The sequence below is a fragment of the Oreochromis aureus genome, linkage group 6 (assembly GCF_013358895.1).
Source record: "Oreochromis aureus strain Israel breed Guangdong linkage group 6, ZZ_aureus, whole genome shotgun sequence".
Classification (NCBI taxonomy): domain Eukaryota; kingdom Metazoa; phylum Chordata; class Actinopteri; order Cichliformes; family Cichlidae; genus Oreochromis; species Oreochromis aureus.
In genome coordinates, this window is record NC_052947.1 from 11,852,657 (window position 1) to 11,924,047 (window position 71,391).

The window sequence follows — 71,391 nt, forward strand, 5'->3', positions numbered from 1 at the left end:
CATTTCAGTTACTCTGAAAGATGTGATGAACAAAAACATCCAGTGAGCAGAGAGACACCGTCTTGTTGAGGCCAGAGGAGAAAGGGCAGACTATGATCATTTAGATTTCTCCTGCAACTGTGCTGGACAGAAAAGCATCTGTCCTCGAGGCTACGGCTGCACAAATGCATGTTGGGTTTCAACAAGCCAAAAACAGAAATCAGAGGCTGCAGAGAGACAGGCAAACCAAACCTGGACAGCTGAAGGTTTCCAACATCTTTTGGACTCAAGAGCAAGAAGAGCCGAGGCTGTTTTAGAGCTAATTGAGGCCCTGCTAAGCATTTAAGTGATAACTGAGTTTGCGTGAGCAGTTAATAATGATAATTAATCATTGATTGTCTTAAAGTAACTTTTAGATTTGACTTGAATCTTCCAGCTTTGTGTGTCATAAAGACATAGTCACCCTGTTCTACACAGTAACAGACAGATACAGAGAGAGATGAGAAATTCTGATGTCAGACAGTGTGGAGAGATTATGAGGACCAGCATTGGTCAAGTTACTTGAAAAAAGTAATTAGTAACTAATTACAGATTACTTCTCCGAAAAAGTAATCCCGTTACTTTACCGATTACTTCTCATTGATTCAAAGCTTGCACAACCACTGAGTATTCCTTTACGTGAACTCGATCCGCCCATGACACAAGATGGCGTCTGTGTGTTTGGCACACCGCGCCATGCCTCGGACGTTCTGGACCTAGTTCCTCTCAGGCTGGGTCTAATAAATACCAGGCCGGTGGCAAACAAGGCTTTCATATTCAAGGAATTTTTCTTTCCTATCCTCTGGATTTGGTTTTCCTGACTGAAACCTGGATTCCTCCCGGTGAGTTAAGTGCCTTCATTGAACCAGTACCAGCTGACTGTACCTTTTTTAATGTTCCAAGAGCTTCTGGTCACGGAGGTGGGCTTGCTGCTGCTTTTAAGGCTCATTTGGACCTGAAGCAGCTATTCCCACCATCTTGCTACACCAGTTTTGAACTCTGTGTGAACTCGGCCACTCGCCTTCACTGTTGTGTGCAGAGATGGGCAAAAAGTTTATTACCTTTTTGTGGAGAAGATTGCTAGCATGAGGCCCCCGATCCTATCTATTGTTGATCCGGCCATGCATGTTCCTTGCTCAAGTCTGTTCTCTGCCTTTGCACCAATTTCCCTGCTTGATTTAGGGAAATTGGTGCTACATGCTAAGCCCTGTGGTTCCCCGAACGATGTTGTTATTCCCCGCTTTCTCCAAAAGGTATTTCCCTACCATTGGACCTTACATCCTGAAAATTATCAATACTAGTCTGTTATCCAGTCAAGTTCCTAGTGGGTTTAAACAGACAGTGATACATCCTTTACTTAAGAAACCTGGTCTTGATAGTTCTGTTATGTCAAATTTTAGACCTATCTCCAAGCTTCCCTTTTTAAGCAAGCTCTTGGAGAGGATTGTACATACCCAGCTGTTAGACTACTTGAACGACTCGCAACTGTCGGAAATCTTTAAGTCGGGTTTTAAGCCCTTTCACAGTACGGAGACAGCTCTTGTAAAATTATGTTATGAATGACATTCTTGTTGCGACTGATCATGGTAAATATGCTGTGCTTGTCTTATTGGACATGTCAGCTGCATTTGACACTGCATTTAACTCCTTCATTCCTGGAACCGGAATACTGACAACGAGTCAGTGATGTGCTCCATGACAAACAGTATGTGGGGAGGATGGTCGTACACTCTACACAGGTAAGTTACTTTAAAAAAGTTACTGCACAAACTTTTTACAGCAAAATAGATCATCAGCATAATCTGCTGTATTTTCAGTTACTGTAGCATTTACAGATTTGTCAGCAGTTACTCTGTTCATATTTACAGTATTTGTAGCATCTGTTCGTTTACACTGTTGCGGGATTAACATCCTTTATTCATTATAACAATAATTTACATCAGACTCAGACTTTATTATTCCCCAAGGAAATGATGTGGTCACAGTCGCTCAATAAGAACAGTAACACACTGAACTAAATGAAATAAAACTATGTATTATAAAGTTCACAGAGTATAAGAAATAGCTCTATAATATACAAACAGCTCCATTATAAATATCCAGACTATTGTCTTGATGCGTGCTCAGTCATCCAGGTCAGGAAATCCCAGAAAGTTGATCCTGTTCATCTGGATGTTTTCAGTTTCATCATCATCAGGTGACTTCTTCAGTGTCAGCTGACTGCAAGTCGTGTATTAAATCATATCTTTCCGAAAGAAGTTTTTGTGTTAAGCTGGGGTTGGCCGCATCCTCTGTGGCCCCTCTGCTTTGGAGTGTGTCCCAGGGATCTATTCTCGGGCCGTTATTTTTCTCGCTGTATTTACTCCCTCTTGGCACAATATTTCGTAAACACAAAGTGTCATTTCATTAGTATGCCGATGACTGTCAGCTTTACTTACCTTTTAGTCATTTGGATACCTCCCCACGTCAATCTTTCCTTGACTATCTATCTTAAATCAAATCATGGATGGAAAATAACTTTCTAAATTTTAATGATCAAAAAACGGAAGCTATTTTATTTGGCCCACATTGTTCTACTGATTCTCCAGATGTTGATTCTGTTGATTCTGATTCTGGGCTGTGAGGTGCCATTCCCCAACTCTCTGTGAATGGGACTCATGGCCATTGATCAGTGTTCTTTGATCAGTGGGTTTTGGTCAGTGATTGTTGATCAATGGTCATGGGAATTTGCATAATTATGATTAAGGAACTGACCTCACAGCCCATTGTTCCTTCAGTGGGCTGGTTTCAGTCATTATGCAAATGTACTGTTTATAAGGTTTGGGGAAACCTGCAGTCAGCTGAGACTGAAGAAGTCACTTGGATGAGTGACGAAACGTTTCTCCCACAAAACGCTACGTCCAGATGAACAGATTCAACTTTTGGAGATCTTTATGGAATGCTTGTTGCAAAAGCCGGGAGTTTTGAATGGACACTGTGACATCTAAGTGTTATTGTGGTGGATCATAAATTTGATTAGTTTTGGAGTTGTACATCTCTGTTCCTTACATTTCATGTCATGTCTTTATTAATGTTTTATTTGTTGCTTTGACTGTTTTCGAATAGAATATGCAGTGGGAATATAGAGAGAGATAAGTAGTGAAAGTTTTGCCTGGGTTGATTGTGCATCGATCCATTGTTAATGCCTCAGGGCTCCAGTAGGTGGGTTCGCGCGCCTCCTTCACTCAATACAGACGAGTGAGAGTGAGAGCTGCGTGTCTGTGCCATTCTTTCACCTCTCCTCACTATTTCCCCTGTTTAAGGTAACTGCCATGCACAGAACGGTACAAATGTATGTTACTGTTGATTATTACGTTGTTATCATTGTTCATTGTAGCGAAAGATGTGAATTGTGGACTATTTTGCTGAGAAGTTCAAGTTAAACGCTGTTGCTGTGTATGCTAGTTTTCGCTAGTACTCCGCCATATTGTGTGAACATTTTTCCGTTACTGTCTATATAGGTTTTTGTCTAATGTTACAGTTAATGTTATCTAAAGTATTTTCATAAACTCAATACAGACGAGTGAGAGTGAGAGCTGCGTGTCTGTGCCATTCTTTCACCTGTTTAAGGGCACAACATTTGGAGGCACCGCTGGGATGATTGATTTGAGGACCATCCCTGACCTGTAAGAGAAATCCTCTCGTTGATCATCCCCCCCAGACGACCCAGGTATCAGAAAGGAGCATAGCAAAGCAGCAGAGGCATCGCTAGACCTACGTTGGTGTCTGTATCCTGAAGTGAAAAAGTGACCACTAGGGGGCAGTAAAAGCCAACTAAGTCTGATCATTTCTCAGCTGACTGCTTGTGCTAACTCCTCTGACAACATGGAGATTGAATTAGAAAAGCTAGAGCTGGAGATTAAAGGAACACTGTATCAACTCACCTTAGAGCAGCTGATTAAATTATGTGATGTACTTCAAATCTCCGGACCAGGAAAAGAGTTTGTGATTAATAAAACGCGCAGCCAGCTAGTCTCACATTTAGTTAAGCACCTTGAACGCACAGAGCTGGCTACCCGAGAGGACGAAGGTATGTCAGAACTTCTTAATGTCCAGGACATTATAAGTGACATACAAATGGATAAAAAACAAAGTGTGAATGAAACAGTGGATCCAGCTGTTCAGGACCAGGAAAGTAGCCAGGAGGAGATGGAGACATTAAGACTGCTCTTACAACAAAAAGAGGGTGAAATGCATGACTTGATGAGGAATAGCATGAATCCTGCCTTAAGTCCTCGCACCCCAGTGAGAAACATTGTTCCAACAGCACCAAACAGTTCCATGTGGCGCAAAGATTTTAAGATATCAGGCCAAATAGGAGAGCTGGGACAAAAAGACAGGCTTGCAGCTAAGGAGTTATCTTGAAGGAAAAGAAAACCTCACATTACCTGCTCTTAGGAGAATCCTCAGGTCTCATTACCAGGAGAAAGGTGCCACAGAGTTATACAAACAACTTACCTCTGAGGTTCAGAGTAGTAAAGAGACACCCCCAAATTTCTTGATCAGGACAATGGACTTGAGACAGAAAATCCTGTTTGCTTCTCAGGAAGTTGAGTCCAGTCTAAAGTATGACCCAGCACTAGTCCAGAGCCTTTTCATGCATACTGTCCTGACTGGTCTTCAGAATGACAATATTAAAAGTGACCTGCAACCCTACCTCCTGCAAACAAATACTTCAGATGAGTTGTTGCTCGAGAAGGTAAATATCGCAGTCGCAAATGAAAAGGAAAGACAGGACAAAAAGAAACACGCTGCTCCATCACGAGTAACAGCTGTAAATACTGTCCAGTCTAATGATCCCCCAGTGGGAAAGAGAAGCACAGCCCAAGAGAAACCAGCTCCTCTACCCCCTGATCTTCTAACAGAAATAAAGGAAATGCGTGCTGACATGTTACTGCTGAACGACTTGAGGGCTGAAGTTTCCCAAATCAGAGAAACCATTCAAAAGACAACCCCAGCACCTCAGCAGCCTTTCCCCATTAAGGCTGAACAAAACTGCATGCCATTTTACCACCAGCACCCTCCTGCAGCAGCACAGGAATACCACTCAGCACATGGACCTGGGCATGTGCATGGGACAGCACAGTTTCAACAAAGATTCGCACCACAGCGATATTATCCCTCACCACGTCACCATCCCACATGTTTTGCATGTGTGCAGGCAGGTGAGGAATATTGTCAGCATTGTTTTAGGTGTGGGAGTAGTGAGCATTTCCGTGCAAGTTGTAAAGCACCTAGACTGACCAAATCAGATAAAGGGAGCCCTTTAAACTAAGGGAGGTTGCTCCCACGGGACATGGGGCAAAACCTAAAGAGAAGTATGGATTTGATCAACTGGTCTCTGAATGCTATTGACACCCTCTTCTCAACGAGAAGTCTGGGCTCGGGAGAGCCCGAGTGCCCTGGAGGGACCTTCCCTGCCGGACACACGATGGACGGGTGGCAGAATTGGAGGATCGTGTGCCTGGCGGGACTGTCGATCGAGGACGCTGAAGATATCTACCTATTCGGAACCATGATAACAGGGTTCTTGCTGATCGGAGCTGGCTTGGCCCTGGCTTATCAGAGAATTAAGAAAGCGGAACCGGCTGTCCAAACCGCCACAAAGCTGCCCGCTGAGATTGAATTGACGGGACGAGGTGCGGGTTTTCAGAAAGGGCTCACAGACGGGGACATGGTCAAGAGCTTGGAGGCAATTGCGGCTGCAGTGAATACTCAGAATAACATCTCTGAGCGGATATTGGGACACATCAGGGAAGAATCCGCTCAAATCAACAACTATGGGCGGAAGTTGGAGAACATCACGGATCAGTTGGCTGCGGTCACGAGGTCTCAGAATCTGATCTGTGAGCAAAAGAGTGACAAGATCACGGAATTGAAGGTAAATAACATCATGGAAAAACTTGCAGCTATCCAACGGGTGATGGAGGGACCAGTGTCGGAGTGCTAAAAGAAACAGCTCGAAATTCTCATGAGTTGTTGGAAGACAATCGCAATCATAATGTGACTACCCTCCGGCGCCAGCTGCGGGCTCAAGGCTGGAGCCAATCAAAACAATCCCTGATAACGACTATGTTGAGACTGTTCCTTCCCATCCCATGCAAGGCCACCTGGGTTGGCTGGTAGACTGTTTACTTAGCCTGGCAGGGCGAAGGACACTGTCTCCGCTGAACTATGGACACGCACACACATACACTTACACTGATAAGCAAACACTGATCCCTCTCCCTTTCCAAACGCCTTCAATGCTTGTTTCCTGCGGGTGAACACGGCGGGTCTATGTGCCACGCTGGAATGATAGCGCTGTGCAGGGCGGCTGCTGTGTTCGCTTCAGGTGACTCCTCACCCCCCACCCAACCCCGTGGCTTGTCATGTCCTTCATAATGTTGTGCTGTGGACATTCATGTGCTTTTTTGTGCAGAGGAGTTTTTTTGTTTCCTGTTCTCATGCTGTCCTACCATGGAAGCACAGGATGAGTAGGGGTCTCTTTTTTTCCTCTTGTACTTTCCCATTGTAATGTACATTTCAATGTTTTTTCTCTAATGCTGCCAATCTCCGACCTGTATCCCCATGTAATGTCTGTGTTGTATGTGTAAGGTCGGGGGGGTCCCATTTCACTGCAGGGCAACCTGCATGTGACGAATAAAGCTTTGATTGATTGATTGATTGATTGAACAGCATTGAAAAGTCCCAATACTGTGCTAACTGTGAGGGAAAGGAAGAGAGTATGAAGTTAAAATGTTGTTCTGTTTGTAAAATAACATTGTACTGCGCAAAAGACTGTCAAGAGACACACTGGTCTGTGCACAAAAGATACTGTAAGCCATATACATGTTCATCTATTAAGAAACAGGAAACACAGTCAAGTTGCAAACCAAAGTGTAGGAAAAGAAGTAATTCAGTGAAGACGCCAACTGTAAAAGAGCTTGTAGGAGAGAAATGTCTCATTCAGTGCTTTCGGCACAACCAAAGAATCCAGGCACTTTGGGACACAGGTTCACAAATTTGTGCTGTAGATGCGGCCTGGAAACAGACCCATTTGCCTGATGTCCAACTAAGAGATATAGCAGAACTAGTAGACCCACTTGAACCACTGCAACTTGAAGCAGCCAATGGGACGGAAATACCATATATTGGTTGGCTCGAGGCAAGCTTCAGACTTACTGCTAATGATGAAGATCTGCTAATACCTGTGTTAGTATTAAAAGGCAACCAACAGTCGTGCCCCATAATTGGCTTCAGTGTGATTTCACACCTAGTTGCAAACAGAGTACAGGATCAGACAAACAATAAGAATAAAGAGAAACTCATTAAAACAGTAAAAGTAGCTTTTCCTCACCTCAGAAAGAGTAGGGCAAGAGCTTTTGTTAATGCAGTGACAGTGGGACAGCCATGTGAGCACAGTGTAAGAACAACAAATGAGAGAGTTGAAGTGCCTAAACACAGCTCCATCCAAATCGAGTGTCGAGTGCAAGCCCCACCTTTCAAAGAAGATAGAACTCTGATCTTTGAGCCTCATGAGAACCCACAGTGGCCTGAAGGACTCGAGTTCTGTGATACCCTTGTTTTAGTAAATACTGGTATGACACCAAAAATTGTCATTAGTGTACAAAATCCCACTAGCCATGACATCACACTGCCAAGTAGGACTGTTATTGGAACTGTGCAGTCTGTTGCATCAATATATCCTGCTAATGTATTCAAAACTGACTGCCTTCCTACTGCATCAGTCCGTCCCATCCAGGCTAAGAGCTCAGGTGAGAACACACCTAAAAGTGCACAATGGGACCCACCTGTCGATTTGACTCACCTGAATGACCACAAGAGACAAGCTGTTAGTCAGATGTTAAGAGAAGAATCAGAGTCATTCTCTAAATCTGATGATGACATAGGCTGTGTTGAAAACTTGCAAATGAACATTTCACTGAAAGATAATGAGCCAGTCACACGAACTTATCTCTCTGTACCAAAACCCTTGTATCAGGAAATGAAAAACTACCTACAGGACCTAATAGCTCAGGGGTGGGTGGAAAAATCTAACTCATCTTACTCCTCTCCGGTAGTCTGTGTGAGAAAAAAAGACGGTACACTGCGCTTGTGTATTGACTACCGAGAGCTGCATAGGAAGACTCACCCAGACCGCCACCCCATTCCCAGAGTACAAGACATCATGGACAACTTAGGTGGCAACACTCTCTTTTCTTTACTGGACCAGGGTAAAGCATACCACCAGGGGTTCATGGGCAAAGACAGTAAACACCTAACAGCTTTTGTGACCCCCTGGGGCCTGTATGAGTAGGTCAGGATCCCATGTGGACTGATGAATGCTCCGGCAGCATTTCAACGCTGCATGGAGGAGTGCTTAGAAGGGTTAAGGGATGAAGTATGTGTGCCTTACCTCGATGATGTCCTTGTCTTTAGCAGAACGTTTGAGGATCATGTTGAGGATGTCAGGAAAGTGCTGCGCCGACTCAGGAGTAATGGAATCAAACTCAAACCAAGGAAGTGCGACCTGTTCAGGACAGAAGTGAGGTACCTTGGCAGGATTGTGTCAGCAGAGGGAAGCAAGATAGACCCCGCAGACACCGCTGCTGTGACAGCTTTGAAAAACAAACGGCCAGGTACTGTTGGTGAACTAAGGGCAATGTTGGGCCTACTAAGTTATTACAGACAATACATCAAGGATTTTGCCAGAATTGCAAATCCTCTGTATGACTTGGTCAAGGGACCTGCAGATGCTGAGACCCAGCGAAACATAAGATTAAAGTGGCAAACAAAGCGAAACAGGTGTAGTGTCCCTTCGAGTACACCTATTGAGTGGACCGACATGCACCAGTTAGCACTAGAGCAGTTGATAGACTGTCTAACTCAGCCCCCTGTTCTAGGCTTTCCAGAATTTTCACAGCCATTCACCCTCCACACTGATGCGTCAAACCAGGGATTAGGTGCCGTGTTGTACCAAAAGCAGAATGGAAAGCTTCGTGTGATTGCTTATGGTTCCCGCACTTTAACTGCAGCTGAGAAGAATTACCATCTGCATTCAGGCAAGTTAGAGTTTCTTGCTCTCAAGTGGGCTATCACAGAAAAATTCCGTGATTACCTATATTATGCACCATTCTTCACCGTGTACACCGACAATAATCCGCTTACCTATGTACTGTCCACTGCCAAACTGAATGCAACAGGGCGTCGATGGGTAGCAGAACTGGCAGATTTCTACTTCATGATTAAATATCGCCCTGGTAAAGAAAATGTGGATGCAGACAGCCTCTCTAGAATGCCAGTAGACATGGAAACGTTTATGAATGAATGCACAGAGGAAATGGCATACGATGTAATTGGAGCAACCACACAGGCAGTGGAAAGGCAGGATGACTCCCAGTGTTGGGAAGGTTACTTTTAAAATGTATTCCACTACAGAATACTGAATACATGCCCCAAAATGTATTCTGTAACGTATTCCGTTACGTTACTCAATGAGAGTAACGTATTCTGAATACTTTGGATTACTTAATATATTATCATGCTGTTTACAACTACGTGAATGTACTATTGCTGTGATTTATTACTGATACTGAAGGTCCGCGGCTCCGAACCGTAGTAAAGGGACCTCTGGCTAATACGGTGGGTTCCGTGTCGGGCTGGTAGCCGAAAACTAGCTTTACTTTGTTGTCTGGGTCAACTTTGCTTGCCAGAGACAGAGAGAGGCGTTGAAAGACTGCTCCAACGGAACTTATTTACACCAACACAGTGTACAGTTCAGTCTTAATAGCTTACTTACAGCTGGGCTCGTCAGGCACTCTTCTTGGCTGCAGTGGTTATTATTATATTTACATGCTTCCAGCTCCCGTTGTTGCTCCGTGACAGCTCGGACTTTTCCTTTCTCTCCCTCCCTCGCTCACAGACACATAACATGTATGGCAGTCCATACTCGCTGCAGCACGGACTACACTGCCCATGATGCTACATTCTTTAGGGCCATGCCTGTAGCATTCTGCCTTTTAGCTTAGCGCAACAACAACAACAAAAAGCGCTCTCACCCAGGAAACACGCAGAGAGAGCGCGTCACCCTGTAACCATGGCAACCGTAACGCTGCCGCCTGGAACAACATTACGTAGCTGTCAAACAAACCCAAACAGTCCTGACCCGCGACAATATGAAACAGGGAAGTACCGCCGTGTAATCCATTTATTTCAACAAAGTAACTGTATTCTGAATACCACCTTTTTAAACGGTAACTGTAACGGAATACAGTTACTCATATTTTGTATTCTAAATACGTAACGGCGGTACATGTATTCCGTTACTCCCCAACACTGATGACTCCAATGTGTCATGGTCCATGGGTGTCTCAGTCAGGTGTTCAGCCATGGCCTCAGATGTTTCCATCATTCCACTGACAAAAGGCCAGATCAAACAGGAACAGAGAAGTGATCCGACTATTGGACCTGTAATTCAGTGCAAACTAGCACAGGAAAATCCATCACGTTCAGAACTAAGACAACTCAGCCCACAGGTCATATGTCTCCTGAGGGAGTGGGACAAATTGGAGATGGATGACAATGGGATCTTGCACAGAAAAACAGCAAAGGCATGGAAGAAGCATATGAGATCACCAGAGAAAACGCTCATAAAGCAGCTGTAAGAAGTAAAAGACATTATGACAGCAAGGTGAAGTGCTCAGTATTACAGCCAGGTGATCGTGTTTTAATAAGGAACATGACACCTCGAGGAGGTCCAGGCAAGCTGAGGAACCACTGGGAGGATGTGGTTCACACAGTCGTTCGTCAGGTCAGCAGAGATATCCCAGTTTATGAACTCAGACCTGAGAAAGCAAAAGGGAGATCAAGAATATTGCATCTTCTGCCATGTGACCATCTGCCTGTTGAAACTGAAGTGCGACCACGAACAAGAAAAAGAGCTGTGGAGACAAGTGAGGAAGTGGAACAAGCTGAGGAAGAGGATGACGATGATGAGTACTATCCAGTGTCATCTCAGCAGCCATTTGAGCCACCTCACCCTCCGACACTGAATCCTATGAGCACTGATGAACCAGCCAAACACCTTCAAACAGTGGAAAACATGTCATCTGAGCCACAGAATGAACATGAAGTACTGAACCAATGTGAACAACTACCTGACCAAGAGGAAAATTATGTGGAGGAACCATCAGTGGAGGAACCTGTTCCTGTACCTGTTCCAGACAAACACAGCAGGACCAGTGAGCAAGAGCGTCAGCGACCGAGTAAAGAGCGCAAGCCACCAAAGATCTTCACATATGATCGGCTTGGTTCACCAGCTTGTTATAACCTGAGAACACCATCACATCATACACGCTTCATGGTTCCACGGACTGTTCATTCATATTGCCACTGATAACTGTATGGGCTTGAGTGAAAAGAAACATTGTGATCACACACGAAACACATTACTGAACAGAGACAATGTACTTACACTCCACACCAACCACAAGTAAATGGACTGTTTAACACAGAATTCATATTCAAAGTGACTTGACATTGAACTGATTCATATTGTGCTTGCAGCTTAACACACACATCCAAAGCACACCACATGGCTACAGCCACTTATATCACTTTCATGGACATTTGTCAAAAGAGAGAGTGACTGCTTTGACAAGCTGCACTAAAAGGACTTTGTTTACAAGCCAGCAGCAGACTGTGTTACTGTAACTGCATGGACACTGTAATTCATACAGACTGTATGAGAACACTGAAAGACTTTGGGTAATAACCCACACTAAAGAATGTATGAAAAGAGTTCCAGCTTGTGAAACTACTTTTGTAGAGTACATATAAGGTACAAGAAACAGTTATAGTATGCAATGGTTTATTGTATGTGGTTTTGGTGATATTAATGGTCATAACTCCACGTTTGTGCTAAATGTTAAACATTTGGATGTTGAGGACAACATCTATTCTGAGGGGGAGTATGTGGTGGATCATAAATTTGATTAGTTTTGGAGTTGTACATCTCTGTTCCTTACATTTCATGTCATGTCTTTATTAATGTTTTATTTGTTGCTTTGACTGTTTTCGAATAGAATATGCAGTGGGAATATAGAGGGAGATAAGTAGTGAAAGTTTTGCCTGGGTTGATTGTGCATCGATCCATTGTTAATGCCTCAGGGCTCCAGTAGGTGGGTTCGCGCGCCTCCTTCACTCAATACAGACGAGTGAGAGTGAGAGCTGCGTGTCTGTGCCATTCTTTCACCTCTCCTCACTATTTCCCCTGTTTAAGGTAACTGCCATGCACAGAACTGTACAAATGTGTGTTACTGTTGATTATTACGTTGTTATCATTGTTCATTGTAGCGAAAGATGTGAATTGTGGACTATTTTGCTGAGAAGTTCAAGTTAAACGCTGTTGCTGTGTATGCTAGTTTTCGCTAGTACTCCGCCATATTGTGTGAACATTTTTCCATTACTGTCTATATAGGTTTTTGTCTAATGTTACAGTTAATGTTATCTAAAGTATTTTCATAAACTCAATACAGACGAGTGAGAGTGAGAGCTGCGTGTCTGTGCCATTCTTTCACCTCTCCTCACTATTCCCCCTATTTAAGGGCACAACATTATCCCATATGAAAAAGAAATAGTAAAAACTTATAAAAGACTTGCATAAGATGTGGCCTACTTCATATAGTGAATCATATAAGGCTGATATGATTTACTCATGAAAGTGGCCACTTTATCATTACTTTCATATATTGTTTTAGTAAGTATACAAAACATACAAGTTTCATTTATATAATTTTTTTTTTTAACTTTATAAGATTTATATATATCTTTTCCATATGGGATGTTACTGTCAAGAAAGCATGTAGCCCAATGCATATAATGTCTGCTCTATTACTTTGCAAGCTGCTATCAATAGTATCAGCTTTGACTGAAGGCTTTAGCTGAACTAAAAGCTACTTTGCTGCTACTTTGGAGCTGTGACACTTCCTTCTCATCGATGTGCTTCACCACTAGTGCTGTAGCACTACATATGCTTCTTCAAATTTGAAGTAGAAGTCTTTACAACTGGGAGACAATTATTGTCACTCGCTAAAATATAGATATTTTTTATAATATAAAAATACACTGACACAACAGGATAATATAAGACTGGATTCCTTTATTAGTAGGCAGCCATCTGCAAATTAGAGTAAAACAGCAACAGTACATGTATCTTTTATTTATTTATTTTTAGTTTATGGAAATGTTTAAAAAAATATAAAACATTATCAAAACATTTGCTTGATATGCAAAAGAATTAAGCTATGTTACTCTGTACAAAAAAAGTAGTGAGTTCATAGTGTAATATTTTACAGTTTGAGAATAGGAGGAGACACAACTCCTCAGAGGGTGCATCAGGAAAAGCATCTGGTGGAAATATCTGCCAAATCAAACATCAGGCCCACTCACTGTATTAACCCCTTCAGCCACAAGAAGCTACTAAATGCAAAAACGTAATCCGAGTATTTCTTGTAAGTCATTACCACCACAACTGCTCGTTGCATACCATATTACAAATTTGAGGGGATATAACTTCATTGAAAAGTTTAAAATAACCAGATGCAGAATTTAAAAATAATTTCCCCAGAAATTCCTAATTTTGTTAATCTGTATATCCAGACAAATGGACGTGTGTTTGGCCTGCCCATACTGTGACATGAAGTATAATATTCATTACTTGTTCAACAAATATTATAATGTGAAATTTTCTTTCGCCTCAATTACACCATCACCAAGCTTTTTCATTTGTTTGAGAAAGCAAACAAAAATGGTTACATGTATAAAACAATTTTAGTTCAACTGAAATTAAGTATAATCTAAAAAAAACCTAAAACTATATATGTATATATCAAAAATAAGTGACTGACAACAAACAAAAAGAAGATCAAATTTAAAAAATGGATATATGTCTTGATATGAGGAAAATAAAAGGGAAAACTCATCAATCATGTAACTCTTATGTGATCAACAGATTTACCACACTTGATTATAGAAGAAAGACATGCAGCCCCAAAATGCATTTCTCATTATGGAGATGGTTTATATTGGTGACACCGGTCTCCTGTGAGATGGGAGTCACAGGTCAGAGTGGTCTTGAACTCATAACCGCCACTGTCAGCTGAACAGGTAAATATATATGTCCCCTGAGTTGGTCTCGTGTAACATGATCCCAGACGATCATCATAGATGAGATCCTCGTCCCATACTTCAACATACACATCAGTGTGTGTGTCCACCTTTTTAAGAAAAATAAGATTAAAAATAGGATTTAATATACTGTACTGTTGTCCTTTAAATAATAAGCTGGAGATTTTGTACCATAAACAACAGTGACAACGCTAATTCCCTTCTAATTCATAAAATGTAAATTCTGGTAGCACTGTAGTGTTTTTCGTATATCAGTAGCAGTAGCAAAATTTGCATTCAGTACCCTTATATGTGTCACGGTTCACTGACCTGTCCAAGATTAAAATAAGCATTCCACTGGGGATTATTTGATTCAATCATATGAGTCTGCTTAATGATGGAACCAAACTTCACCTTGGCATAGCTGTGAGCAGGAGAAAGACACGAAGATGAATAATATTGCAGATTCTATATACCATCTCTAAATCCTAATCCCTAACCATGCTCATCTCACCTGTCAGTTGGGCCAAGATGATCTCCTTTCAGATTCCAGGCTCGGGTGATTTCCACAGTTAGCTTCCCCCTCCAGGCGTTTCGAGGACAGCAGTTGGAATCTAGGTTAGGATTGCCCCGCCAACAATTATGTTCACTGTGTGATGTACGCACAGTGTTGTCCGTTATGTACTGCTCTATGGCAGCCTTCATCCCTGCCTTCTTTGTGCCTTTCGGTATCAGCTGATACATTGGGCGAAGGAAGTAGGAAGCAACATCTGGATGATCCTTCAGGCTGTTCAGCCAGTTTTTAAAACCCAGGGAATCATCATATGCAAGTGAAAACTCTCCCAACCACCCATTACCTCCTACCACATCCGTGTAGTGTTGGTGGAGACCAGAGCTGTACTTAGTGGCAACGTCATGGTTTCCCAGCATGTTTTTGCAAGATTGCGCAACAGAAGATGGATTAAGCTTTCCCAAGCCAATGGAGACACCCATCGACAGGCAGGAGTGGAACTAGAAGACAGGGAAGCAAGTGGGAGGATGTCTTATTAGAAACAAGCGAATTTTATGAACATGGTGGAAAGAATGATAAGCTTTTCGGTAATCAACTGTGCAGAATGAGGGCTAAAACAAATCATAAAAGGAGTGAGGGCGGACAATAGAGCGGTGACTACAGATCAGAACGCAATCAATGATTACTGTAAATTCTATACAGAATCTACAGTAAATGTAAAAGACTTCTTTGACTCCATCAAAATGCCTTTGCTTCCCCCAGAAGTCAGACAAACTCTTGAAGCTCCCATTGAAAAAGAGAAAATTCAGGTGGCAACAGCATCCATGCATGTCCCAATATATTTTCTACAGACTTTTATAAAAAGACTTCGGAGATCTGGCTCCCTTTCTTTGCATAGTTTTCACAGAATTGCTTGACTATGGGGCACTTCCTTCATCATGTTACCAGGCCTGTATCACAGTGTTACTTAAAAAGGGCAAGGACCCGACTGCCTGTGGCTGTTATAGACCTATATCTCTGTTAAACACGGATGCTAAAATTCTGTCTAAGCTACTGGCGCACAGAAAAAATTATTCCTTCTGTAATTTCTCCTGATAAAACTCAGCATTCATTCTTTAACATATGGCAACTTTTTAATATTATTTATACCCCTAACCACGATGTGCCTGAATGCCTTATTACTATGGATGCGGAAAAAGCATTTGATAGAGTGGAGTGGGAATATTTGTTTTTTACTTTAGAAAGGTTTGGTATGGGCCCTTTAGTTTGCTCCTGGATTAAACTTCTTTATGCCAGTCCCACGGCTTCAGCGGTAACTAACTTGCCACTCTGACTATTTTAGGCTCTATCAGGAACATGGCAGGGCTGTCCTTTAAGCCCTTTGTTTTTGCCCTGGCAATTGAGTCATTTGCAATTGCAGTCTCCAGCACTGGGGCCATACAAGGCATATGGAGGGGAGGCAATGAGCATAGAGTTTCACTGTATGCCGATGACCTTCTTCTATTTCTTTTCAAACTGCTCACCTCCTTACCCGCTGTACTTAATATATTAAATGGTTTCAGTTAACACTCGAGATATAAAACCAACATGAATAAGAGCGAACTGTTTATGATTAATGATAGGGCTTGAGATCAGGATCTTGTAAATGCCCCTGGTAAAATAGTTACTGATCCCTTTGTGGGGATATGTGTCACAAAACAACTGAATCACTTGTTTAAAGAAGAATCACCTTCCTCTGCTGAAATAGTGCAAGCATATATTGTCTAGATGGTCCCCCATTATCCTCATCTTTAATGGGCAGGATTAACTCCGTGAAAATGATGCTACTTTCAAAATTCCTATATGTATTTCAGTGCCTTCCCATTCTGATTCCCAAATCCTTTTTAAAATCTCCAGATTCCTTAATCACTTCATTTAACATCCAAAATCGAGGAAAGCTATTCTTCGAAGACCCAAGCTGGTTGGAAGTTTAGCCCTTCCCAATTTCCAAAACTACTATTAGACCACCATTATCAGATGTATGTTGTATTGGAGCCACTACCACCTTGAACCGTCATTACCAGTTTGGGTCACCATGAAGTTAGGATGATTTCTCTACCCGCGACTTTCGGCTCATCACTCCCTCTTGCCTTGCCTTTATCTAGTAATAATAGGGTAGTCCAGCAGTATCTCAGAATCTGGCCTCAGTTTAGGAAGTGTCTTGATCTTCAGCCTTTCTTACTTAAAAGCCCAATTGCAGCAAACCACCTTTTTGTTCCTTTAGTGACAGATAGTGCTTTTCACATCTGGCACAGAAAGGGACTAAAATCTTTTGTGGACATTTTTACAAGTCAGACACTATGTGCAGACTATGACAGTAAAATTCCCCCCCAAACCTCCAGACAATCTGGTAGATAATTTTTTTTTTAACGGTCAAACCAACATCTAGGGGCATAGTATCAGCCTTGTATAATTTAATTTCCAACTTACAATGTTCTTCAGTAGATGCCTTCAAATCTTAAATGAAATCTAAACGGGAACAGAACCTTAACTTTCATATCACAGATGAACTGTGTGACTCTAGCCTAGGCCAAGTTCACAACATATCAATATGTGCTTGACACATGCTCATTTAATTTAAGTGTTCATCAGGGGCACTGGTCCAGGGCTAAGTTGGCACGCATATACTCAGCGGCGAACCTCCAACCTGTAGAAGGTGTGGAGGTACTCCTGATACATTGCTTCATATGTACTGGTCCTGTCCTTTGTTGGCCAACTTTTTGGAACTCTGTTTTCCATACAATGTCTGAAGTCCCATCAAATTAAACGAGAGACACTCTGTGCTATGTTTGGTGTGGCGCAGAACCTGAAGTTGCCCAACTCCAGACTCAAAGCATTAAACTTTTCATTGCTACTGGCCAGACATGCTATTTTACTTAAGTGGAAAGACTCTTCTCCCCCCTCACATGTGCAATGGGTAAAAGATATAATGTCCTGTATGGATTTAGAAAAATTTAGATATACAATTCGTGGATCAAATAATAAATTTTATAAACTGTGGTCCCCATTTCTGGACTCCTTTGGAAGGCCCACAACTATTGGCTATGTCCACACATGTACCCGGGTATTTTTGAAAATGGAGATTTTTCTATGCGTTTGCACCTTTCGTCCACACGTAAACGGCGTTTTCGGTCACTGAAAACTGAGATTTTTAAAAACGCCTGCCAGGGTGGATATTTTCGAAAACTCAGTTTTTGCATTTACGTGTGGATGAGGAAAACGGTGAAAATGCAGCGTCAAAGGTGTGCGCCTTTTTTGACGTCACACTGTGCGCCACGTTATTGTTTCGGTGAAATGAATTTCTACAATGGGGGACTTAGACAAAATACTGTTGCTGTTAATTGTACTCTCTGCAGTGTTTAAATACTTACATATACACACACAGTTACTGTCCCTCCACGCATAGGACTCGGTTCTGCTTCTATGCGCCATAGAAGCAGAACCCACCGAGGCTTCTAGACTTCTGATTGGCCAACATTTCTACACGGTTAGGAATATATCGCCACCTGTTGCTTTGGCATGTTCCCAGCAGCGTTTTCCTTCATTTTTGCGTTTACGTGTGGACAGGATTATTTTTTAGAATGAAACGGAAAATCTCCGTTTTCAAAAACACCCGTGTACATGTGGACGTAGCCATTGTCTCTGAGTAGCAGAAAAAAAGTTTTGGTTTTTTTTGATGTTTTGTTTTTTTTCTTTGTGTCTTGTTCTTGTGTCTTTGTTTAGTTAGGCAGCTGGCTGCCAGTTATTTAATGTTTAATGGTCAGGCAGGGAACCATAATGTGAAAATTCCGAAGTACTTTGTATGGTACGTTGTACTGAAAACTGCCTAACAAAGAGACTTTTGGAAGAAAGGTACAATGGTTTCTTTCACTTTGGTCAGTAGAACAACTGAGATGATACCCTTTGGAAGGGAGTAAGCTCATTGCATTTATATACAAATGTAATAAAAATTATATCACTATTCAATTGTTGGAAAAAAAAAAGAAATTATTATCATGTATGCTTTTATTCATATGGAGTACAAATATGCAGTCTGGTGACTGTGTACGGACACATGTTCTGTACCCCATCTGAGGAGAATCCATTCAGTCTGGACAAACAAGTTCGTACAGCTGTGACTCGCCTAAGACGGCCCCCAAGATGAACCTGTAATGAAGCATAACGTTTTAATAAAGTGTTTTTACTACTTAAATAATCTAATTAACAAGTGTGTGTGTGTGTGTTTTTTAACCTGGCGAATGTAATGTGTGCCGTAGGTATCTATGACCTCGTTGTACTGAGCTCTGGTGGAGGAGTTATAGTGACTTGGCAAACTGGCCACATCCCTGCTGAACTCAGAGCTAAGAATAGGTGTGCTTGATACCCGGTAACTAGACAGAAAGAAACTGATTAGTAAATTATTAAAAACTTAAATTATATACTGTTAATCCAAACTTGTGGTATATGTGGTAATGCCAGGATTTTCACAGCTAACCGATAATGGCTACAGGTGACCGTGTGTGTGCTGAAGGAGTAGTGGTCCTCTCTGGTCCTTTTTGTAGCAAATGCATATGCCGTGGAGTGTGTTCCTCCCATCCCCACAGTGGTAGATACAAGCTTATTTATACTTAGTCCAACCTGATAAATAGAAATGTAATTTCATTACTATCTTTATTTGTTTATTTATTTTATAATATTCAAAATACTGTCTTATGAATTATTCAGTCAAATACTTTGAATTCAATACTTTTTTCAGCACTGGAGATAAAAAATACTAAATTGAAAAAAATGACTTAACAAGACAAGGAATTCCTATTTGATCCAAAATCTAATCATATCAGTTTGTTTGATTCAATGCACATTCAGTTTGTAAAAGAACAAAATTAACAAGTCAGCAACCAAAGTTGTTTATATCTTTTAATAACTAGTTATCACAGTAACAGTATTTTCTAGTTTGAAACATTTATTTTATTTCAAACAGTAAGTGCAAGATGTTTCCTACCTTCCAGTCGTTGATGTCCTGGGCGGTATAAGTGTTAAGTAGGGAACTGTGGACATAATTTGAAGGATAAGAATTATTTTCTTATGTAGTTGTTTCAGTTCTTTAATTTATTTACAGTCAAGCACATTATGTTTTGGGCCTGTTTTTTTGCTAAAGGTATAGGATGACTACACTCAATTGCGGATCCAACAGACAGCGCCATTTACCACAAGATCTTGGACGAGAACCTCCTTCCATCAGCCAGAACACTTAAAGTGGGTCATAGATGGGCCTTCCAGCATGACAATGATCAGAAATACATATCGCCAAGGTAGAGCTGGGCAATAAAACGATAACGGTATGTATTGTGAAATAACTTTTTCTCGATAGAAAAATTAAACTATTGCGATAGGCCTCATCTCTCTTGTCCTCTTAAAAAAAGAAAAAAAGAACAGCCAATCCAAATTAAGTAGCGCAGAGCCGAACCAATCACAGCCGCAGCGTCACGTCACGTGACTTGTTACGTAAAGCACAAGCGCCAAGGCGCACATGTGTATTTGTTTTTGCAGCTGTGCAGCCCGGGTAATGAAGGAAATGAGTTTGCCCACTAGAGAAAAATCAACCGAGAGCGTGAGCGAAGGTTACCGAAGAAAAAACCGATGATGGTTCCAATGCCGGAGAGCTTGTCGAACGGAAGGGCCACAGAAGTTCCGTAGTGTGAAGGTATTTCGCTATTTCAAGTCTGACAAAAACAGAGTAGCGCGACTGTAAATTGTGCCGAAAGCAAGTCTGGAAATACAATAAAGCGGTGCATGCTCAATCTCTGACTGCAAGCACTAATTCGTCATTCGGCTTTTGTCAGACTAAAGTAAGTGTTAAAACTGTTTGAAAAGCTAAGCTATACAACAAGGAGAGATTGAGAATTTCCTTTTAGTTCTCAGTTTATTTGATATTGACAAAAGTTAGTCAATTTTGTCTGTTCTTCTGTAAAACGACCTAAGATTTATTTTTAGAATTAATATTTTGTTTCAAGTGGAAATGACAATTTAGTAGTCTGTTTTGTTTGTTCTATTTTGAAACTTAAACGCTTTAGCGGCTGCCCTTTGTGTAGTTTGCAATATTTGCCTTTATTTATCTGAAACTGAAGTCTCATGTTCCTTAAGTACATCTACCCTGTTGAACTTATTATGGGAAATGAATATTTTAATTAAAACAAGCTGCTAATTATTTCACATTTTACTTGTGAGCAACGGCACATTTAAATCTTACAAATATAGTTATTTGGCTTATATCGTGATATATATCGTTATCGCCTGAAATGAAAAAAACATATCGTGATATGAAAAAATCTTATATTGCCCAGCTCTATGCCAAGGCAACAAAGGAGTGGCTAAAGAAGCCTTAAGGTCATGGAGTAGCCTAGCCCAATGGTTCTCCTACTTTTCACAACCACCTCATAAAATATATGGCTCTTAAAGTACCACCCTTATGACCGACATTAAAGTACAGTAGTATAGGCCTATTTAACACCATATACAATTTACACAAGACAATGTTATTTCTTACATGAATGTCATTTGTTTTAACTGTCATAAACAGGATGTGAAGAGTGATATAATAACTGTACTGCATTAAAACATTCACAGCAGGTGGGATATCCGATCTTTAAGTCTGATGAAACCTGCTTCTGAGTCAAAACTACACTGCATTTATCAAGGCAGTTGTGTTTTTAACATGTTTTAATGCTTTGTATCTTGCTCTATTTAATCTGAACAAGCCCCTAAAAAAAGTCATGTGATCACTGTCGGCCTCTCTCGGTTTTTTTCATCACTATTCATTTTAAAGCTCAGTTTTTAAAACTTCATGATGTTACTGCCCAGACCATGCAGCAGTATATTAATGACTAACCTCATATTGCAGTTGTAACAAACCAAACACAAGGACCCAGAGATCAAAAACAGAAAACACTGGAGCCCATAAAATAACCAACCAAACAAAAAAAGGTTCACAAAAGGCGCAGGCAGCCAGGAAAACAGTTTCGAAAAAAAGTTCAGGGGGCCGGCCTGGAGGCTGACGGCACAACAGTCCAAACCCAGGCAGTTCAGGGGGCCGACTCAGAGGTCGACAACACAAAAGACCAAAACAGTTTAGGGTCAGGAGGCCGACCGTGCGAAAAGCAACAGCGACGACGACGAGCGGAGACAGAAGAACCGGACGTGTCCCTCGGACTCTCCAGCGGAGACAGAAGGCCGGAAGGGCCCCTCGGACCCTCCAGCGGAGACGGAAGACGGCTGGAGCAGTTCTCCACAACCCCCAGCGGGAACAACAGACGAAGGCCGGACGGGCCCCTCGGACCCTCCAGCAGGAACAGGTGGCAGAACAGATGACTGAGGAGAGGAGTGGCGGTGGCGAGGGCACCGTTTCCCTCGGGATGAGGGAACAGGAACCGGTGGAGAAATGGAGACCTCCTCCTCATCCTCCAATCACATAGCCGCCAGGAAAAAGGCAGGCGAATGGACAGGTGAACGAGGTCCCGGCTGGCGTGGGGAGGGAGAGGAAGTCCGTGGCAGCGTTGAGGCAGGTGGAAAGTGTATGTTGTCCTGGGGCAGCGGTAAAGAAGTGGAGGTGGAGATAGAGAGAGCAAGCTCGCCAGCCCCGACTTGCTCCCTCCCAGCAGCTATGGAGCTGCCCAGCACAGTGTCCGTAGAAAACTGAGTTAGCCGAGGGTTGCTCTGAATGACAGCATCTACTGCGCTTAGCCCAACCGCCATGGTCCTCAAATCCTTGGCCTGGGCAATGCGGTCAAGAAGCTTAATCATTCGCTCCATCTCACCGTTAAACTCAAAGGCTGAAGAGTCTGCGGGGTCCATGTTCTGGTCAGGCACCCTAACATTTAATGCCCAGGGAAACAAGCCCATCAGCACTGTGTAGCGGCCGCGACCACAGGCAATAAAGAAAGGATGCTCTTCATCGAGGACTCAACCCGAGGATAATTTTTCTGATTGACTTGGGCTCCCAGAAGGGCCTTGGGAACTCGGGTATATTATTTAATCTTAAAAAAAAATTTGAGATTTCCAGTGTACCACCAGAGAGAGCCCAAGTACCACTAGTGGCACAGTTTGAGAACCACTGGCCTAGCCAAACTCTAAACCTTACTCCTATAGAAAATCTGTGGAGTGAGCTGAAGCTTGGAGTTGCCAAGTCACATCCAAGAAACCTAAAGGATTCAGAGAGTTTCTATATTGTGCCCCAGCAAATAAATATAAATCCAGTGTATGTAGTGAGATGTGGTTTCTATTCTGTCAGACTGTTGTTGTGCAATGGTGTATGTAGAAAAATACTAGTCACCCTCTCCATACGATTTTGAAGGGTTTTTAGAGAACTGGCTCTTTCGAGCCGAAGAGCTCTTTCGGCTCCCAACCGGCTCTTCATGTTGTTTTGTTGCTTTAATTAATTTATTATCAACAACAATATAAAATTATGCACAAAAGAAATTACTAACGTAAAAAAAATGTGGTTTTATTTATATGTTTACATATAAATATATACGATGGCCCAAGAGACAAAGCTTGTACAAACTCCAAAACACGTACAAACTCCAAAAAGCACGTACAAACTCCGAAGCATGTACGAACTCCAAAACACATTGCTAGCGTTAACTGACTTTCCAAACAGAGCTACCTAGATAATATAAATTACACAATTGAAAGCATATGTGTATTGTTTGTGTATTTATACACAAACACTCATATATATTCAAATAATTTAAAAAAAAAAAGTTCATTTACCTGTTAATACCACACACCAAATCCAGTCGTTGGTACTTCTTGGCTTGTGTAGCCACTAGGTAACAAAAGCTCAACACTGCCCCTAGCATCCTGGAGCACTTCCGTTGTGTTTTGGAGTTTGTACGTGCTTCAGAGTTTGTACGTATTTTGTCTCTAGGGGCTACCGTAAATATACTCTTATTTGTTCACTCCACATAAAATGTAATAAATAAATCATATAATACAAAAAACAACTATTTACATTTCAACTTTTAACTATTTAAATTTTCAGCTTTTTCCTTTTAAACAAAATTAAAGTGAAACAACACAAAACACTGCAAACCACAACACAACTAAATATAAATTAAAATATGTAAAACACAAAGAAGATGCACATTCTCTGTCATATGGGCCTGCATGAATAAACTTTCTGAATCCTTTATCATCCGCAACTGATTACTATACCTGGCTCTCTTTCCCTCCCGCTCTGTTTCTGTTACTGCGAGTGTAACTACCGTCCCTCCCCCCTCTGCCCAGCGCAAAGCACAAGGCTCGGGTGCGGAGTGAAGCGGGAAAAAAGTGCGAGAGAGAGGGAGAGAGAAAGAAAAGAAAAAGAAAAACACGAGCTGGCTAGCGTCGTTCACTTCAAAGAGTCAGCTCTAACAGCCATTTCGTTCGCGACCGACACATCACTATCAGAAAAGTAAGCAGCAGGCTTCTTCTTGTATGCAGAACACATCAGAAGTTTTTCTGTTGCTTCTATCATGCGATTTCATAATGCTGATGTGAACACAAGAAATTCTACCTTCTAGTATTGTAACACGAATTCACCCATGTTTATACTTTTACTTTACAGTGGATGAAATAATCATTTGATCCTCTTTTGAATTTTGCTCACAAAAGAATTAATAGTCTTTGATTTTTATTATAGCTTTCTTTAGTTGGAGAGCAATACAAAGCACCAACCAAAATTTTTTTTGTCTGTCATGGCTAACCACTTTAGTGACAGACTAAGTAATAAGACTGAAATGTGACAGTACAGTTATTGTGACAGTTATTCTTTGCAGCTTAAAATGCTGACTATTATTTTCTTGGACAACTAAACAACTATTAATAATACTGTTGAATCAAAATATTGTTGCAGGCAGCACTAAAAAAAAGGCAGGGAATATATTGTTATCATAGCTAAAGACAGTATGAATACACGTGATACTTGGTGTGTCTATTTCACGCTTTGCCTCTTCTCTTTGATTGGTCTCAGAGAATTTGAAGCAAAGAAAGAAAGGGAGGACTTGTTCTTTGATGTGTTCAGCTCACGTTCAGGTGAGTTAAACCGTTAAGTTTGGCTGTTGGGGTTGATCTCTGTGATGAAATCCTGTCAGCAACAAATGTACTACACTATACTGTACCTAACAGTGGTGTGTGCACTGCTGAAGATATCGGCATTGCATCGGCTGATTGCACGCCAGTCCAGAACAGAGGCCGGCAGCTGAAGATAAAAAACAGAACACCATGATTAAGATGTGCACATAACCTATCTATTATAGTTTGCTGGTGATCACAGTTTATGTATTTACTTTTTGTAGAGTTTTGTTTTGATGGCGGTTAGTGCAGAGAGTACATGTGCCATCTGGTTTGCGGTAAGTAGCTACATCAATCATGTAGGCTCCTTTTCGGCGCAGGGTGATGACATCAAATCCCTCCCCAATCAGGTTGTGGCCTGGTACAAATGGAGCAGACTCACACTTGCTGTTGTTCACAGCCTTACAGGAAAGAACCGGGGAGTTCCATGACAGAAAGAGAAGGAGGCTCAGATAAAGAGGAGGTGAGGTTGGACTGGAGCGCATGGCTGAAGTCAAAGACAAAACAGACAAAATGTAGTAGATAAGGATATCATTGATCACAGTAGGCAAAAAAACTTCCAAAGTAACAAGAGCTGCAAGGTTTTGTCTGGGTATCACAACAGGGGTTATCAAATCTCTTTATTTTACCTATCATTGTTCTGGACAAGATTAATTGACTGAGTGTTGCATACTTCAGTCAAGAAGAAAATGAAGCCATGAAAAATTCATTTAAAATATTGGTAGCACTTTCTATTACAGCTTAGTAATAATGTGGTAATAGTGAGGTCCTTTGTCAGAGACCAATCACTCTGTGCTTACTCTGCTAGACCTCAGTGCAGTGTTGAACACTGTTGAGCTTAATATTTTATTACAGAGACTGAACACTTAATTACAAAAAATATTCAATAATACCAAAGTAGTTCTTGTACATCAACAGTGGTTATAGCTAAGAAATATTACACTGAAATGTATGTAATTGGGCAAAAACTGGAGACGATAATGTGGAAACAAATTCGTGCCTATGAGGCAAAACCCATTAGTAATAGTTTAGCAATATATGGGAAACAATATGACAACCTGCTGGGAATAAAATGGTCAAATCTATGCGTTAGAATTTCTGTATACTGACTTATGGTAGTAGCCCACAATAATAAGCTAATATTGGTTTATACTTACATTAGGATACTATTACCATATTATAATGCCGGCCAGCATTCTTTTTTGTTTGAAGCTAGCAATGTAAATATTATGTTTATTGTTGTGGCTTATTGTGTAAATATGTGTGGAAGTTTCTGTGTAATAACCAGGAAAAGGGGCTAAAAATTGCACAAAAGCTTTATTTGTGTAGTGAAACAAAAATGATATATTGCAGTATCATGGGGTTTGGTTCTGGGTCATCACATGTGGTGACTAATTGCCAATATTATATCGGTCTCCATTTTAATGTATAAAATTTTAACTTTTTATCCTGCAATTTAATAAATAAATGCTCACTGTTGTTCATTTCTTACTGGGGTAAACTGATATGGTAATTTTTGCTATGCTAACTTGATCCGGAGCAGGTTGGGTTGCAGATTAGAGATTGACAGGTCATACCTACTAACCACTCACTTTCACTAACATTACTATTTCTTAAAGATCCGTGAGACCACTGCATAGAGAGTACAAGTAGGACAAAAGACACAAACACAACCAAACAATTTTATTTCACTGGCACAGGTATTCAAAGAATTCCACTCACTTAAACTCAACAACTCACAGACACCTAAGTCAGCAGCCTCATACACAAAGAAGCTATCACACATGCGTGAGTGTCTGTTTTGCAGACATTGCAGCAGTTTCATGCTCTTACAGGTAACTCATGGATCAGTTTTTGAAACAAAGAACTTTTGACGGTCTGGAGGGCAGCGCCCAAAAGAAGAGGTCTGGTCTGTTTCACAGTAGTCAAGCACAGGTTCAGTTTACTGTGTTAAACTGAGTTTAATGTATGAATTGCTTCTTTGTCTGAGTGGCTGCTGCTGTGTTCCTGAATAAATCAAAGGTCAGAATTTCTGGAGCACCCTCTCAACTCACATTTCCCACACTGAAAGTTAGAGCAACATCTACAACCCCGAGTTAACGAAGATGGCGGCATTGAACGTCAACGGTAAAAGTGCAAACTTTTAATCTGTACTGCCACTGTTGTGCATTTTCGACTCACTAATTAAGATATATGCAGAGGACAATATTCATGAATGTGTTTTTTAAGTGCAAGAAAAGGATACCTGAATGGTTCCACCTTGCCAAGGACCAAAGCAAATGTTGTTTTTCCTTGCTTTTCCTGGAACAATTCTCTCCTGAGTTACTAGGTCTGAGTTCCGGGGTATCTGGAATGAGGAATTAGTTCTATATGCGCAGGTTGTTGATTCTGAAAAACTGAAACTGTACTGTTCAGTAGGGGTGGGTGGATCAATCCCAATATCAATAGTATCGATTTAATGCTGGTACTGACATTGAATTGTTACTAATGTGATCGGCTCGATGCGTTCGTTTGTTTCTTTTATGTAAGTTCAGCATATTGCTCCTGATCATCAGAAAGGAGACATGTCTGTGCAAACTGCTCCCCTCTAATTCAGGCACACATTTGTCCGCTCCCTCCTCCCTGCCCAGTTGTTGCAAGCTTCAAGCTGCAGTGAGAAAAGCAGGAAAATGTATAGAGCTACTTTACAGTTGTGTTGTATTTAAAGATTATGGTGGAACGTAAAAATCACAGGGATTTATTGGTCACTACAATTTGACAAATTGATGAACTGCTTTCTACATACTCTGCCTTTATAAGTTAGAAGTGCTAGTATAGGTTTTAGTATCGGTAATACTGGCAACACTTGTGTAGCTGTTGGCATGATAACATTGATTATACATTTTGGATCACTATCAAGGTTCATGTCATCGTTGTAAATTGTTTAAGCTTTACATTATTTATGTTATGTTATTTTATGTAGTTCAAGTTATGGTGCTTTTATTTTTTTTATTAAGTCAAGCTTGCGAAGTCCCGCTGTTTCCTTTTTAGAAGAAAAAAGAAAACCTGTAAGCGCGTAGCAAGAATGAACTTGTAAGGCTCTTTATTAAAAGTCACGTTAAGTGGCATGGAGTTTAACTAGACACTTATAAGGAAACGTCAGAAGAATGATGACTAATTCCTTTTTTGCAGCATACAGCCAACAAGGTATTTACTGATTTATCTTGTTTCGTTGTACAGTGTTATTTTAGGTGCTTTTAGTCTTTATTTTATTAATGCTATGTAGTTTTCACGGTGGCTTTGGAGAGAAGTGTTCAAATAAACCAGTGACAGAAAACCAATTGTGTCTGCCTGTGCTGTGAGGGAATTATAACCTGTATTTACTTTGCAGCATCACAGAACCCTATAGGAATTTCGTTTTAAAGTCGGCTTGAAGTGTGACGTTTCCACTGAGTTCTTACTGTGTTTTTTAAATTGCGCTGCAGATTCTCTGCAAATATGTTTAATATGTGCAACTTGTTAAGCCGTACCATACAAAAACTACCAAATGAAGTGCAAACTGTGTGTCGAATTTTCACAGGAATGTGCATGTGTTTGTTTGGTGATTTAAAACATATATAAAATGTGATTATACTTGATTTTTATCTAGTGGTTTTTTTTCTTTTTTAATTTTTAATCTACTGGAATTTCAGAACACGCACCAAGAACACCTGTTCAGTCAATAAAGCAAATTTCAATTTGCGACAAATTAAAGCATACTTAGGCAGAGTTCTAATGTGCACACATCCCCTCAGGGGGAAAAAGTAGCACTGAGCGTGCACTCACTGATAAAATAATTAACTGCTTTAAAATGTTTATTTAATCGAGTGCTTCTCAATTATTATTATGCCCCCCCAGGAAGAAAAAAAACATTTCACGTCCCCCACAAGTACACCTCTGTTTAACACTTTATCCTTATTTACATTAAAGAAAACAAAAAAGAAAGAAATATAGATCACTTTACAACAAAGAATAATTTTATTAACATGTTTTTTTTAATAACAATAATAATAATAATAAATTCAAACTAAACAGCAACATTAACTCAGGAGCACAATATATTAAACACTTTAACCTACCTACAAAACAAAAATGAATAAAACAATGTGCTGATTTTTTTTCTTTTATCAAAATAACAAAGTCAGGAATAATGGCTACAATGAGCATGTTTTGTAGTGCACAGCTTTTCAAAGTGGGGTTTGAAACAGGATATTGCAACTCTCAGCTCCTGCTCAATGTTTAGCTGGGACCTGTACTTGGTCTTCAGTGCAGCAACAGCAGAGAAGCCAGTCTCACAAAGATAAGATGTTGCAAAAGGAAGAAGAATGCCCATAGCCTTCTGCCCTAAGAATGGATACTGCTTCTCTACACTCAGCCAGAATTCACTCAGTGTCTGTGAACTGCAGTCTCAATGTGGAGTCAGATGTCATGTCAATGAATTGGTTCTCCTCTGCAAAGCTGAAACCAGTTGGTGCTGGTCCTTTGGAAGGATCTCTCACCCAGTCATACTGGGAACTGTTTTCATGGAAGTATTTTTTGAAGTATCCCATCAATGATGAAATATGCTGCTTGATATATGGAGTCACTGAGGTGGCATCATAGTCAGTAGTGTCAACAAATTCATGCAGGTTCTCGAATGAATCTGTGTTTTCTTCATCGAGTCGCCTGCCCCACATTGCAAGTTTTCGAGTGAAAGAACTGATCTTGTCTGTGACTTGAGGGAGGTTTTTATCTTTCCCTTGAAGCTGTAGATTTATTTCATTTAGCTTTCCAAATATATCACTCAGGTAGGCCAGTTTTGCCAGGAAGCTCTCATCACTAAAATTTTCTGCGACTTCGTACTTGTGCTCGTGCTCCAAAAACATTCTTATCTGCTCTCTGAGCTCAAAAACTCGGGACAAGACTTTTCCTTGTGACAGCCACCTTGTGTCACTGTGAAACAGCACAGCTTGCTGTTCGGCTCCCATCTCGTCACAGATAGCAGAGAACACTCTTGTTTTTAGTGGTCTGGTCTTTATAAAATTGACTACACCAATAATTTCAGTCATAACCTCACTTAATTCAGAGGAAAGGTGCTTTGAGGCCAGTGCTTCTCTGTGTATAATACAGTGTGTCCTCTCAGCTTTAGGTAAGACCTTCTTGATGAGTGCCTGAAGTCATTTTGTCATCCCTGCCATGGTTTGTGCACCATCACTGCAAATACCAATGCAGTTCTCCTACTTTAGCCCATTCTCAACCAGGAAGCAGTCCAGCATTTTAAATAATTCTTTAGCTGTGGCTCTGCCTCTGACGTATTTACAAAAAAGTAGGTCCTCACAGTCATGTCAAATCGTACATAAGCAATAAACAAACAGTCTTTATTGTTGTCAGTTGCTTCATCAGATTGTAAAGCAAAATGTTTGTCTTTGGGTTTATCTACCAGCTGTTCTTGGAGATCGTTAGTAATGTAATTTATACGTCTGGTGATAGTCTCATTGGACAGAGGGATTGTTTTGGGGTTTTTTTTTTCCAGCACTTGCGTCATCCAGCATGACAGAGACCATGTCTACTGCTGCAGGCAGTATCAGCTCCTCTGCTATCGTGTGGGTGGCTTTTGCACTGAGCAATTTGGTATGCTACCTTATATGCTGCTAACAGTGCTCACCTATTTACTGAAGTAGCATTCACAAAGCGAGATGATTGTTGGCAATATTCGGAACGTTTTTGCTGAAAACCCTCAAGCGACTTATCAGCGTGATTGGGGTGTAATGTCTTTAAGTGACGCCTTAATTTATTTGGCTTCATGCTGTCAACTGCCAACATTTTTAGGCTACGTCCACACGTACCCGGGTATTTTTGAAAACGCAGATTTTTCTATGCGTTTGCACCTTTCGTCCACACGTAAACGGCGTTTTTGGTCACTGAAAACGGAGATTCTAAAAATGGGTGTAGGGAGTCGCTGTTGAGCTGCATATACGTTGTAGATTTAAGCAATTTTGACCATTTGTCCTCTGCAGGACACCGTAGTTCAGGTTTCTCATTCACATGGGCGCGATCCAGTGTTGCCAATTTAGCAACTTTGTCGCTACATTTAGCGAGTTTTCAGACTCCCTTAGCAACATTTTTTCTAAAAAGTGACTAGCGACAAATTTGGCGACTTTTTCTGGTGTTATTGGAGACTTATTTATGACGACTTTTTGACATGAAAGGGCACCTCACCCGTGCCAAAACGCTCACGGGCGGAGAATAGTCCTCCCCCAGCTGCTGTAAGGGCAGGAGATGTTCACACCTATGCGTCCAAACTGCCAATGAATCGCACATGAGCGAAGCTGCTGCTCCCGCACTGACTGTAACGCAGTCAGTTCTTCTTTTACTGTTATGTTGTTTTGTGGATCACAAGGTTTAAAACTACTTATGAACACACATACACACACACACACAAAGTACCTCCACCAGAGTGCCTATTTGGGTCACTTTTGCCGGCCCAAGCCCGAATAAAGGAAGAGGGTTGGAATTGTGACATTAAAAAAAACAATAATTGCTAAAAGAAATTTAATTTGTATTTCTAAATAAATTCTAAATGCATTTAGGACGTTTTTTACTCACTTTATGTCTCTTCCACGATGTTATTTCTCTCTCCAACAACGTAGTTTACAATTACATTAGTATGACCAATTAATAAGTAGGCGATTACGTCATTTAGCGACTTCTAGCGACTTTTAGGACAGCCAATAGCAATTTTCATTACTGAGGAGTTTACTGTTTACTGTGATTTGCAAAGGTAAGCACTGTCCGTGGCGTACCGCATTGGTTTTGTTTAAAAATAAGTGTTCCACTGTATAAAATAACGGTTTGTCATTTAAGCTAAGCATATATTGTGTTTATTAAGAGGTTCATGTACTGTCTGATGAGAGTGTGAGGAGTTTGTGTACATGTTTCATTTTGAAATATCTGCCGCAATTTCGGGCTACATTTCCGCTTGTTAGCAGCGCACCTGCAAAGTAATGCAAGAAGGAGCACTAGCTTTTCAGCTACTATTTGCTAGTAGTCCCGCTATGTTAATTTACCTGAACCCAGTTGTAAAGGTGCTTTCATTACATGAATAATTTTATGTGTTTTTTTGTCGTTCTTGTTGGCTTTGACTATGTGTTAATACTCATGCAGTGTTTACTGTGATTTGCAAAGTGTTTACTGTGATTTGCAAAGGGCCAGCAGCAGAGTTGGAGTGGTGTTTGCCCCAGCACCTAAATAAACAGCGCGGTCCGAGCCACAAATTGAACGCCTGTGTCCGACTGGTCTCTCTACTGTGCATCCCAAACCAGCACATAACTACACAACGCAGAGTCCGGGGTGTAGGGAGGCCCCTGCAGTGGTTGGGTTACATATTTATGACCACAATTTGAGCCCATAGGGAACACTCACCATTGCTGTGTCATAAAAAAATCAAATGATCAATTTTGACGTTTGAAGAGTGTAGATTGATTGGTTCTTTACATCACTCAACACAAGCAGAACTGCATTACAAAATCAGAAGACTCATTGTCCACATTCAGAAGCACATCTCTGTATAGTGACAGTTCTTATGATTTAAACAGGCAAATGTTCAGCATTCAAACTACAGATGAACAATAGTCAAAGCCAGATGTTTCCCCCGTTATGTTGGTATCAGCTAGTCAAGTACACACCTACACAGCACGTCAACAAACCGTGAAAAAAAGCCACAGAAAAAAATAAACGAATGATTACTGGTAAGGGTCTCTATATATTAGTATGTACAACGGGTATGTTGTGACGTACCTCCAAAATTACTGTGGTCCCTCGCTATGACGCGGTTCACTTTTCGCGACCTCACTGTTTTGCAGATTTTTTTAGTGCAATTTTGCATGCTTTTTTAAAAAGAAATGTTTATTTTTTTACAGCACATTGTGTTCTGCGTCCTGATCGGCTGTAGGCCATTGTCGATCTCCTCCGTGCCCTCTCTCATGTACAGTACTGCTGTATCAGAACCACTACATCGACTGCTAGCAGTGTGACTGTGCTGTACTGTATGTTTGTAAGTTTTCTCCCCAACAAACTCAGCAATGTCAACGAAACATTTTGCACTGTCAAAGGAATCTGCAGTAGCCCTCAAAAGGCAGAGGAAGATAACCATTGCAAAAAAAGTTGGACTTCTGATTCATTGATTCATTAGAATAGAATAGAATAGAATAGAATAATCCTTTAATTGTCCCACAAGGGGAAATTTGGTCGTAACAGCAGCCAAAAAGACACATATACAAACAATAAGTACACAAGACACAGAACAGAAACATACACAATTTTTCTTACATATTTATATTAAGGACAATGGTTATTATATACAGAGAGTACTGTACAGTTATTAAATTAAATAAAAATAACTACAGATAAGAGGCAAACCAGGTTGTAGTGCGAATCGGTTGATTAACTTATTGCAGTTACAGCGCAGATGTAAACATCTATGATTGTTGGGAGCAGTTCTGATTGTACAGTCTGACAGCTGCAGGGAGGAAGGACCTGCGGAAACGCTCCTTCATGCATGTAGGATGCAGCAGTCTGTCACTGAAGGAGCTCTGCAGTTCAGCAACATTTACATGCATGGGGTGAGAGACTCTGTCCATCAGAGATGTTATTTTGGCCAGAGTCCTTCTGTCTCCCACCATCTGCACTGGGTCCAGGGTGCATCCCAGAACAGAGCTGGCCTTCCTGATGAGTTTATCCAACCTCTTCCTCTCAGCTGCCGATAAACCGCTGCTCCAACATACAACACTGTAAAAAATGACGGATGCCACCACAGAGTCATAGAAGGTCTTTAAAAGCGCTCCCTGTACTCCAAATGACCTCAGCCGCCTCAGCAGGTAGAGTCTGCTTTGACCCTTCCTGTAAAGAGCATCAGTGTTGTGGCTCCAGTCCAGTTTATTATTTAGGTGAACACCCAGGTACCTATAAGAGTCTACTATCTCAATGTCCACTCCTGGATGTTCACGGTGTCAGTGTAGTGGGTCTGCGTCTCCGAAGTCCACCACCAACTCCTTGGTTTTCCCGGCGTTGATCAGCAGGTGGTTCTGCTGACACCAGTCCACAAAGTCCAGAGTCCACTGTCTGTACTCTGAGTCGTCCTCACCTGTGATGAGGCCGACTATGGCAGAGTCGTCAGAGAACTTCTGTAGGTGGCAGCGTGGGGAGTTGATGGAGAAGTCTGCCGTGTAGAGGGTGAAGAGGAACGGTGCCAGCACAGTTCCCTGTGGGGCCCTCGTACTGCAGACCAGCGTGTCAGAGACACAGCCCTGTGACCTCACATACTGTGGACGTTCTGTGAGGTAGTCCAGTATCCACCGGGACATGTGGTGGTCCACTCCCGATAGCTCCAGCTTGTCTCTCAGAAGTCGTGGCTGGATGGTGTTAAAAGCACTGGAGAAATCAAAGAACATGATCCTCACAGTGCTTCCAGGCTTCTCCAGGTGAGTCAGAGCTCGGTGCAGGAGGTAGATGATGGCGTCCTCCACCCCAATGCCAGGCTGGTAAGCAAACTGCAGTGGATCCAATGAAGACCTCACCAGGGGGCGCAGATGGTTTAGAACCAACCTCTCGAGAGTCTTCATCAGATGCGATGTCAGGGCTACCGGCCTGTAGCGGCTGAGGTCCTTGGGATGGGAGGTCTTTGGTACCGGTACCACACAGGAGGTCTTCCACAGCTGTGGTACTTTCCCCAGTGACAGGCTCAGGTTGAACAGATATCCTAGGATGCCACACAGTTCATCTGCGCAGCACCTCAGGAGCCTGGAGCTGATGCCATCTGGACCTGCAGCCTTCCGCACCTTGATCTTGCGAAGCTCGTTCCTCACTTGAAGTGCTGAGATAGAAAGAGTGGATTTTGGGGGAGGGGTGTGTATGTTGGAGTCCACAGAAGCCGGGGTGGGTGTAATGACTGGGACCTGGGAGGTGAGAAGCTGAGAGGTGTGAAGTCCTGAGATGAAGGACAGGCAGTCCCTGAAGATGAAGGAGATTGCAGCAGGGGGGGGGGGGGCGATGCTGTGGGAGGGGTGGTGGGAGGGGTGGGTGTTTGATCAAACCTATTAAAATATTTATTTAGGTCATTCACCCACCCCAAGTCTCCTGCAGCCTGGGGGTTGGTTTTGTCCTGAGATTGTCTTCAGGCTGTTCCAAACCCCTCTGATGTTGTCCTGTTGCAGCTGCTCTTCCATCTTCCTCCTGTAGTTTTCCTTTCCTTGCCTTATCTTCCATTTCAGCTTCTTCTGAACAACTCTCAGCTCCTGTTTGTCTCCAGATCTACAGGGAGTGCAGAATTATTAGGCAAGTTGTATTTTTGAGGCATAATTTTATTATTGAACAACCACCATGTTCTCAATGAACCCAAAAAACTCATTAATATCAAAGCTGAATGTTTTTGGAAGTAGTTTTTAGTTTGTTTTTAGTTTGAGCTATTTTAGGGGGATATCTGTGTGTGCAGGTGACTATTACTGTGCATAATTATTAGGCAACTTAACAAAAAACAAATATATACCCATTTCAATCATTTATTTTTACCAGTGAAACCAATATAACATCTCCACATTCACAAATATACATTTCTGACATTCAAAAAACCCCCCAAAACAAATCAGCGACCAATATAGCCACCTTTCTTTGCAAGGACACTCAAAAGTAGGGGTGCAACGGATCACGGTTTATCCGAAATCCGAACCGATCCCACTCCACGGTTCGGTACGCACGTGATCCGAAGATTCGAAAAAAAAGTATGTGTATGGTGCGCGTCGTCAGTCTGTCAAGCGGTAGCGCTAGCGGTCCAAGTAGCGGAGCAGAGGAGTTTGCGGCATTTAAGCAGCCCTTTGCTGCCCAGTCCGACCGGGCTAAAGCTAAAAGCTAATGGGGTGTTTAGCTGCAGACGGGAGGCCGTCGTCTGTTGTGCAAAACAAGGTTTAAACTGTGATGAACGTGCTTGCGCCACGCTATCATATCTCGTTGCGCGTCCACTTCAGTGACAAGATCGTTCCAAGCATGTATGAGCAGGAGAAGTTTAAAGTTATGGCTGAACTGTCCCAGGCATCTTCTGTTGCTCCAACTACAAATGGGTGGAGCTCCAGGGCAACGGAAAGCCACGTGACCGTGACCGCCCGTTATATCACAGCGGAGAGGTAGATACAAAGCCCTGCACTGCCCTATAGATTACATTAGATTAGATGAAACTTTATTTATTTCTCGGGTGGGTTCCTCCGGGAAATTCAGTTTCCAGTAGCACAGCACCCACAGAAGTTGCAGAATGTGAGCAGAAATATACAATGTTTACACATATATAAATACAGAGTATACAAAAGGGATAAATAGAATAAATAGGAATAAGGATACAAGGAACGGCACATTTCAAGTATTGTGAGTCTATTACACCGTTGGATATTAACAAAAACTATTGCACAGTGAAAAGGCACTACAGCTTACTTGTCCCCCCTCCTCTGTCCCGTTTCCCCTCCAGCGAGGAGTTAAACAGTTTGATGGCATGTGGGACAAAGGACTTTTTAAGTCTGCTGGTCCTTGACTTTGGGAGAAGCAACCTGTCACTGAACAGACTCCTCTGGTTGTTTATGGCCATGTGCAGATGATGCAGAGGCTGCCCAGCATGGTCCATAATGTCCATATTGCACCTTAATTTGTTTTTATATAGGTGCGTGGAATCAGTCTTCAGTTGAATGTTTTTAATAGGCAAAAATACTTAAATAAGTAAAGCAAGTAGTAGAATTTTTGTCTTTTTTTTCTATTTTTGCTGATCCGAAAATTGATCCGATCCGTGACTTTAAAACCGTGATCCGATCCGAACCGTGAGATTTTTGATCCGTTGCACCCCTACTCAAAAGCCTGCCATCCATGGATTCTGTCAGTGTTTTGATCTGTTCACCATCAACATTGCGTGCAGCAGCAACCACAGCCTCCCAGACACTGTTCAGAGAGGTGTACTGTTTTCCCTCCTTGTAAATCTCACATTTGATGATGGACCACAGGTTCTCAATGGGGTTCAGATCAGGTGAACAAGGAGGCCATGTCATTAGTTTTTCTTCTTTTATACCCTTTCTTGCCAGCCACGCTGTGGAGTACTTGGACGCGTGTGATGGAGCATTGTCCTGCATGAAAATCATGTTTTTCTTGAAGGATGCAGACTTCTTCCTGTACCACTGCTTGAAGAAGGTGTCTTCCAGAAACTGGCAGTAGGACTGGGAGTTGAGCTTGACTCCATCCTCAACCCGAAAAGGCCCCACAAGCTCATCTTTGATGATACCAGCCCAAACCAGTACTCCACCTCCACCTTGCTGGCGTCTGAGTCGGATTGGAGCTCTCTGCCCTTTACCAATCCAGCCACGGGCCCATCCATCTGGCCCATCAAGACTCACTCTCATTTCATCAGTCCATAAAACCGTAGAAAAATCAGTCTTGAGATATTTCTTGGCCCAGTCTTGACGTTTCAGCTTGTGTGTCTTGTTCAGTGGTGGTCGTCTTTCAGCCTTTCTTACCTTGGCCATGTCTCTGAGTATTGCACACCTTGTGCTTTTGGGCACTCAGTGATGTTGCAGCTCTGAAATATGGCCAAACTGGTGGCAAGTGGCATCTTGGCAGCTGCACGCTTGACTTTTCTCAGTTCATGGGCAGTTATTTTGCGCCTTGGTTTTTCCACACGCTTCTTGCGACCCTGTTGACTATTTTGAATGAAACGCTTGATTGTTCGATGATCACGCTTCAGAAGCTTTGCAATTTTAAGACTGCTGCATCCCTCTGCAAGATATCTCACTATTTTTGACTTTTCTGAGCCTGTCAAGTCCTCCTTTTGACCCATTTTGCCAAAGGAAAGGAAGTTGCCTAATAATTATGCACACCTGATATAGGGTGTTGATGTCATTAGACCACACCCCTTCTCGTTACAGAGATGCACATCACCTAATATGCTTAATTGGTAGTAGGCTTTCAAGCCTATACAGCTTGGAGTAAGACAACATGCATGAAGAGGATGATGTGGACAAAATACTCATTTGCCTAATAATTCTGCACTCCCTGTATACAAACATCAGTGAACTGCAAAACACACACCCGATGGACTGTTCATTGTTGCTGGAGATTTCAACCATGCAAATCTCAAGTCATTGCTTCCTAGATTCCATCAGTACGTGGACTTTGCAACGAGAGTGGAAAACACGCTGGATCTTGTTTACACAAACATCCCCGGCGCATATCGGGCAGAGCCCCGCCCCCACCTTGGCTACTCAGACCACATCTCTGTTATGCTAATTCCAGCATACAGACCACTCGTCAGGCGATCAAAACCGGTTCTGAAGCAGGTGAAAACCTGGCCAGCAGGAGCCACCTCTGCTCTTCAGGACTGTTTTGAGAGCACTGACTGGAACATGTTTAGAGAGGCTGCAACTTACGGCGACAAGTGCACCGATGACATCACTGTCTCCAAGACCATCATCTCACGACCCAACCAGAAACCGTGGATTACTGCGGAAGTGCGTGCACTTCTGAGGACCCGAGACTCTGCCTTCAAAGCGGGTGATAAGGTGGCGCTTAGTAGAGCTAGGGCCGAACTTTCTCGGGCCATCAGAGAGGCGAAGCGTGCACACGCCCAGAGAATCCACAACCACTTCAAGGACAGCAGCAACACACGGCGCATGTGGCTGGGCTTACAAGCCATCACTAACTACAGGATGACATCACCTGCCTGTGATGGTGACGGCTCCCTCCCAGATGCGCTGAACAACTTCTACGCTCGGTTCGACAGGCAGAACGACGTGGCGGCGAGGAAGTCCACCCCTCCTCCGAACGACCAGGTGCTGTGTCTCACTACAGCTGAGGTGAGGAAAACTCTACGCAGAGTCAACCCACGTAAAGCTGCTGGACCAGACAACATCCCAGGCAGAGTGCTCAGAGAATGTGCTGAACAGCTGGCAGATGTTCTCACCGACATCTTCAACATCTCTCTGAGCAGTGCCGTCGTTCCCACGTGCTTCAAGGCCACCACCATCGTCCCCATGCCCAAGAAGTCTTCTGTGTCCTGTCTCAACGACTACCGTCCTGTTGCACTTACACCCACCATCATGAAGTGCTTCGAGCGGCTCGTCATGAGACACATCAAGACCCTGCTGCCCCCCTCATTGGACCCACTGCAATTTGCATACCGCCATAACCGCTCAACGGATGACGCCATCTCCACTGCACTCCATCTTGCCCTCACACACTTGGACAAGAAGGACACACACGTTCGAATGCTGTACATAGATTTCAGCTCAGCATTCAACACGATCATCCCCCAACAACTGATCGGAAAGCTGAGCCTGTTGGGCCTGAACACCTCCCTCTGCAACTGGATCCTGGACTTTCTGACCGGAAGGCCTCAGTCAGTACGGATCGGGAACTGCACCTCCAGCACCACCACACTGAGCACTGGGGCCCCACAAGGCTGTGTGCTCAGTCCTCTGCTATTCACACTGCTGACTCATGACTGTGTAGCAACACACAGTTCAAATCACATCATTAAGTTCGCTGATGACACGACCGTGGTGGGTCTCATTAGCAAGAACGACGAGTCAGCGTACAGAGAGGAAGTGCAGAGGCTAACGGACTGGTGTAAAGACAACAACCTGTCTCTGAATGTTGACAAGACAAAAGAGATGGTTGTTGACTTTAGGAGGACACGAGGCGACCATTCACCGCTGAGCATCAACGGCTCCTCTGTGGAGATCGTCGACAGCACCAAATTTCTGGGCGTCCACCTGGAGAAGGACCTCGGCTGGTCCCTCAACACCAGCTTCCTGCACAAGAAAGCCCAACAGCGTCTCTTCTTTCTGAGAAGACTGAGAAAGGCCCAGCTTCCACCACCGATCCTGACCACCTTCTATAGAGGAACTATCGAGAGCATCCTGAGCGGCTGTATCACTGCCTGGTTTGGGAACTGTGCCATATCGGACCGCAAGACCCTACAGCGGATAGTGGGAACAGCAGAGAAGATCATCGGGGTCTCTCTCCCCTCTATTAAGGACATCTACACCACACGCTGCATTCGCAAAGCCACCAGCATTGTGGCTGATTGGACACACCCCTCTCACACACTCTTCACACTCCTGCCATCTGGAAAAAGGTACCAAAGCATTCGGGCACACACATCCAGACTGTGCAACAGCTTCTTTCCACAAGCCATCCTTCTCCTCAACAAAAAGGGACTGGACTGATAAACACACACACACACACACACACACACACACTATCACTCAGCTCAACTCAACTACCTCTGTGGACTTACACATCAACCTGTAAATGCTCTTTTTGCACAATATTTTTATGTTTACTGTTCCTGCACTACCTACATACCAAGTATGTTTACTGTTTCCTTTGCACTACCTACCTAGTTAGATAGTTAGTTTTAGTTAGATAGTTAGTTTTTGTTAATTTATGTTGTAAATTTATGTTGCATGTAGCACCTTGGCCCTGGAGGAACGTTGTTTCGCTTCACTGTGTACAAACTGTATATGGTTGAAGTGACAATAAAGCTAACTTGACTTGACTTGACTTGATCTTGCAGAGTAAAAATACAACCACTACAACAACACAACAAAACAACCACTAGAGGGCAAACTGCAGAACAGAAAATACCTAATGCCAGCATATAGGGCTTTGAAGCGTGATGTCACTGGAGGTGGGCCACGCCCCCTTCCGCCATGACAGTAGGCAAGACACAGGATACAGCTTCAGCTATGGTTCGTACGTGTTGTGTTGTCAGTTGCAACGTTAGATCACACGATCGTGAAGGCAAGAAGCTGGATAATGGGCTCTCTTTTCATCGTTTTCCATCCTGGAGGCAACGTGAGGGATCCCATGTATCCGATATTACTAAACAAAGACGTCAGGCTTGCATTGCAGCGGTGAGACGAGCCGATCGAATTCTGTGCAATCCCCAGCTTTTTGTTGGTTTGCTCTCCGCATTTTCTTTCCGGTGAGTTCTAAATTAATTCATATAACTCTTAAAAGGCTTTTAGTGTTTTTTCAATGTGCTGAGGTCATAGATAATGAGATAAAAAATGCTAATGTGTGATGCTGCAGAACCACGTCATGTCATCATGTCGACTGAGTAGCTTATGATTTAGCATTATTGCAGGCAAACCAGCATATGAAATGGATGTAACAAATCCAGACTGGGCACCAACACTGCACATGGGCCTCTAAAAACATACTAAATTGCTTTCATTGTACACTAATCCGCACATAACTTCCAGATGAATCACACACCTGTCATTGGAATATTGGTGTACATTTACCTTATGTGTATGCACTAATTTTATCTTACAGGCTTTTGTTATCCAACTGCAGAGTCTGAAGGTGTGCCCCGTGCAGAAGTGATCGATGAAGATCTGACAGAAGACCAACAACAAAATCACCATGTCATGGAGGCAGTTGTGTTGGACAAGTGGAGGTTGAGGTACCAGCTGCAAATGTGGACAGTGGCGATCGGACAGACAGCATCACGGAAGCTAAAGGTTTGCTGTCTTTTGGTGAATATGTGCCCCAGTGCGGTTGTCAAACCAGCGCCAAATGAAACTTGCTCTTGTTGAGTATTCATAAAGCTGTTGTGTTGCATGTGTAGTTCATTGTAAATAATTGTACTTTGTGTGAAGTAGTTTCAATAAAACAGAAAAGAATAGTATATTTGTTTGTTTTTTATTCTTGATCTGTTCACATGTACTTAGCAAGTACATAAAAATGAAATGCAAACTATTTACATGGCAACACAATGCTGGCATCAATCTTGAACCACAAAATGAAACATTACAGGCTATTTAGAGCAGCACGTTGTTTGAAGAAGTATTTCCCAACAAGTTCAGGAAGACACACTTTAAGAAAGAAGTCTTGTGCTTGCTTTAAACGTGGTTCCCAGAAATCCACATTAGGGAAGATGCGTATCACAGCAAGGTCTCTCTGTGTCCACACAACGAGGTCACAGTGGTTGGCGCCGGTAATAAAGATTTGTGTTTGTACCTGACAGTAGTGTATCCAGTAATGGTGACAAATCCTCCAGCGTTGCAATAGGACTCTGCCTTTTTTGCGATCGCCTCCTTTTGCCTTTGAGAGGCAAAAGGAGGCGATACCCAATATGCTGGCTCGTCTGTTACAGTTCTGGTGCCTCTGATACGCACTGTAGCCTTGACTTTAAACAAAAGAGCAGCGACATGGGTGCAGGTCTCTGCAACTCCTGCCATGCATGTGCAGTGAGCAGCCTCAACCCTCCCATTGGTGCTCACAATGACCCATGGCTGTAATGCAGTTTCATTCAGTCGTTGTTAGTGCAGTACCTGAAACACACAAAAACCACTTTTAATAAAAAGTCTGTAATGACCCAGGCTAATATAGATGGGTTGACTGTACGTGCAAATCAGAAACTGTAACAAGGAAGTTGTTTAGAAAGTTATCAAGTTTAAACCGACTTACCTTTGTCTTAACGACAACGTACTCGCAGCGTGGAGGCATAAAGATGGACAAATCTTGCACCCAGCCGTTCGTGAATTGGATGTGGGCCTCCAGGGATTTATAATTCTTAAACTGGTTTGCTGTGTATGCGCTGAGTCCACAGACAAGGTATGCGAAGATATCGGGATAGGACAAAGGCGGTAGGTCGTCTGGATTTCCACTCCACTTCCTTATTTCATACGGGTCCACATTACCGATGCACGCAATTTTTTCAAAGTACTGTCTCTTGGCGTCTGGGCGCAATCGGTCGCGATACAGCCCTCTGTCTTTTGCGCTGATTTTGAGCATGGTTCTGGCAGTCCCGATTCCAACACTCCAACACTGTGCGCTTGTTTTGCTTTCTAGCCTACTGACATGGCGCCGCGATCCCACAATGCACTGCGGCGTGACGTCAACTCCAAAGCCCTATTTAGTGTCGCCACATTTATTCCTCGACACAGCCTGAGCTCCAGGCAAGCTTTCTTGTCATTTCTATAAGTAGATTTTAGGAACAGTCTTCTTGAAGCTCTTCTTTGGATGTTGGCTGCTTTCCAGTTTTCTGTCAAGTAGAGGTGAGGCATATGTCATGTAGTTTTGAACTTATTCAAGCAGTTTTGCTGAGTTTACCAAATAAAAGGATATAAAGGAAATGAAACACCAAGTTGAATTTGTTTTGATAGTTTTGCAGTTCATCATGAACTCTTGTGACCATAAAAACACAGGAGGGCAGATGTTTCCTCTGGAAGTGTTTTTATATGCGCAGATTTTCCCCATGGCAACTTGGAAAAAAAGCGTGCTGTCAGGCTTGTTCATCAGAAGTTCTTGTTGTGCACATGACTGTGAGGGATTACGACATAAAGGAAACGCCTGCTTTAATCGCAGCCTCAGAGGAAAGCAATGCATTCCTTCCAAAGGGATTTAATTTCTGATTTTCAGAATGTCAAGCTACTTTAATGTGTAGCTCAGGCGGTAAAGGAGGTCATCTACAAATCGGAAGGTTGGTGGTTTGATTCTTGGCTTCCCCCTAATCTGCATGCCAAATATCCGTAGGCAAGATACTAACCCAGGGGTCGGCAACCCTAGGCACGCGTGGTTAACTGATGGCACGACCATAGCTGGACTGGCCATACTGGGCATTAGCTCGGTGGGCTGATGGTGATTTTTCGTTTTTATGGGCTGATGATTTTTTTTTTTTTTTTTGTGGATTGGCCAGATGCTGACCCGTGTATAAAAATAAGTCAGTTGTTTGGCGGTGGCTATGGCGGGGCTTCCAAAGATTCAGTAACATTAGCAAGTGGTGGAGGCCAGCAGGTGGATGAAGGAAAGGGGAGGCAGGAGGAGAAGAGAACTGAGGCGGGGCCGGTCCGAGTGTCAGATGAACTGAACGTCAAGTAAGAAGTTATGACCTGCAGTCTATCTGGGTCAGATATAAACCAAGTTTAGGTGTAGTTTATTTTCGCTGTGGTGACCTTTTACAGTCAGTTACAATAACTCGTACTGCGTACTAGCTAGCATGACGGAGTTTCTATACAGCTGGGTGGGTGCTATGATGTTAGTGATAGGGGGGGACAAGGAAATACTTTCTTATTCTCATTTAAAATGTCTCGCTTTTATTAAATAATTATCTGCATCTTACAACCAAAGTTTTTATCTGACGTAAAATGTATAGAAATCATACATATACCAACAAGACAGTGTACATCACTGTCACAACAGCATTTGTTTTCATTCAAAGGCTTTATGAATTTAATACCTGGTGGGCCGGTCTCTAAGCAAAATGCCTGGGCTGATTTTTTTGTCCCAGTCCAGTCCTGGGCATGACATGCAGTGAATTAATCTGAGAAGGTGCATTAAAAAATAAATGGCCAGGCCAGCGGTGCACATCGCAAATTAGCTTGCATAGACACTTAGTTGTGCTGCTTCTTAATGACGGTATCTTAGCTAACAACCCCAACTACCAGATTCAACTTGTAATTGGCTAAAAATAACTTAGCCTACTGGTGAGAGGGACGTTGTTAGCTGGCAGTTTTTTCAAGCGATATTGAAATTTCCACTTTCCAACACTTCAAATGCTTCAGGAGCTTTCCACTCAGCGCAGCATCAGCACCACGGAAATACACTGATACATCCGTAGACTCGAGACAGAATTCACAATGCGTTTTTGGAACTTTCAGGTGTATGGACCAATGTTTTCTTTTCTGATCAAACCAGAAAGCTTTAATGAGCAGCTAGATTTGTCTCGCATTAACTGGCTGAGTTAATGCCAGTTAATGCGACATCGACGCAGCTGGTATCCATAGCTGTGCGTGTTCATGGAGCTTGCATTTTCACCTGCTGGACATCACTACATGACAAGTTTGACTGTCTTCAGAACATTGCAGAGGCCTTATTGACAGTATTTGCCTCTACATATCTGTGTGAGCAGATTTTCTCTCACATGAGTTTCCTCAGGTAGCTGTCTGAATGCTGGACACTCGGAGACCTGTGTCTCTGAGTGGGAGACCAAAGATCACATTAACATGTGTATCTCTGTAATAACAAACATGCCATATTCGCTCAGTTTATTTTTCTTATCATTGTTGTGAGGAGACCATAAATAGCATTTGCATTTTCTGTTGTACACTTCATTCGCTGTTATGGATAAAAAGTGTCTTTTTTTTGTTTCAAAATAGCTGATAACTATTCACTGATAGCTGCCAACATCTGTGAACAAATTTAATTCTATAAAGTGGCTCTATATAGTGTGTAACTGTTAATATAGAGTGTTATTAAATTTATTGCTAATGCAATCATATGGCACATTGACTTCTGAGGAAATTTTAGATGGCACTCGTTATCAGAAAGGTTGCCTACCCCTGTACTAACCCTATGCTGCTCTCCGATGCATTCATCGGAGTGTGAATGTGTATGAATGTTAGATAGGCACTAACAGCTAAGAAAAAGTGCTTGTGTGATTGGGTGAATAAATTAGTTGTATAAAGTGCTTTGAGTGCTCAGATAGAGTAGAAAAGCGCTATATAAAAACCAGTCCATCTACCATTTCATGATTTATTAATTTGTTACATGGTAGCTATTTATAAACATCGGAGAAGAATATTGTTTTGCTGAGAAAAAATGGTTACATGTGTTACTTTTTATCTATTCATCCAGTAGCTCAAGATAATGGAGATCCTATCAGGCTTGCGGGTGGCTGCTGGAGCCTATCTTAGCTTTCATGGGATGAGAAGCGGGGTACACCCTGAACAGGCTGCTGGTGTATCGCAGGGCTAAAAGTGTACAATATGAAAGGTCTTTAAAGAACAGCTAAACAGCCAGGCCTCACACACTGAAGTGATTCCAACAATAACAAACACAAGGGAGGGCATTAGACCAGCCTTAATTATGTTTAGCATGAGATATATTTTAAGTGGTTTACAAGCATTACTTATTTCATCAGCGGGGGAGAAGCAGACTTTCTACTGGGGCTTACACAGGACTGAGACAAGTCTAACGTAAGAAGACAAGTTGGATGTTGAAGGAGGTTTGGGTGTGCTTTTTATCAGTTATGATGTTCTTTCAGTGAATAAGCATGACATGATAAGAAAAACCAGGCTTCATGCCCTCTTTTTTTTCTTCCTGTGAGGCTGTGTAACAGTTCAAGGAAAAAGCTGGTGACATCCTGTGTTTTCAGTCTGTATCGACACAGGAACTTTTAATTCCACACTCAGTACTAGTGATGTGTCGGTCACGAACAACACGGGTCTTAGAGCCGGGTCTTTGAAGTGAACGACGCGAGCCGTGGGTTTTTTTCCCCTTTCTCTCACCCTCTCTCTCTCGCACCTTTTTTCCGCTTCACTCTGCACGCGAGCCTTGTGCTTTGCGCTGGGAAGAGGGGGGAGGGGCGGTAGTTACACTCCCTGTAGCACAGGAACAGAGCGGGAGGGAAAGAGAGAGAAAGAGAGCCAGGGACAACAACGTCACATTAGAAAGGTATAGTAATCATCCACAACTATTTTCAGTTGTGGATGACAAAGGATTCAGAAAGTTCATTCATGCAGGCTCATATGAGAGAGAATATGCATGTTCTTTTTGTTTTCATATTTTAATTTATATTTAATTGTGTTGTGGTTTGCAGTGTTTTGTGTTGTTTCACTTTAAATTTGTTTAAAAGGAGAAAGCTTAAAATTTAAATAGTTAAAAGTTGAAATGTGAATAGCTGGTTTATGTATTATATGATTTATTTATTACATTTTATGTGGAGTGAATAAATAAAAGTATATTTACCGTGGCCGCTAGAGAAAAGCACTCCAAAACACGTAAAAACTCCAAAACACGTAAAAACTCCAAAACATGTACAAACTCCAAAACACATACAAAAGACAACAGAAGTGCTCCAGGATGCTAGGCGCAGTGTTGAGCTTTTGTTACCTAGTGGCTACACAAGCCAGGAAGTACTAACGACCGAATTTGGTGTGTGGTAGTAACATGTAAATGAACATTTTTTTAAATTATTTGATTATATATGAGTGCTTTTGTATAAATACACAAGCAATACATATATGCTTTCAATTGTGTAATTTAAGTGATCTAGGTAGCTCTGTTTTGGAAGTTCAGTTAACGCTAGAAATGTGTTTTGGAGTTTGTACGTGCTTTGTCTTTAGGGGCCACCGCATATATTTATATATAAACATATATAAATAAAACCACTTTTTTTTTACATTAGTAATTCCTTTTGTGCCTAATTTTATATTATTGTTAATAATAAATTAATTAAAGCAACAAAACAACCTGAAGAGCCGGTTGGGAGCCGAAAGAGCCGGCTCTTTTTAGTGAGTCGAGCCGAAAGAGCCGGTTCTCTAAAAAGAGCCGGAAATCCCATCACTACTCAGTACAGTGAAATATAGAGATCACTCCTTAAAAGCTACAATCCAAGACCTACGATTTAAGGCAGCATATTTACAAGAAGTGACTGCAGAACTGCTGCTGACTGCATTACAGTACCTTGAAAGCAGAAGCTTTATAAAAGAGGAAGGAGCTTTTTTTCCATTCAGTATTTAGGTCACCGGTCACGTCACTTAAAGTCTTCATTTCATGCTGTCATTTTTGTTGTTTGGTGTCATCAGATGTCATCAGTAGAGGGAGGTAGCCACTACCTCAATCAAACCTGGCAAATTAACTTCAAGAATTAGGCAGCACCTAATGTCAAAGAAACAGCTCCAGACTGTTTGTCCACAGTTCAGACATTCTCGCAGTTTTGCAGAGGCAAGGCAGTGTGCTTAGGGAACCGTAAAACATCCTTTAGGTTGTAGCTTCCCTTTCGGTTTTGTTTATAGAAACGACAACATAGCACACAAAGTATGAAGACAAACAGAACAGCTGCAGTTACCCCAGCTATTATCCGTATCAAGGGGGAAGCTGCAGAGTTGGGAAAGGGGTTTGGTAAAGAAAACAGAAAAAGAGAATATTTTAAATTAGTCAAACAGAAAATACCCAAACACTGCTTGAATTGAAACTGTGAAAAACAAACCAAAATCTCACCTTGTACATCAATTTTAAACTCCTTGGTGACAGTCCCTACTGTGTTGCTCACAGTGCAGATATACTGTCCTTCTTGCTCAAAGCCGACAGATTTAATAGTGAGAACGCTGCCACTGTAGGAAGCTGAGCTATTTACTGGGAATGTCCAGGTGTATGAGGGCCTGGGGTTTCCCACAAACGAGCAGTTCAGGTGTAGAGCATCTCCTTCTGTGACTGTGATATCATCTGGATTTGGTGGCCCTATTAGCTCAGGTCCATCTGTGTGATTATTGAAGGAAAAAAAGAACAAAACATTTAGCAAAACAAACAATTTTGGAAGAGAAATTTCATATGGGGAAACATGGGCCTGTTTTCACAGTTGCGCAATTTTGTTAATTTCTGTAACTTTTCATCTGTGATAACTGACAGAGAAAAATTTTAACACTTTGGAAAAGTTAAACAGATTATTCACTAACATAATATACAGCAGAAAGTGGAAAGCACTGTCCACAGTTCAGCCCACTTTGCTTCATTTCTACTCTGTTAGATTTCAAAGGATCATATTTTACCAGTTTGTCCAGTTCATGATGTTTAACTGCTCTACTTACTTTGCAGGTTAATGCTCGCCACACTAAACATCTGACATAAAGTTTATATTACATGCAGTGTGACATTAAGAGGTCAGTCTGATAGTTTAGAGAGTTATTCAAGCCATATGACACTCTGAAAGGAGTGGATGATTTTTTCTGGAGTAGCTTTAACTTAATAAAAAGAACAGACTTTTCTTTCTTGAAGATTTGTTGCAGTCAATTGCTTCCAGATTTAAATTGATATATACTAAAAAAATTTCATTTAGGGTTTAAACAGAGTTACTATTATTTTTTTAAGGTTCACAAACAAAGTTGAGTTCTATTCTTGGTCTCTACAAACACACTGAGTATTTTAGTTTTTAGCAGCTAAATCCTCCACTATGTTCATCAGCTTGTGTCAGTCAATGGTTTGTTGATGATGCTTTTTAGAGCCTGTTCATTAACAGTGATGAGAGCTGTGAGGAAGAATTAAAACAGTAAAGTAATGGGACATAAAACCAAACCAGTGACATGAAACATGCTCAAAATGTCAAACTCTGAGGAACAGTGAAGGTCTCACTCACGGGTTTCTTATGTTCACTGTTGGACTGTAGGTGACCCAGTGCTGTGTTTCCTCTGTAGAAGGTCACAGTGAGGCTTTGAACAGGAGCTACGTTCTGTACGCTACACTGCAGGGTGTACTGCTGATTCTCAAACATCATCCCAGTGTGGTTTACAAAGCTGATGGAGACACTTTCTGGAGGCTCTGAGAAGACAGGGAAAGAAAGAGTAACACAGATAGATGTTAGTCAGTAACTGCTGAGAGTACGAATCCATCTAACTGTGTATTAATACCAGTGTTGGGACTAACGCGTTATTAAGTAACGCGTTACAGTAACTACGTTATTATTGTGGTAACGAGCACGGTAACTAGTTATTATGCCAAAACCAGGAACGCGTTACTCGTTACTGGGATTTAGATAGGCTCGTTACTCGTTACTTCGTGTGGTGGATATCGCGGAGCTTCCACAGATTCAATAACATTAGCAAGTGGTGGAAGCCAGCAGGTGGATGAAAGAAAAGGGAGGCAAGAGGAGAGACCAAGCGGCCGCCGGTCCGGCGTGTCAGGTGAACTGAACTTCAGGTAAGAAGTTATGACCTGCAGTCTATCAGAGTCAGATATAAACCAAGTTTAGGTGGAGTTTATTTTCGGTATGCTGACATTTTCGTACTGCGTGCTAGCTAGCATGATGGAGTTTCTATACAGCTGGGTGGGTGCTATGTGTTATTGATGTTGAACTTTATTTTGTTCATACGGTTAATTATTAGAGTTGCCAACCGTCCCGTAAAAAACAGAATCGTCTGGTATTCAGAGAAAATATTACGTGTTTCGTACTGAGGTGAAAAGGAACACAGTTTGTCCCGGACTTCAGCTACAATGAAAAAGACACAAAGCTGAAGCTGCACAGCTGCCTCTTCTTCTCTCATTCTCTCCCGTTTCTACTTCAATCACGAAACTGATCAATGATCAGCTGATCGGCTTTTCTCTCTTCTTTATTTATCGCCCACTTTGCGCCAGAAAGAGGAAACCAGCAGATGTCGCGCTAAACAACAGCAGCACGTTTAAGGTTGATCAGCTGTTGTTAGAATTTATTTAATATTAATTTCTAGTATCAGCTGATGTTTGTTGGAGCCACAGCTGTAAAGCTGCTGGTCATGATATCAGTTTGGTTATCTGGTGAGAGGGAAACATGCAGATGAAACCAGGAGATGTCCTTACTGAATCATCAGAGCTGAACAGGTGATGTAGAAACAGGTTTACCTTTTAGGTGACATGAATGAGTTGAAGGGAAGTTATGAACTGTTTCTGAGAGACAAATAACACCAGGTTCCTTTTCTATGTAGCTGACAGCTGGTAACTGTGTGGGGGCGGGTCTAGCAAAGTGTTGCCAGGGGCCAGGTAGGGCATTAACAGGGGAAAGGGGGACAAGGAAATACTTTTCTTTATTATTCTCATTTAAAATATCTAGCTTTTAAAAAAATAATTATCCGAGTCTTACAACAAACAATTGATAGATTGATACATATATACCATCAGAACAGTGTAAATCACTGTCACAACAGTGTTTGTTTTCATTCATAGGCTTTATGATTTTTCCTATAATGGTGGGCCGGTCTCTAGTCAAAATGCCCGGGACGATTTTTTTGTCCCAGTCCAGCTCTGTGTGCAGCTCATCTGCAGTCTGGTGTTACCTACATCTTCCCTACATCTTCCTATTCAGAAGGCAGAATTTCTGAGTTCTGAGTACAATCAAAAGCACCACGACTGCAGTTTTTGTGTTGGATGTAAAAAGCAGGCTAGAATCATGGCGGCGGTCAACGACGGTCCAGGCGTGGGATTTCTCTCATGGAAATGTGCACATTATTTTTTCCTTTGGCACAGTGCACTTGTGGCAAGTAAGCAAGATAGAAGTCTGACAATCTTGCTGGGTATCCAGTTACAGAAGCAACACATTAACAAGAGAATTCTGAGTAAAACCAAAGTTACTTTCCCTAGTAACTAGTTACTTTGAAAGTAACGAGTAACTTGAAGTAACTGAGTTACTTTTTTAGAGAAGTAACTAGTAATGTAACTAAGTTACTAATTTAAAGTAACTTACCCAACACTGATTAATACAAAGAGATCAAATTCTGATTATAAATGATGCAAAATTCACTACAAAGTCTGATGTTCGAAAGTAAGCATACTTACGATAGATGGTTATATTCAGAGTGCTACTACACTGATCACCAATATTAGTGATATAATAGCACTCGACAGATATGTCCCATTCAGTCAGTCTGTCAACCGTCCAGAACATCGTGGTTCCATTTTTTGTAACTTCTCCCACAGCGTGCTCCAAACCAAAAACATCTCCACTGCAGTCCTTCTGACATACAACACATGTAAAATTGGCTGGGTCACCGTACTTCACTACCAGTGCAGATGGAGTGAACACAGGATGCTCTGTGCAGCTAGAACCTGCAAGAAAAAACAAAACAAAACATTACATGCAATTATTTGCAAGGAAAATGTTTACCATCCATCCTGGTCACCTCAGCTGCTCCTTTCGATGTAGAGTTGCACCAGGTCCAATCTGAGCCCGTCACAAATGACTGAAGTCTGCACCCTGTCTGAGGATGAGCTTTTTCCATGTACAGGAGATAATGAAGGTGTCCATGAAGCAGGTGGGAGAAATTCCCATGAAAGTGAAAAGTTAAGAAGTAAAAACATCGATCAGCTGACTGTGACAAATATCAGCATGTTGAAAATATGTGATCCCCTCAACTGTGATAACGTTTGACTATATTTGAAACTGTCGATCTCCTGGGATTCACATTTCAGTTACTCTGAAAGATGTGATGAACAAAAAATGTGTCGTGAGCAGCACTTCTGCAGAGAGACACCGTCTTGTTGAGGCCAGAGGAGAAAGGGCAGACTATGATCATTTAGATTTCTCCTGCAACTGTGCTGGACAGAAAAGCATCTGTCCTCGAGGCTACGGCTGCACAAATGCATGTTGGGTTTCAACAAGCCAAAAAACAGAAATCAGAGGCTGCAGAGAGACAGGCAAACCAAACCTGGACAGCTGAAGGTTTCCAACATCTTTTGGACTCAAGAGCAAGAAGAGCCGAGGCTGTTTTAGAGCTAATTGAGGCCCTGCTAAGCATTTAAGTGATAACTGAGTTTGCTTGAGCAGTTAACTATGATAATTAATTATCAATTAGATTAATTAGATTGTCTTATAGTAACTTTTAGATTTGACTTGAATCTTCCAGCTTTGTGTGTCATAAAGACATAGTCACCCTGTTCTACACAGTAACCACAGATACAGAGAGAGATGAGAAATTCTGATGTTTGACTGTGTGGAGAGATTATGAGAACCCAAATGCAGACACTTGAAATCATGAGTGGGTTTGAACAAAAGGCGAGCCGTTTATTTGGGCTGAATGAAAATATAAATAAGAGGCAAATGAGAACAGAGACTTAACTAACAAACTAAACTGCATGAACTAAAGCTAAACACTAAACACAGAACACGGAACACGAGACCTGGATGTGGGAACATGGAGTGAGAAACACATGGGAACTGTCAGGTTTTGTGTCGTGTGGAGGCGAGGAAGTGACCCAAACGCAGGACTCATGGATAGTGGAGAACTGAAGATGGTTTATTATGAAGCGTGGATGAACAGGGCAGGAACGAAAGGACTGACTGACTGAAAGACTGAATGGCTGGCTGAACTGAACACAGGCGGAAACGACAACATAACATCAATGACACGACAGTGAACGAGTGGAAACAGAGGACTTAAATACACAGACTGATGAGGATGATAATGAGAGACCGGTGAGTACACAGCTGAACATAATCTGGCCAATAACACAAGAGACGAGCTGACACAGGAAAAACAGGAAGTGAGAACATAGATGTGGCAACATAATGTAAACATTACCTAAATGTGACAAAACTGAAAACACTGGGTCACCGACCCAGGAACCCTGACAGTACCCCCCCCCCCCTTCAAAGGCCGGCACCCGACGGCCGAAAGAGAAAAAACACCAGAACAGGGCGGGCGGAGGGGGCCCAGGATGGAGGGACGGAGTCCAAAGAGATACAGTTCAGGCGGACGGCCAAGTGGCTGGTGGCCGAGACGAGACAGTTTGGGCGGGCGGCCACGTGGCCGGCTGTGACGCTGGAGGTGATCCGGTGGGCGGCCGCAAGGAAGGTGGTGGCGGCCGCTGAGAAGGTCCGGTGGGCGGCCGCGAGGAAGGCGGCGGCGACGTTCAGAACGTGGCTTGGGCGACGACGTGGCAGCCGCAGGACCAGGCGAGGCCAACGCAGAGGCAGAAGCTGGACTGTGCGAAGCCGAGGCTGGACCAGGCGAAGCAGAAGCTGGAGCCGAGGCTGGACCAGGCGATGGCATGGGAGCCGGCGGTGGCGACGCAGAAGCTGGAGCCGAGGCTGGGCCAGGAGGCGCGGAGGCCCCTGGCTGGAGACAGGCTGGGCCAGGAGGTGCGGAAACCCCTGGCTGAGGAGCAGCCCGGCCAGGGGGCGCGGAAACCCCTGGCTGATGAGCGGCCGGGCCAGTGGGTGCGGAAACCCCTGGCTGAGGAGCGGGAGAGCTCACAGCTGGCTCTGGATGCTGTGGATGCTTCGGGTCCGGGAACTGAAATGGATGGTGAATGAGTGACTGGACTACAGAAGACTGGACTACAGACGATGAGAGAACGGGTGACTGAACTACAGGATGCTGGATGGCAGACTGAACTGGCTGGACAGGCTGGAGGACGGGCGACTGGATGACAGACTGGACAGGCTGGAGAGGACAAGACTGGAGGACAGGAGACTGAGCTATAGGGGCCTGAGGAACAGGAGACTGAGCTACAGGGGCCTGAGGAACGGGAGACTGGGCTGGAGCGGGCTGGACTGACTGGGCTGGACTGACTGGAGTGGAGCGGGCTGGACTGACTGGGCTGGAGCGGGCTGGACTGACTGGAGTGGAGCGGGCTGGACTGACTGGAGTGGAGGCTGAACAGCAGGCGAGTGAACTGACTGGAGTGGAGGCTGAACAGCAGGCAAGTGAACTGACTGGAGTGGGGGTGCTAAGGGACGAACAGAGGTGGGTGAGGCTGACGACGGAGCTGAGGTTGTGACGGAGATAAAGCTACAGCCTGGGCTAGTAAAGCTGGTGCCTGAGCAGGGGAAACCTCAGCTAGCCTAACCAGGGATAGTGCAAGGGCGTGAAAGGCTGGATCAGGAGGTGGATGAAGTGGTGGACTGACGGGTGGAGAGGCTAACTCTTCTGAGCCTTTAGGGAGGTCAGGCTGAGTTCTGGCTGCCCTCAGCCTGGGCGCTGGGACAGGCACGGGAGGTGGCTGGACACCAGTCACCCCCACCCGAGAAACAGGAGCGGGTGTGGGTGGCTGGACACCAGTCACCCCCACCCGAGAAACAGGAGTGGGTGTGGAGGTAGACTGGGTCACAGCTGCCCTCCTCCTGGGAGCTGGCACTGGTGTGGGTGTAGGCTGACTGATAGGAGTAGAAATAACGAGTGGGTGAGCGATACTGACAGGTTTAGGTGACTGGGTATTTCCAACAGTGGCCTGAGCTGATGAAACTGGAACAGGCTGACAGGTTCTTCCCAGTCCACATCATCCTCCAGGAGGGAAGCACCCCACGGATCGGAGATGAGTCTATTATTAGTTTTAAGTGGAGGATCAAATGAGGAGGGTGGAAATCAGTCCATTTTAGGGCGGCGTGTGCACCGCTTTCTCCGTGAAGAGGAAGCGGCCGGGGTAAACAGCGAAGCCTTTGGTGCGGTAGCCTCTGTTGAGCCGAGGTGGGAGGCGGAGCCGCTGTGCCGGGGCGAGGTTGAAGGTCCGGTGAATGAGGTAGATGGCGTGTGAGCGAGGAGTGGACCCGCGAGGGAGGGAGCCGCCGAAGCGCGGCACGAAATGCCCACTCTCCGCGGCAGATGCTCCGGTGCAGGTGGGGCAGCAGGTGGGAGAACGAGGCGTCTCCGAGGCCCGCCCAGAGCCAGGCGAGTTCCCTCGAAGATGTGCTCTCGCTCCGCGAAGAGCCGCTGTTTCTCCTTGAGCTCCTCCGCCCAAACGGAGAGCGCTGCCTCCTGCCGCTCAAAAAGGTCCAAGTCCGCTGGCTGGCTGAACTGAACACAGGTGGAAACGACAACATAACATCAATGACACGACAGTGAACGAGTGGAAACAGAGGACTTAAATACACAGACTGATGAGGATGATAATGAGAGACCGGTGAGTACACAGCTGAACATAATCTGGCCAATAACACAAGAGACGAGCTGACACAGGAAAAACAGGAAGTGAGAACATAGATGTGGCAACATAATGTAAACATAACCTAAACGTGACAAAACTGAAAACACTGGGTCACCGACCCAGGAACCCTGACAGGAACACAGCTGGGACGAATAGACATAACAACACAGGGGAAGCAAAACTAAACACACTGAACACGGGACCAGAGAGTGTCAAAATAAAACAGGAAACACACTAAGATGAAGACTAAGACACGCGCCTGACATAGGGGTCGGGAGGACAGAACGCACATGGACACAAGACAGACTGTGGAGACAAAGGAAGGACACACAAAGAGGGAAACTTGGAAACAGTTACGGGAGACGAGACATGGAGGGAGCAAGACCAAACACAGACACGACTGGGGAAACACAGAGGACATGACAGACTGTCACAGGAGACGCAGGAAAGAGACAGAGACCAAAAAATACAGACAAACATAAACTCAACAGCATAAAAGAACTGAATTCAAGACAAAACTGAATACAATTGAACTTAAAACATGTTCACGATGTAATGGAAGGAAACATGAACACAAAATAACACAAAGCATTAGGGGAGCATGCTGAAACCTAAATATCCTGATAACGCAAAGCATCATAAATCAATAGTAAAACTCAAAACTCTCAAACCATGACATGTGAACGTTAAATAAACCAACAAAATTGATACATGATACAGAGCCTGCCTGATGTAGCTCTCAGGCTTTGCTCCATTAGCTAAGAAAGTGGTTAATACAGTAATATATACTTACAGTATATGACCTGATATGTTATGCACTGTCTGAACCTTAAAAGGATATAGATGATAACTATTACAAGAAAAATAAGGCACAATACTGATAAAAGTAAATTAAGAAAATTACAATAAAAATATATATATTGTGAAACAATACATGTAAAAATCACATAATTGAATCAATTAATATAATGTACTGTATATAAGATCATTACAAAAAATAGAACTGCCATTTATAAACACAGTAACAAAACTCCACATGTGTGAGAACTTACCGTAGCCTGACACATGAAAGTGACACAGAGAATGCAACAAAGAAACAGCCAAAAATATGCAACAGCAAAACATGATGTTCAGCTGGTGTCATCTAAAAGTGAAGCTGATCAGCTCAGGTCTGAAATTTAAAGGAACTGTTACTGTGTGTGTGTGTGTGTGTGTGTGTGTGTGTGTGTGTGTGTGTGTGTGTGTGTGTTTAGGGGTGATGTCAGACTGGGTGGGAACATCATAAACAAGTGAAGCGATATTGGTTTTACAAACACCAGATACAAAATGCAAACTAAATTACTTCATCAAAATAATTTACATGATAAGTTTACACACACTCATCATGGATGTGAAACTTGTGGTAATTTGTGGGTTTTTAGCAATTTCTTTGAACTGTTCTTTTTCCTGGGTGCAATGATTGTACAGCACACGCTGTTAAAAAACAAACAAACAACAATTGGGTCACAAGTTTGAATTTATTTTAGACTTTATTCAGTCTGCACAGGGCCAGAGTTTACATACAAACTGAAATATACATGTCTACATATCTCTACACATCATTGCACAAGCACTTAATAACAACAACAACAATAATGTACTTCAGTAACCTCATAACTCATAACTATTCACTGTCAGTCTGCACACTGCTGATTTGCACATCTTTTTAATTTTGATTTTTAACTTTTATACTTGACTTTTAAATTTAGTTTTATTCTTTTATCTGGTCGGCAGTTGGACAGCTATAAGCATTTCACTGCATGTCATATTGTGTATGACTAGGGATGGGTATCGTTTAGGTTTTATCCGATACCAGTACCAAACCGGTACTTTTGAAACGGTGCCGGTGCTTAAACGGTGCTCGAACCAGTGCTTAAAGAATGGAAAACACAAACTTGACCTAAAACCTCTCATTTCTAGCTGTTTTTTTGTAAAAAGATAACAATGTTAGCCTTTTCTGCAGCTATAGGACATATATGGTATCACTCTTGGCTGGAAGCAGTGCTTAAACAATGGAAAAAACACAAACTTTGTCCAAAAACCTCTCATGTTTAGCTGTTTCCCACTTTTTCTTTGGTCATTTTAGCCTTTTTGGCCAGTGTGACGGGAGTATCTGCCATCAAACAAGAAGATAGCCGCATATAACTATGACGGTGTTTGCTAGTTCACCTTACATGCATTAATGTAATAACGTGGTTAGCCTACTCAACATAAATTACACATGTACAACATTAAGCTACTCACGCAGAGGAGAACGGCTGCTGCTGCCATCATCATCCGTCATCATTTCTGCTACACTGACAGGGCTAGGGGCCAGGACTCTACTCTTCGGGTTCTTGGGGGATGTTGCTAACTCCGGGTCCGATAACAGGCACCACACCCGCAGTAGATGTGCACGGTGTGAGGTCTCGCAGCAAGCTATCAAATACGGTGCATTTCTCGGCTTTTAATTAAAGCGCTATGCGTCGCCAGGTGTTTCATCAGATTTGAGGTGTTACCTCCTTTGACAGTATCACAGTATCAGCTTAAAGCACTTGTTGCAGGCTGCTGAGTTTGCATCTTTTGCTGTGAAGTACAGCCAGACTTTTGACCGCTTCGCCTTGGGCATTTTTAATCTGTAGCTCTGCTCTAAAAGAACGTACGTACCTGGCCCCGCCTACTGCTACTATGCTCGGAAACATAAAATGATTGGCTAGAATTCAAAGTGTATGACATCTCAGGGAAAATAGCACTGAAATAAAGCACCGAAATGTGCGCTGCTTTTCGGTCTGGTTACTACCGTTTATGTCAGATCATGGCACCGGATACCGGTACCCATCCCTATGTATGATTGTGTATATAACAACATTTTTTTTTAATTTGATTTGATATATACACACTCACATCTGTAATAACTGGTTCTGAAGGTTATACAAAGTATTTTAACTTGACAAGGCCTATTAATGTCTCACAGAGTGAGAGGTGTGGTACACCCTGGAAAGGTCGTCATTTTGATGCAGGGAAAAAGAGCAGTTCAAAGAAATCGTTAAAAGCCCCCAAATACAATGGCATTAATGCTCACGATGAGTGCTATTAGATGAGAGAAAGTAACATTTTATTAAATTAAAAATCACACAGAACAAAAACTAAGGTAATATATAAAAATATGTTTTATGTAAAAAAATAAAAAAGTTATCTAAGTTCAAACATTTTCACATTCTAAAAAGTGCGTTCTATGAGCTGTAAAGAACTTTTCACATATAACTGAAGCTGATAAGGCAAAACCACAGGAAGGGTGTTTGTGTTCATGTACCAGTGTTGTCAGCATTTGAATTTATTTTTAGAGACAGCTCATGAAGTTCAAAAATATTTTAGGGAGGGCCAACACCAAAACAGCTAAGCAAACAAAACCAACCAAAACATGCTAGAGCTCAGAGCAGAGGTCTGTACCATGAATCAGGATTTGGAGATTAGGGTAACATCAGCTTTAAGCCTGGGTAACTTTGCTGCAGACAGGCTGTACAAGTATTTCAAGTATAACATAAAATGAACAAGACAAAAACATTTATTGCAAACAGGTTAAATTGCGGTTTATCAGACATATATTATTTCCAAAATAGAATAATAATGTTGGTTTAACCTAAGGTAACTAAATACACTCAACATAATAAGTTTAATGAATTGTCTTAATCTTATCTAAGTACCAACAACACTGTACATGGAAAATGCCTTCAGGTGACTTTTGTTGTGATTTGGCGCTATATAAATGAAATTGAATTGAATTGAAATCTACACCTATTCAAACACATAGTCAGTGGGAAATACACTCACATCCACACCCTTCTTCAAAGGTCTTATGTATGCAAATGTGTAGGACTGCTGTCTTACATTTGGGCAATATCTCTAAAATTAGAAACATCCTGTAGCAGAGTGAGGCTGAAAAACTAGTTTCATTATTATCAAGTTGTCCTAAAAACAGCTGAAAAGTCTTCAGTTGATCCAAAATGCTGCAGTAAGAGTCCTTCTCATCAAATAATCAGGCCCCATATTTTATTAAAAACCTTATAGTACTGTATCACCCCATTACAGCACTTGCTCTCAGACTTACTTCTGTTTCCTAGAGTATTTAAAAGTGAAATGGGAGGCAGAGCATTCAGCTTTCAGGCCCCTCTTCTGTGGAACCAGCTTCCAGTTTGGATCTGGGAGAGAGACACTATCTCTACTTTTTAAGATTAGGCTTAAAAGTTTCATATAGTTAGGACTGGATCAGGTGGCCTTGAAGCCTCCCTTAGTTATGCTGCAATAGGTCTAGGCTGATGGGGGATTCCCATGATGCATTGAATGATTTTCCTTCTCTCACTCATTTTACTCTCACTATGTGTTTCTACACCTCTCTGCATTTCATTATGAGTTATTGTTAATCTCTGAGTCTCTTCCACAGCATGTTATTTGTCTTGTCTCCCTCTCCCCAAACGCAACTGGCTCCTGAGCCTGGTTCTGCTGGAGGTTTCTTCCTGTTAAAAGGCAGTTTTTCCTTGCTCCTGTCACCCAAGTGCTTGCTCATAGGGACTTGTAGGAAGTCTTATGATTGTTGGGGTTTTCTTTGTGTTGTTTAGGGTTTTATCATAAAATATAAAGCATACATTCAATTAAAAAAAAAATGAAAGACCAAAAGAAGAAAGAAAAAATGGCTGTGTATATAAGTGTAAGTGGTCTTTGCACAAAAAGACAGATAGAAAACTTATTGATTTAAGATTAATTTATTTATCACTATGCAAAGCTAGGTTGTATATACCATGGCAGATTACAGCAGTGTGAACAGGATATGATTGAGGTATTGTCTATAGTATCATCTGGAGTATGCTTACTGAGCTTTCTGGTCTTGATAGATGAACTATTGAACTATGAAAAACCAACCTTCTGAGCATGCTCCAGGCACGGGGATGGACCATACAGTAGTGCAGTTCGTCCTGATCAGTGATTGGTCAAAAGTCTAGAGTGGAAGAAGGGGAAAAAAAGAGGACTTCTCATTGATCAAAAATGTGCAATGAAGGACACTTCTTTTTTCCATTCTGTCTGTTGTCTTTTTTTCTCTATCAGGTGATGTTTCCAGCTCCTTTATCCCACCTGATGCCTCGGCTGCGTTCTGCGGTCTTCAGCATGATCCCAATGTGTTATTTATTTATTTTTCCTGGTGTACAATGACACGACAGTAAGCATTATCAGTGTACAAACAATAAAAGTATAAATAAATAGTATAGTAAGTATAAATAAAAATAATAGTTTTTACTCCAACATCGATGAGGATTTTCCTTTGGCTCTTTTGAACCAAAACAGGTTGGAAAATCCCCTGAAATTAACAGCAATTGATAATGAATTGCTTTCTTTTCCTCTGTGTTATTATGATGTGCAAAGACTAGCCATAAGAGGAGTCTTTTAGGTTTCCCCGATGAGACGATGTAATTGTTTTACTTTTATACTGTTAAAATGTGAAGGATTATTTATACCATTACACTGTCATTTACAGACAGGCAAGAAATTAAAGGCATACCCTGAACTCTTGACCCCTACACGGAGAGACGTTGTTGCACTTTGCTGCCATGTTAGGGTCCACTTGTCAAAGGGAAAAGAGTCGTAAAATCAGTGTAAAGTTGCTATGAGAGATTATCTTTGTCCTGTGAATAAGTATTTGAAGAGGGGTCACTGAATAGATGGTGTGATCATATACCATGGCTTTCACAGTCACCAGATCTCAACCAAGACTATCTGGGGGAAATTTGACTGACATAAAAGATAGATGATCAATTCCAGGAAACACTGAAGCTGTTGTGGAGGCATGTGTTGTACAAATACTTCACAAACTTGTCTTTGCCACCTGCTTGTACACATTGCTTGTTTGGTTCTGGTCTGTTTCTACATAGTTGTGTCTTCTGAGCCTTTTGGCAGAGAATGCTATTTGTGTGTAACTTAATAAAAAACATATCAAGCATGTTTCTCTTTCTATAGATTGTATTTATACTTGTATGTTTTGTCAGTGGCCTTAGGACTATTGTGATGATGATCCAAAGAAGGTCAGTAAGTCTAAGGCAGATTAAAGCCCAACTTTGGCATTCGTTAAGTGAATCCACAACTCACTGTTACTGTAACACAGGACACTTTATTAAAGCGGATGAAACGGGAATACAGCACTGCAGGATAGTCAGTGAACTTGAATTATGAATGCAATGCGAGGGACTTTACAAAATTAAACTGAGGCTTATTTGTGTTAATGTAGACTTTGTGCAGAATTTAACTGTTTTGATGCCATAAACTTTGTTTAATGTTCTTATGGCATGCATGTTATGTTTATATTACGTGTAAAACTAGTGGCCATCTTTACGGAACTTAATTAACTAGCAACTTACTTAGTCATGACAGAAGCTAATATTTCTGTCCTTACACTGTTTAAATTGTAACCATTTTATTACAACATAAAGCTAACCTTTACACCGTAACTGTAAGCTAGCACCATAAAGACGGTTAAACACACAATATCTACAAATGCATCTCAAAACTGTTGCATCAGCACTCGCTGTATTACTAACACAACCACATTAAAATTACTGACACTCACTGAGTTATTATAGTCACTCTATAAATGCTCTACATTGTATGTTGTTAATGTACATGCTATTTCCTTGTTCATTTACTTTCAGAACATATTCCCACATTGTGATTCCTACTGCTGTCATGGCGCTGTACAAATAAATAAATTCTCAGACTGCATTTGACAGGTGGTATGTGTTCTAACCGACATGCCAGGAAGACACTATTTGAGCTTCAGCCCTGTAGCAGACCCTTTGGCCCAAATGTGCATTGTCCCACCATCTGCCTGGTGGGACGATGCCAGTATGGCAGATTATCAGTCCGGCCCTGCCCACGACTGATAAGCTGATATGAGAAAACCATAGGAAGGGTGCATGTAGTCAGGTTTCCCATTTTTTTTCAGCATCTGAATGTATTTTTATTTTTTTTATTATGTGGTGGCAGATTGCTTTTCTCATGTATTAATCACGTATTTTAACCATATCACTCTAGTATAGTAAGAGCACTCCTGTCACCAGTTTGTATGCATGTGGAATGTGATCACAAGTGGGGCCCAAGTTTTATTGTACCTTTACAGCAGACTAATTTTCCTCTTGAGGGCTCTGCGCATCCTGTTGTAAGGGGGTGACGTTTGGTTGGAGTTTTCCTTGGACTGAAAAGGATTTGTTTATAATTGATCTGCTGTGGAATGTTCTTTGTTTAAGAGTGTCTTTGTTTGCGTATATAAGATGTAAGGGCGGTGTCCACAATTCAGAGATCACCCTAGTGTTTGGCTGGAGTGGGTCTCTCCATATTGCAATATGTTTATTAAATCATTTCAAAATGCTCACTCGGTATGTTGCAGGTTATTGTTAACATTTCCCCAAAAATATATTATTTATTAATATATATAATAATATTTTATTATTATTTATTATAATTTATTATTTATTGGCAAACAGGCAAAGTATTCACATGAAGGTGGATACCAGCTTGAAGATTTGGGAAACTCAGAACCCTGAGTTTTCCAAATGAAAGGTGTTGGCAGCATACATTATGACCAGTCACAACTAGGGATGGGTATCGTTTAGGTTTTATCCGATACCGGTGCCAAACCGGTACTTTTGAAACGATGCCGGTGCTTAAACAGTGCTTGAACCGGTGCTTAAAGAATGGAGAACAAACTTTGTCCAAAAACCTGGGGGAAAACGTTAGAGCACTTATGCAAATATGTGATGTCTTGATCAATCGAGCAGATATTTGAAGTTTACACAGCACCATTCTCGCATGAAAATATCTTAAAAGTTTATTTTGTGACCCAGAAAGAGTAATATTTCAAACTCTGCCACTTTGTGTTCCTCCACCACTGCCTCATTTGAGTTTTGGACGAAATGCATTCTGGGATATTGCATTTTGTCATTTCGAGCTGATTGGAGACCAAAACAGCCAATCAGATTTTTTTGCGTCTGTTAAGGGAAAATTGTACTTAGTAGTCAGTATAAGCTTTTAATGATATAAGTTTAACTGTGATAGAATACTGCATGATGACCTTTTCCTTGCTTAGAACTGATTGTTCTTTATAAAACGTGTTCTGATATTTCTATCTGAATCTTCCCACAGCGATAGTAAGAAGTTGAACAAGCACACACACACACACACACACACGCTCATGTCACTGAACGAATGTATTAATTTCTCTTGTGTATAAATAAAGACAAGTGCAACAACAGAGCGCGCACTTCACAGGGCCCCCTCTGATGTGAGCGCTCTGTAAACGCCCTTGCAAGTCAAAACCTACTGTGTGTGTGTCTTCACTCTTAGACTCTCAGCTGAAGAAGTGTCATTTAGAATAAATCTCTTGACAGCATCCAAGTCTGTGATTGGCTGGTTTTGTGGCACAAATATAACGGTGTACAGAAAGAGTTGAGCGCGCACGGGGAGAAATGTTGAGAGTGCAAGCAACACATTGCGAGCGAGCGCAAATGCAAAAACTGAGCGAGAGGGGCTGCTATTGTGTGTGTGTGTATGGATAATAGCAAACACTGAAATAAATTTTTGCATGCAGCAATGAATTTTGTTCACTCAAATTTAGCTTTTCTTCGCTCAAAATAAATTTCTCCTCAAAATACAACACCTGCACCTGCAAATTTTTTTTACGTGCGCTCAATTTTTTTTTTTTTTTTTACATGCACTCAGAATAGTGGCACAAAAATAACGCCAGTTGCAGTCTAGTGAATCACAGTTAGTTGATCAAACTATGATGCTTATGGCTTACGCATTGCAGGGGAAGGCGTCGTGCGAGGAGGGTGTCCAGGTGGTCTGGGTGAGGAGTGGTAGAGAGAGAGTCCAGAATATACTTGGAGCAACGGCCCTGGCAGGGAGGCAGGCGGGTGAAGGGCCACGATGAAGGGAACGCAACCTGATAGGTGAAAACTCGCATCCAGACTGAGATGTGTATTATTCCAGCTTGTGAAAGGTGACGGCCAGGCATGTACTATGACACAGAGAAAACACTGTGAGTAGAAATGCAGAGTTAAGGGCTCTCACAAGAGCTTGGCAGCCTATCACTAACACAAGTTAGCTGAAGATCTAGCAGAGGTCTGTTGTGAGTGCTGGTCTTAAATGACTTGATTGCAGTCAGGTGCGAAGGCTGATTGGAGTCTCTGCCTCAAGGTGGAGCCCAGCAGAGTGGAAAAACCCCGCACTCACTCGGACCATGAGAGTTGTATTTATCCGCGACACCTTAAAGGCCGGCCCATGAAAATATTGTCGGACATAATCTGGTCTGTGGCCCAAAAAAGGTTGAGGACCACTGGTATAGAATATAAAACACATGAATGATTAACAGCAACATTTCCAGAGACACAGAATATATGCATAACACCAACTGAACTGAATGACGGTGAGACGAGGGAACTGAAGCAAGTGTCCAGAAGCAAAATAGAACAGAGGACAAGGCTTGAGGGTGGATACACATGGATACAGGAGTATGATGGAATTGAATCAGATACATGAAGAATAATCTGCTGTTTATCACCATTACATTTGCAGATGAGATGAAGTGGAAACACCTTGCAAAGCACCAACAACGTTATTCATTTAAGCGCTTTAGAAATTTGACAATGGAACATCATAAACAAAGCAAACTTTGTGACCTATAATGACTAAAAGTCCCTTTTATGTTGCATCTTGAATAGAAAAGGACATAAAATTCAAGATACTGAGCAGTGAGGACAAATTGTTTTCCAAGGACAACCCTTATCTAATTTAACTTAAGAGGAAAAGTGACATTATTGAATAATCCCAAGAAAATATGCAGACATTGTGAAGTGTCATGTATGAGATTGAGAGAATGCCTATGAGATGTATTAGGGATTTTAGGTTTGAGTGAAAATAGCCTGCATTATCAAGCAGAGAATGATTAAGGAGAGAATCAGCCAACAAGTGAAGAACAGAGGGGACATTTATCTAGCAGAGACCCTCAAAGACCCCGTGGGCCCAGTTTGAACACCACATTTAAACAAAGAGATATTGGGGAGAACCTTCCATTGCAATTGTGCTTTTTCCAAGCAATAAGTTTACTTAATAAAGACAGACCGTTACTGATTCTGATGAGCAGCTTGTATCAAAAGCACGTGTTAACCATTTAGTCATTTCTTCAGCTGTCACTTTCAATAATTTTGTTGAGTTTGTAGTTTCCCATTCAGTTGTGTTTGCAGTAGCATCCCACTGACAGTCCGACAAGGACCAGAGCTCCCAGTATCGTCCCAGCTATTATATATGGGATGGAGTTGACTGTAGAATTGGGTTGAGGTGGGGTCGGGGGTTGGGTAAAGAAAGGAAAGGAGAATCATTTATACCAGGCAAATTAAAAACACCAAAACACTCACAATGAACTTAATTTGTGAAGTAATATTGTGATTGAACTTCAGTGACTCGTTTTCCAGGAAGTATCTGACAACACTCACCTTGTACATCAATGTTAAACTCCTTGGTGACAGTCCCTACTGTGTTGCTCACAGTGCAGATATACTGTCCTTCATGCTCAAAGCCGACAGATTTAATAGTGAGAACGCTGCCACTGTAGGAAGAACTATTTGTTGGAAGTGTCCAGGTGTATGAGGGGCTGGGGTTTCCCACAGAGGAGCAGTTCAGGTGTAGAGTGTCTCCTTCTGTGATTGTGATCACATCTGGATTTGGTGGCTCCTTTAGCTCAGGCCCATCTGTGTGATTATTGATAGAGATTAAAAATACAAAGCAAAATTTCAGCAAAATAGAAATAATTTATAAATTAAAACACATTTCTGGTGTAATATACAACAGAAAGTACTGTCGACAGTTCAGCCCACTGTACTTTATTTTCACTTTGTGCTGCTATACTCTGTTGTCAGTTTGTCCACTTCATGATGTTTAACTGCTCTACTTACTTTACAGGTTGATGCTCGCCACACTAAAAATCTGACATAAAGTTTAAATTACACGTAGCATGACAGTAAGAGGTCAGTCTGACAGTTCAGAGAAGTAAGAGAATTGTTCAACCCATATGACACTGAAAGGAGACAAATCATGATTAATTCTTCTGGAGTGGCTTTAAATACACTTATTCTTTTATTGCATATTTGTGACTCTGTATTGATTTCACATTTAAACAAATATTAAAGCCGACCTTTTATCATTTAGGATTTAAACACAATTACTATTATTATTTTTTAATGTTCACAAACAAAGTTTACGTCTATTCTGGCTTTCCACAAACTTCTGAGGGAAACATTTTACTGGTAAACAGCTAAATCCTCCACTATGTTCATCAGCTTGTGTCAGTCAGCAGTTTGTTGATGATGCTATTTAGAGCCTGTTCATTAACAGTGATGAGAGCTATGAGGAAGAATCAAAACACTATTTCTTTACTGTTTCGATTCTTCCTCAAAGCGCTCACAAGGACACAAAACCAAACCAGTGACATGAATCATGCTCAAAATGTCAAACTCTGAGAAACAGATCAAAGAACGTCTTTATTTCTCTCAGACTCACAGTGAACTATAGAGACTGAAAATGTGACGTCATTGAGGGGTAAAACCGCAAAGGATTGTGGGAACCCAAGGCAAGAGGTACTAGCGCACGCAGGCTTTCAATTGAAATAAGTTACACAGCGATAAAAAGAAACAAAAAATGCCAAGAACCTGTTGTATTATTAACTGCACAAGCCGGGCGAACGACAGCCGCGTGAAGTCGACGGGAAATGCGTTTGGTTTTTATCGGATTCATCAGATTTTTGTCTCAGTGATTGCCCAGTATGATTACAGCATACAATATTATTATCACTGCTACATTTCTGTAATGCATACCATATATTCTTTGCACTACTAATTAATTACCGTGAGCTAAAAGGTCCTATTTATAAACGGTTCACGAATGTGTATTTATGAAGACGATTTGTGAGACAGGTAAACTTACCGTTGTGCGTCACGATGGTCTTGTGCTCAACACGGTGCATTTCTAGGTCCTGTACCCATCCGTCCGTGAACTGCACCTGGGCCTGTTGCAGTGACCTGAAGTTACTAAAACGTCATGAGTGTATGCACTCACTCCAAGAACCATGTAATTATAAATCTGAGCGTGGTTAAAGTTGGGCAGCACGCTAATGTCTTTTGTCCAGTCTGTGTGCTCGTAAGGGTCTAACCCTTTCACTCCTTTGATTTTTTCAAGTACCTTTTCTTTGCCTTTTCCTCGAGTCTGTCTTTGTACGGACCGGCATTGTTCTCCTTCGTTTTGTACATTATTTTTGGTGAGAAAAGAAAAAGCAAGACGGTATTGGGCGTGAGAAAAAACGTTTTCTTGCGGTGCTGCAAATGCTTGCATTTGATGCGGTAATTTAAATGTCCTGCCTTCACCTCCCGGCATGCAATGCGCGAAAGTCACGTGGTCTGTCAATCTCTATAGCAGGGAGTTTTTCTGATGTCACCACTGGAGGGCACTGTGGTCCAGCTGGTCCCAGCTCCAGCTTGGCTTCACACCAGTACTGGGCTCCATCATCTTCTCTACTGGGAGTGATGTTCAGAGTAAAGGTGTCATTCACTGGTTTCTTCTTTTCACTCCTGGACTGTAGGTGACCCAGTGCTGTGTTTCCTCTGTAGAAGGTCACAGTGAGGCTCTGAACAGGAGCTACGTTCTGTACGCTACACTGCAGGGTGTACTGCTGATTCTCAAACATCATCCCAGTGTGGTTTACAAAGCTGATGGAGACACTTTCTGGAGGCTCTGAGAAGACAGGGAAAGAAAGAGTAACACAGGTAGATGTTAGTCAGTAACTGCTGAGAGTATGAATCCATCTAACTGTGTATTTACACAAAGAGATCAAATTCTGATTATAAATGATGCAAAATTCAGTAGAAAGTCTGATGTTCTAAAGTAAGTATACTTACGATAGATGGTTATATCCAGAATGCTAGAACACTGATCACCAGCATCAGTGTTATAATAGCATATGAGAGATGTGTCCCATACAGTCAGTCTGTCAACTTTCCACAACATCGTGGTTCCATGTCCTGTAACTTTTCCCACAGCGTGCTCCAAACCAAAAACAGTTCCCCTGCAGTCTTTCTGACATACAACACATGTAGCATTGGCTGGGTCACCGTACTTCACTACCAGTGCAGATGGAGTGAACACAGGATTGTCTGTGCAGCTAGAATCTGTAACAGACACATCATATGCTGTTATCTGGTAGATTAGCAGATGTATCTTAACACCCAGTGTGCATTATTTTAGTCAGACATTACTGTATATTTTGATTCCTTAAAAAGTGTTGTTGCAACCCAATAATATCTTTGTACATTATATGGTTCTGCTGTTCTCTCTGTGTGTATACCGTATGTTTATTTAACCCTATAATGCCCTTTGTATCATATTTGATACATGAGTTTCTGAGACCTCTAGCTCATCAACATGATCGATACTTGCCATAATTGCAAAATGTTATGGACAAAACTCTTTTTTTCACCTACAGTTAACATTGTTGTTAACAAAAAGTTGCCAAAAATGCCCAATGTATTAAATGTGATTCAAATATATAATAAAAATATATCATACACAACATGATTTAGCAAAAATAAAACTTGTGGATTTTGTTGTGAGGGTTAATAAACATCTCAGTTCCAAAAGAACAGAATTTTCTGGCTTTTTTGATGGGTTGGGTCTTACAGGGTTAAAATCAAACACAAAATGAATCAGCAACATCATATGTAGAGTCAACTTTTCAACTGATATCAGAGCATGTTGTGAAAGGCTTATATATATATATACATATACACATATATATACACATATATATATATATATATATATACATATGTATATGTATATATATATATATATATATATATATATATATATATATATATATATATATATATATATATATATATATATACACATATATATACATATATATACATACCAGTAAGGGTCCTAAGGCTAGACCCCCTATGCTAAGCGAGCCTACCGCAGAACATGAGCGAGACAGATAAATATGAAGGCATGCCGGCTCGGACGTCGCCCGGATCAACAAGGTCCGCGTCAGGTGTTGAGGAACCAGGGCACCCTGACGACAAGTGGGCTACTGGAACAAGAAGGCATCGGTGGGCAAGAGATGAAAACAGGGCGTTGTTGGAATGCTACTACGCAAGTAACCCTGGCGGAGGGGTTACATGAATAGGATGAGGGGCCTATGGATTCTTCGATACCCAACATCCACAATGACGGGCGAAACAACTAGTAGCTCAGTGTTCCAACATTCGAAAGAAGGGACTGCTATCACAGCTAGAGATTGACGAGGTACAACATAAATGCTACGGCAAGGAGGAGTCAGGGCGCCAGGTCAGGGGAGATATCATCACCCCACCGAGATTGGGTACATAGCCCCAAGTGCGATAGGAGAAGGATCGTTGAGTGCGAGAGGAACTGACCTGAAAGATAGGATCATGGCCAAGCTTGAAACCTGGATCCTCCGTGGCGGTTACCAAGATTACGTGAAGTACCCTCAGAAGGTCTGCTAGATGATGTTAATGCAGCACCACGGATGATACCTACAACCACGATTACCGACACTAACAAGCTGATCTACACCACGGCAGCAGTGATCAGTGAGATGCTTGGCTACAAGTTGAACAGCCACAAGGGGCAGTACCCTCCATGGAGAAGGAGGCTAGAGGGCAAGATCAAAGTAGCACGGAGGAGGTTAGCCAACTAACGGAGTTGCAGAAAGGCGCAACAAAGAAGGTGCATAAGAAATACAGCAAGCTGTCCATACCTGAGGCCTTGGAAACTGCCAAGCAAAGACTCACAGCCTTGGCCAGCCGCTTGAGGAGGTACACCAGAGAGATAGAAGGCAGGAGAATAAACCAGCTGTTCTCCACAGAACCAGCAAAGGTGTACTCTCAGTGGCAAGGGAACAATAAGAGAACAGCACCACCAAGGCTGGAGATGGAGCAATACTGGAAGAGCATATGGGAGAAGGACGCAACCCATAACGGCAATGCTCAGTGGCTAGTGGATCTGAGGGCAGACCACAGCAACCTCCCTGAACAGGGTCCAGTAACCATAACAGTGGCAGATATCCAAGAAAGGGTCTCCAGTATGAAGAGTTGGACAGCACCAGGGCCCGCCATGGTTCACGCCTACTGGCTGAAGAAGCTGACTGCACTCCACGAGCGTCTGGCAGCACAAATGAACCAGCTGCTAGTTAACGAGAGACACCGGAATGGCTAACTGAAGGTCGGACGGTCCTGATCCCCAAGGACCCCAAGAAGGACCGGTCCCATCCAACTACCGACCAATAACCTGCCTCAGTACTACATGGAAGCTCCTGTCAGGCATCATATCGGCTAAGATGAACGGGCACATGGGTCAATACATGAGCGGGGCACAGAAAGGGATTGGCAAGAATACCAGAGGCGCAAAACACCAGCTACTGGTAGACAGAACAGTCAGCCGAGACTGCAAGACCAGACTGACCAACCTGTGCACAGCCTGGATTGATTACAAGAAGGCCTATGACTCAATGCCCCACAGCTGGATACTGGAATGCCTAGAATTGTACAAGATCAACAGGACCCTAAGAGCCTTCATCAGGAACTCAATGGGGATGTGGCGCACAACACTAGAGGCCAACTCCAAGCCCATAGCACAAGTCACCATCAAGTGCGGGATCTACCAAGGAGATGCTCTGTCCCCACTGCTGTTCTGCATAGGCCTGAACCCCTCAGTGAGATCATTAACAAGACTGGCTACGGATACCGACTACGAAGCGGGCGGTTGTCAGCCACCTCCTGTACATGGATGACATCAAGCTGTATGCCAAGAGTGAGCGAGACATCGATTCACTGATCCACACTACCAGGCTATACAGCAATGACATCGGGATGTCATTCGGGCTGGAGAAGTGTAGTCGGATGGTAACAAAGAGAGGAAAGGTAGTCAGAACTGAGGGGATCGAACTACCAGAAGGCAACATTGCAGACATAGAGGACAGTTACAAGTACCTGGGGATC

The 71,391-nt window shown here is 42.3% G+C and overlaps 2 protein-coding genes across 6 annotated transcripts in view; both read right to left on the minus strand.

Moving 5' to 3' along the window:
- Positions 1–13,212: 13,212 nt before the first annotated feature.
- Positions 13,213–29,829, minus strand: LOC120440544 (perforin-1-like). The gene is made up of 10 exons (XM_039613224.1): positions 29,362–29,829; positions 25,060–25,245; positions 24,892–24,971; positions 19,737–19,782; positions 19,230–19,372; positions 18,987–19,125; positions 18,821–18,901; positions 14,720–15,216; positions 14,536–14,629; positions 13,213–14,315 (listed from the first exon to the last, which is right to left on the minus strand). Exons 1-10 carry the CDS (start codon positions 29,827–29,829, stop codon positions 14,106–14,108), a joined length of 1,944 nt encoding a protein of 647 aa, XP_039469158.1. The 3' UTR covers positions 13,213–14,105.
- Positions 29,830–47,227: 17,398 nt separating this feature from the next.
- LOC116329977 (vascular cell adhesion protein 1-like) overlaps positions 47,228–71,391 on the minus strand; it is a 53,409-nt gene continuing 29,245 nt past the window's right edge. For 2 of the 5 annotated variants that reach the window (XM_039613812.1, XM_039613811.1), the window contains exons 5-6: positions 65,812–66,066; positions 47,237–47,752 (exon numbers count right to left, since the gene is read on the minus strand). In XM_039613812.1, the coding sequence (XP_039469746.1) occupies positions 47,574–47,752; positions 65,812–66,066 (434 nt within the window). In that variant the 3' untranslated portion in view covers positions 47,237–47,573. Of the gene's footprint in view, positions 47,753–47,875; positions 48,134–48,989; positions 48,996–64,753; positions 65,639–65,811; positions 66,067–67,777; positions 68,102–68,265; positions 68,536–71,391 lie in introns of those variants that run through there. The other 3 variants (XM_039613807.1, XM_039613808.1, XM_039613810.1) reach the window with 3 other exon arrangements.

What these genes read in the sequence shown, in the direction of transcription:
- LOC120440544 (XM_039613224.1), bottom strand. Translation starts at nt 29,829, where the DNA reads ATGGGAGCCGAACAGCAAGCTGTGCTGTTTCACAGTGACACAAGGTGG. An exon ending in GTCACCTGTAGCCATTATCG is followed by an intron (nt 19,126 to 19,229) that starts GTTAGCTGTGAA and finishes CTTTCTGTCTAG; the next exon opens with TTACCGGGTATCAAGCACAC. An exon ending in GCACACATTACATTCGCCAG is followed by an intron (nt 18,902 to 18,986) that starts GTTAAAAAACAC and finishes GCTTCATTACAG; the next exon opens with GTTCATCTTGGGGGCCGTCT.